At 47.9% G+C, this 71,554-nt stretch overlaps 1 protein-coding gene across 2 annotated transcripts; it reads right to left on the reverse strand.

Moving 5' to 3' along the window:
• Positions 1-782: 782 nt before the first annotated feature.
• ADRB2 (adrenoceptor beta 2) lies at positions 783-39,701 on the reverse strand. 2 transcript variants are annotated; one of them, XR_010374220.1, is made up of 2 exons: positions 38,129-39,701; positions 783-4,398 (listed from the first exon to the last, which is right to left on the reverse strand). XR_010374220.1 is itself a non-coding variant. In XM_064459043.1 (2 exons), exons 1-2 carry the CDS (start codon positions 39,521-39,523, stop codon positions 4,364-4,366), a joined length of 1,209 nt encoding a protein of 402 aa, XP_064315113.1. In that variant the 5' UTR covers positions 39,524-39,701; the 3' UTR covers positions 783-4,363. The 2 variants fall into 2 exon arrangements, 1 of the variants encoding a protein (XP_064315113.1); XM_064459043.1 differs by having other exon boundaries at positions 38,350-39,701.
• Positions 39,702-71,554: the final 31,853 nt, after the last annotated feature.

Raw genomic sequence — 71,554 nt, forward strand, 5'->3', positions numbered from 1 at the left:
AGCTCCATGCTCATGGGCAGCCAGAGAACAGGCTGCTGAGAGACATAGAGCACAACCATTGCCTTGAACCTCTTTATATATTAGGGCCCTCCAATGTTTTAAATTTGGGTGATTAATTTTCTAATCATGAATTCTGTTGGAAGTGTGTAATTTTGATTCTTTCATTGCTTAGGGACCAAGTTCTTCCCCTGACAATTGCTTCTGAAAAGCTGTAATGTTGTCATTGCCACCCTGTCCCACATCACCGGGCACAACAGCTAGGGATTAAGATGAGGAACTAAGGAGCCTTCTGCTCTATCACTGATCTGAAGTTTAGGCAAAGAACCAGCCCTCAGGACCATACACTGCCATGTAGGAGACTCCAGATTCCTCTGTTGTCATCCTGTGAAACCCTTGTGAGACACAGCTCCCTCTTTCATCTGTCTTTTTTTTCTCCTCCTTGGTTTCTTTGACCTGACCTTCTCCTGCTCTGCAACACAGTGCCTGCAGGACTGGTACTACATGGTCTGCCTTGCTGCTGCTCAGCTCCTCTCTAGCCTTGTCCCACAGCGCCTGGACATATTGCAATCCATTACCCATCAGCATCAGCAAGCTTCATGGACATGCCCTGCAACTTGCTCTGCTGCACTTTGTGTTTTGACTTCTCCTGGTTATTCTGCTTCCATTCAACCTCTCCCTCAGATAGCACTAGCACCTCCCCACCGGCTCCCACCATCCAGGTGCAGTCCCTTTCTTTGGTACCACTCGATGAATAGAATAAAAAAGAAGAATGGGAAGAGGAGGACTTTTCATTCTTTATTTGTAGGAACAATTTGTTCAGTGAGAATAACAGAGCTCTTACAATCACAACGGTGCTCCAGCCAAGTGCTGTACAAAGGCCCCCCAAGCAAGCGTTCTACATGCACTGAGCCTGCTGAGGCCCCGTGCTGCTCGTGGTGTGCAGGGATCCCTCCATGTGGAGCTGCGGCTCCAGCTCACAAATACGATTTCCAGGCAGGACAGACCACAGCTCCCTGACGCAGCATGGACCTCTGCCCCTGACCAATCCCAGGTACAGCTGCACAGGCAATATTGGAGCATCACCCACCTCCATTGCTCAGTTTGGGCTTTGCTGAGATGGAAGTTTTGGTGTGTACTGTCCCTAGCAGGTGTTCACTCCTCGCAGTATATTCTCACTGCCAAGGCTGATGTGCTTTCGGACACGTATCTGTGTCTGCCCCTTTCCTGTGCCCCATGTGCTTTACAATGAGGGGACAGCAGCTCCATAGCTGCTGGGAAGACTGGGCATTGCCAGAGGTTCCAGCTGCTCCACTAGTGGGTATGGATCCCTGACAAACTCCGCATGGTTGAATTAACAGGCTCATTCTGTGCCGAACTACAGGAAGGACAGGGAGCAGCAGCAATCAGGGAGCCAGAGAAGTTCTTAGAGAAGGAAAGAGGAGTGCAGGTCAAGTGGTAGATCCTGACCAGGACATAATGAGCAACAGGTATTTGAAGAGCATCATTAGGAATAACGGAATGAAGTTTTCAGGAGGAAGTGCAGGTGGAATATCAATAGCAGCTCCTGACTTGGACTACAGAGCACTCCTGACTTGGACTACAGAGCAATCTTCCAAAGGACAGCACAAAACCCTTCATGTCAGGGCATTTTAAAATAGACCCAGCACACCACCAAGAAATGTAATACACGGAACAAGCCTGAAGGGTCATAGGCAGGTGGATTGGTAATACATCTCTTCTATCTCCAACTCGTACAACTCTGCAAGGAAGCAATCAGCAATAAGCAGGTCACTGCTCTTGGGCCATGCTGGCATATTATCCGAACAAGTGTATCCATTTAATTTACTGCAACCTGCTTTTGCACATGAGAGGATTTGCGAGAAAAAGAACTACAACAATCCCATACGTGTCTCTAACCTGAAAACTAATCCCACAGGCAGTGTTTTCAGTACATAATATAACTAGAGCCAGCCAGGAATCTTCTGAGGATCAGGTTTTGGTTGGGAAATATTTCCCTTTAGCAGCCACATGGGTTTGGACAAAGCCTTGGTGGGGCATTGCAGAGGGAAGGGTATGGGAGAAGCCAGGTTTCCCTGGGGCAGCCAAGAGCCCTGCCAATGGATGCCCGGGCACCCTGGCTCCCTCCTGAGCATGGGAGTGCAGCAGGGCACAAGAGTGCCTCCCTCTCCCAGAGAAACAGCTCCCCTCTGCACTGGGACACACAAGCTTTCCATAAAATGTGATACCTCACCATGAGTGGATGCTGCTGGTGTGCCAGTGTTTTAGCAAAATGGGTAGGAACAGCCAAAGCTGAGCATGAACAGCACAGCTACCACATTGTCTAGAGATGCTCGTGTCTGCTGGTCTCAATTGGCTGTGTTAAATGGGCTGGTACACAGATATATCTTTTGGACAGAGCAGAAAATGCTGCCAGGTATTAAACCTCTGTGAGCGCACTAGTGGGAACTTGCCTGGCTGGGGATACAGCCGCCTATGAATGTCCAAAGCCAGGATGTACACATAGTAAGTTCATTACACATTTCATTTACGCTTCATTACGCGTTTCTTATTTCTTTTTTCTCATGCACTGCATTTCTTCATTTGCTTCAGCGCTGGGAGGACACTATCTGGGCAAGCAACTTGCACAGAGACACATACCCTGCATAAGCACAGTTGCACCAAGAAAATCTGGCTAGAGGGACGCTGCAGAGCTTATGCAGCCTACAGCTGTCCTGCTGTCCTTCCCAAAAAAGGTTTGCCCAGATTGTTCTTAATTCTTACAAGATCAAAACTGCACACTCACCCTAGGGGAAAGTATTTCTGGTTTAACTGCAGCCTTTTCCTCCTGCCTCATATGCACCCACCATGCGCATGCCTGATCCAGCCTGCTCAAGGCAAGCACCTGCCCCTTTGCCCGCTCCCGTCACACAAACACACAAAATGCACACTCTCTCTCTCCGTCCTCTCTCGGCTGCGGATGTTTGTGGGGAGCGTGCTCTGTTAGCAGCTTTGCATCGAGCAGCAAGAAAATAAATAAATATGATTGCACATGAGGGAAGGGGTTAGCAGCTGGAAGCCTGAGAGAGAAGGTCTGATATGGGGCTCCTGGCACAGCTGAGTACCAGCAGGTTTCACCCAGGCCTCCGGGAGCAGCTTGGTGAACAGACACCTGCAGCTGCCCAGGTGGGCATGACAGTCTGCAGCTGGGACACCACCTGCAATTAAGAGGTGCACATTTTCCTATGGTTTTGAATGAGTTTTCCTACTATTTTCTGCCTGAGTCGCTGTCACTCTCTCCATCTCCTCCTCTGCTTAATGAGTCTTTTACAATCCAGGATGCAGGATCTGAGTATGCAGCAGGCCAGCATGGTAATTTCCACAGCTACAGGAGAGGGATGGATGCTCTGTGTTAAAACTTGGCCACCAGGTGTGGCTGGTTGTGCTAGCATGTGGTTGTTTGCAAGTAGAAGGTTTGCCAGGTTCAAGCCTTTCTCCTGTCTGAAGTCCAGGCATTATGGTTGTAGATTTGTTGGCATAAGGAAAAAACGAAGACCACATTATATCTGCACTGTGCAATGTTAGCCCCATCTAGCTATGGCACTGCACTGGGCAGCACAGTTGCACACTGAGCAGGATTTGCCCTCTGCTAGTACTTCTGCTTGTTTGTGGGGGTCTGGGCTCCACCTCCACATGCAGTACACATAGGCCTAGAGAGAAAAAGAGGTAGAGAAGAGAAGACACAAGAAGGAGGAACAAGCACAGAATAAATCAAAGCAATCTTCCACGCTCCTTCTCTCTCAGTCTTGGTCATACTTCTGTTTTGTCTGGACCCCCAGCCAGGGCATGGACAGGCAGCTGTGAGCACGTCCTGCCGGTCTCCTGACCTGACCGTAAGGCAGTGACCTTGCTGTGCCTCTTCCAAACCAGCCACTGGAGACAGCCACGTGGTCCTGATACCCCCTTCCCTTTTGAAAGTGCTTTCCAGGAATGCTGTGCCAGGGAAACACCTTTGCACCTTTTGTGGTGATTTGGACGTTCACCTCCTTCAGTTCACAGGACTCCTGTAGTTTCTTTTCAGAGCTGGTTTTATATGCAGTGACTCCTGCAAAGTGCCTCTCCTAGTGCCGGTCCCCTATCTGTGTCCTCTGAGGCTAGTAAAGCCTTTCCTGGTCCCTAGGTTATCCTTCATCAGCTTCTCCTTCAGGTGATGCACGATGGGCTATGGGTTGGGACGAAGACATTTGCCACACTGCCAATCACTTCTCACAGCATCCCCAGGCTCAGAGAAGCAAGGCCATGCTCCCACTCAATCTCTTCAGAGCCCTCATGAGTTCAGGATGATGAGGAAAAGAGGTCAGCACATTCAGCTCTCAACCATTCCTGGACACGCAGGGATCTCTGTGGAACAGAGAAAGAAAGAAAAAAAGCAACAGTTTAGCACGATAGAGGTTGGGGTAAAGGAGGGATTCAGGTGCTGAAGCCAAGCGAGAGATTACACATTCACTAGGACTTGCTGGTCCTGCCTGGTGTATACCATGTCCACTGGCTCCATCTTGGCCTTCAGGCACCCTCCCCAGCTGCTGTTGAACACCCCCCTGAAGGAGTGAGTGGATAAAAGACCACCAGGAGCAGCCCACCCTCTCCATGCCCAGTGGTGCCCTGCCCATACATGCCACCACATGCCAGTGTGGATCCTCCTCGAGGCGGGTGAGCTTCTTCCCCCATGCTTTGCAGTGATGTTTCTACCATGCTGTTGCATTCCTGAGCTGTGTGAGCAGGATGACTGACCGAGGCATTCAGCAGGGGTTGTATCCCCTGGACAGCTGCGTGCTTTAGTACGCAATTGATGATTTTCCTGCAGTAGCTACCAAAAAGCAAATCTTCTTTGCATGAAATAATTGGAATAAACAGATGCATCTCTACATATACATTCAGGTCAGCTGCCCCAGAGACGGCAACACATTTCCTTCTGGTTTTAATATCTGTGAATCTACAAAAGGGAAGAAACAGGTTTTTTTCTTGATTGTGTAGATACCCGAAGGACAGACATGTTAAATGGAAAAATGGGAAATTAACCTTGAGATAGAGAAAGGAACAAGTACTAGATATGCCTGTGCTTTTATTTATTTGAAAGTGATATTTTAATAAGTACATATCAAAAATTATGGTCCGGGGGGGCGGGGAGGAGAAAGCAGCATTTAAAACCAGAATGGATCTGCAGAAAGGAAAGAAACATCTCTGTTCTTTGGGAACACAATGCCTCTCTCAGACTAATTCTGGGTATCCAAAATCAAATTGTATTTCTTGTGCAAATCACAGATGAAGTTCCAACATGAGAGGGATGATTTACAGCAGTGTCAGTTGCCAGCATCTCTTTAAAAAGACTACTCACACTCCATCTGCCCTGCAAAGTGTATACTTCCTTCCTTCCTTCCTTCCTTCCTTCCTCCCTCCCTCCCTCCCTCCCTCCCTCCCTCCCTCCCTCCCTCCCTCCCTTCCTTCCTTCCTTCCTTCCTTCCTTCCTTCCTTCCTTCCTTCCTTCCTTCCTTCCTTCCTTCCTTCCTTCCTTCCTTCCTTCCTTCCTTCCTTCCTTCCTTCCTTCCTTCCTTCCTTCCTTCCTTCCTTCCTTCCTTCCTTCCTTCCTTCCTTCCTTCTTTCCTCACTTCCTTCCTCACTTCCTTCCTTCCTCACTTCCTTCCTCACTTCCTGCCTGCCTGCCTCCCACACAGCCCCAGTCTGTACTTCACTTTATTGCCAGGAAGGATTCTACTTTGCACAAAAGAAGGAAAAGTCTTTCAGCTTTTGTGTTTCCTCCTAAAAAAAAAACCCTTCTGGCCTGCAATTACTTCTGCTGGTGCAGCCGGTGCAGTGAAGTGTGGGCTGGGGCTTGTAATCATTAAACACCAAGCTACGCAGAAACTATTTTGCTAAATCAGCTGGATTTATAGGATTTGGACACGTTAATTGCTACTGTTTAGTTTTACACACAGGGCACTATGGGCTATCAGAATCTAAACACGTCTGTAAACTGTAGCCCAGAAATCTTGCAGATCAGGGGCTCCTCAGAAAATCCCTGAGATTTCCCATGTGGAATAATAGCAGTTCCACAACTCCAGCAATTTCCACAGGCAACAGCCCCACAGTCATGCACTATGGGACAGAGGACTCAGAGTTTAACCAGGGAGAAAAGCTATACCCAAATATGAAATCAGTGACTTTCTGCAATGAGGTATGCTAAGCATGATGGATTTTTTCCAGAGCAAAACTGGAATCTCTGTGTGATACTTCTCTGCCCTTTTTCATCAGCTTAAAGCCAAAGCTCTTAAAGCTGCTTCTTAGACTATCCTATAGATGGAGCTTGTAAGCTTACAAGGAAACTTGAACCATGCTGTAAGCTCCCAGGGCAAAGCCGCTTTTGTAGAGTTCAAATGAGAAGGAGGAGGGAATTCTCTAAACAAACTGCACATCTGCATTCAGTAGAGAGAGCCGTGAGGAAGAGCAAGGTTATGTTTCTGCCTCTGCATCCCTCAGCCACTGTGATTTAATTGTCTCCTTTCCTAATTGGAAAGAGCTTTGCTCTTTGCAGCGGTGCTACTAACCATCCTCATCCCTCACAGGCCAGTCCCTGAGGTCCTGAATTTTTTCTTCCTAGGAACCCAAAAGAAGTCAATGTTTCTTGATATCTTGATATTTTTGACATGGTTATTATAACAGTGACTTTCTGGTATTCCAAATCCAAGCCACGCACATGAATTTTGAAAGAAGACAGAAGTCCAATGTCCTCTTCCTGCTGCCCCATTGGATGAGCTTCACATTCAAGCTCTGGTTTCTATGGCAATAATCACAGTTTTGTTTCATGACTGGTAAACTCTGCTGTTCCCAGCCAGCTAACCCATCAGCTGAGTTATTTACCACTAGACAGAACACAAAGGATGGGAAAAGTGGGGCCATGCTCCCTTAGCTCTCTTTGCATCTCCACAGGGCCAATTTCCAGCTGAGTGTGTGAACAAGGAGGTGTGAATGACATACCTCCAGGCTGCCACAGGTCACAGGTCCAGCCTAAACTGCCGAAACCCAAGTCTGGAGCTCAGAGTAGCCATCTCTCCCCATGCCTGTACAGAATGGATATGGGATCCATTTCGTTCACCCAGCTAGGGTTCCTTAGGGCTGGGAGCATGGAGAATGGTTTTATTTGTCCTGTCTTTTGATGATAGCTGTGGATGGACCCTTGGATAACAAGGGGAAAGGACTGCAATTCTTTTCTGGTTTCTGAGGTTCTCCTGCTGCCTCTCACCTCTGCCAGCACAGGGGAGGCTGAGAGATGGGTAAAGCAGGGTCTCAGCTTTTTTGAAAAAAGAAAGAAGGTGAGGGCTTATTCCCTGGCCCTGTCCAGCTGGTGGTTCACATGGACCCTGTTTTGACTTACTGCCTTTAAAGCAGTTATGCAACACATGGCTGCATTTCACTGTGTGCAAACCAAGTCACTCAGAGCAAATGTGTGCTATTAAAAACAAAGTCACTTATGAACAACTAAGAGATTAGGCAGATGCCAACAGAAAAGGGGCAAGGCCAACAGACTCTGAGGTGACCACTGGGTTCTCTAACTTCTTGAAGAGCAGCCACCAGAAATCCAGGCCCTTCTTGCCAAAGTCTCTTTAAAGAGCAAGGTTGTTTGGGAAGCCCTACAGCTTCAAAAGGAACTATCCACGTCTCGTCTCCTGCTTAAACCCACAGTCTGTGGGCTGAAGCCACAGCAGAGCAGAGAGAAGGGCCAGCGCTCCTTTTACAGCCAGGCTTTCACTTCCAGTCCTTTAGAGACAAGGTGGGAAAATCTAGAGAAACAAGTGAGTAAGGATTAACCCCCTGAATGCTGCCAGCACAGAATGCCTACAACAACTGCTTGTGTCCTCTTGGAGGAGAAAAATGCAGTCAGCTTTCCCACCCCTCCAGACTGGCTCTTAGCATCAGTTGCAAGGGCAGCTCCTCCACATGCCTCTCTGTCTTCAGCCAGGACCAGCAGTTCCTCCATAGACTCCTGTCTGGTGTCCAGCAAGATATGAGGGTACTGCTGCCTTGCTCTTCATCATCATCATCATCACAACACAAGCCAAATGGTCAGATTCATCCCTATATGACTCCCCGGAACAGTGACAGGCAATGGGCCTAATCACTTTACACAGGAGCATTGCTTTATCCTTTCTTTTCATTAATGACTACATGGAGATCTTTGAGACCCAAACTGTGGTGAAGGTACAACTCTTTTCCATCAACTTAATGCCAGTGAAATCCATGGATTTGCTCTCAGTCATCACCACTGCACCCCAGAGCAAACCGAGGCCTGCTGTTCAGTAACACAGTGCTAGGACATGCTGAGCCCAACTACTTTTGCTCTTTTCTGGTGTAAATCAGCAGTGACATTCTGAAGTCAAGGGAGTCTAACTTTACTTTGCACTGCCATTATGGTGCTGACGTCAGTGGAGCGATTTCAGATTTATGCTAGTGTCATTGAGAAAGGAATTAGACCTAATGAATTTACACCACTGTAAAACTGATGTGCAAGGGGAACTGGGTTTGTAGCACACAGCCCTGTCCAGGCACTGATGGAAGACAGAGCTAGATACCCAAATAATGGCACAATATGAAGAATCCTTATTTATGGTCTCCAAATGTGTGCGCGCACGTAGGAAGGAGGTTTGGAAGATGGCAATTAAAATAAACAGCAGATCACTTATCCTAAACATCTGCCTCGTAAAAGCAGAAAATCAGATGTTGCCCTGGGATGTGTGCTATTTGCTGCTCCGAGCAACACAGAGGGAGCACAGCTTGCCTGACCTCTTCCAACATTTCCTTTGCCCTGAGATTTTAATTCCTCAGGGTTCACAAGTCAAAACATAATATTCAAAACAAAAGTTGACTGAAGAAACCTTGCAGCCTCTGTTCTTGACTGGTGCCTGTTCACCTGTGGGAAGTTTTGATTTGCTCACCAGACAAACATGATGACAGGGATGTACTACCTGCATCCCACAAAGCAAGGGATATGTGGAGACAGGCCACATACATTCATCTTGCTAACTATGTAGCCAGCTGGATATCACTAATTTACATTCCCTTAATTTGTTTCAGTACAGACCTAGAAGACATGGAAGACTAATGATGAAATCACTTTTGGTCATTACTGATAATACATCCCAGGCTCAAGGTCAGCCATTCTGCAGGGTGAAGATCTGATGAAAAACCAGAAATTACCTTTTCAATCAATGGGAATTGACTATTGCCCACATAGTCACAGGGGGGCTTTGAAATACCCCCTAAGGGACACTTCCCAAGGGGTCAAGGAAAGGATGAAGAGGGAAAAAAATCTGGCCCTAGGCTATAGATAGTCAGTCAATTGTCTTAGTGGTTTGCTAAGTGGTTTTGCAAATCTTAGAAGATTTGCTTCACTTAGTTTGTGACATGTACACTGTAGAAATCTCCATCTGAGCTAGTCATCCAGAGAAATGGGCTCCTCTAGGAGCCCAGTCCTCAGACTAATGTAGCTGAGCAGGTCTTCCCCTAAGCATCAACTGGATTCAGGGTGGAGTGACAGCAGATCAAAATGGGGTTTTACTCTATAGCCTTCCAGCAGTCCAGACAAACAAGAGAGTCAGCCTTGCTTTCCACAGTCTTTGCATGTAAATGGGGCTTTTCCAACCTAGTAAAGATTGGCACAGATTGGCTACAGATTCTCCCCTTTCCTTTCCTGCATCTTCAATCTCTCATTGGAAACTCTTGCTCTTTCACCGTGTTTCAACAACATATCATTTACCATTTGCCAACAATTCTTTCTATAACCTTTATAGAATGATAGAACCATAGAATCATTAAGGTTGGATAAGACCTCTAGGATCATGAAGCCCAACTGTCAAGCCAACACCACCATGTCTCCTAAACCATGCCCTGAAGTGCCACATCTACACGTCTTTTAAATACCTCCAGGGATAGTGACTCCACCACCTCTCTGCGCAGCCTGTTCCAGTGCCTGAACACTCTTTCAGTAAAGACATTTTTCCTAACATCCAAGCTAAACCTCCCCTTGAGGCAACTTGAGGCCATTTCCTCTCATTCTATCACTACTGACCTGGGAGAAGAGACCAACACCCACCTCACCTCCTTTCAGATAGCTGCAGAGAGTGATAAGGTCTCCCCTCAGCCCTCTCTTCTCCAGGCTAAACAACACCAGCTCCCTCAGCCGCTCCTCATAACACTTGTCTTCCAGACCCTTCACCAGCCTCATTGCCCTTCTCTGGACGTGCTCCAGCACCTCAATGTCCATCTTGTACTGAGGGGCTGTGCTGGTTTTGGCTGAGAAGGGGTTAATTCTCCTCACCGTGGGGGGTCAGGGACCCTTCCAGCTGCCGCGTTGTGGGGGGCTGGGAGGGGTGGGGCCATGGCGGGGGCGGCTGACCCCGACTGGCCAATGGCAGGTTCATTCCATACCACGTGACACCATGGCCAGTACATGAAGGGGGGGCAGTTGTGGCTCGGGGCGGCGGGCAGCGGGCAGCTTGTTTCGGCGGTTCGTTCCCCCTCCCCCCTCTCCCGGGGCTTTGCGCCTCTCGTTGTTCTTCTTTACATTGCATTTCTGTTGTTGTTTCTTTTAATTTTAATTATTAAACTGTTTTTATCCCAACCCACGAGCGTTACCCTTCTGATTCTCTCCCCATCTACTGGTGGGGGAGTGAGCGAGCGGCTGTGTGGGGCTGAGCTGCTGGCTAAACCAGACAGGGGCCTAAAACTGAACACAGTGTTCAAGGTGTGGCCTCACCAGTGCCAAGGACAGGGGCACGATCACCTCCCTGCTCCTGCTGACCACACTATTCCTGATACAAGCTGGGATGCTGTTGGCCTTCTTGGCCACCTGCGCACACTGCTGGCTCGTGTTCAGCCGGCTGTCAAGCAGCACGTCCACGTCCTTCTCCCCACAGGCAGCTCTCCAGCCACTCTTCCCCAAGCCTACATTGCATGGAGTTGTTGTGACCCCAGGACCAAGGACAAGGACCCGGCACTTGGACCTGTTAAACCTCATACAGTTGGCCTCAGCCCATCCATCCAGCCTGTCCAGATCCCTCTGCAGAGCCTTCCTACCCTTGAGCAGATCAACACTCCCACCCAACTAGGTGTCATCTGCAAACATACTGAGGGCATACTCATTCCCCTCATCCCGATCGTTGATAAAGATATTAAACAAGGCTGGCCCCAACGCTCAGCCCTGGGGAACGCCGCTTGTGACCGGACACCAGCTGAATTTAACTCCATTCACCACAGCTCTCTGGGCTCGGCCATCCAGCCAGTTTTTTACCCAGTGAAGAGCACACCCATCCCAGCCATGAGCTGCCAGCTTCTCTGGGAGGATGCTGCGGGAGACAGTTTCAAAGGCTTTGCTAAAGTCTGAGTAGGTAACATCCACAGCCTTCCCCTCATCCACTAGGTGGGTCACCCTGTCACAGCAGGAGATCAGGTTGGTCAGAGAGGACCTGCCTTTCACGAAGCCATGTTGATTGGGCCTGATCCCCTGGTTGTCCTGCACATGGTTGGTGACCTCACTCAATATGAACCGGTCCATAACCTTCCCTGGTACTGAGGTCAGGCTGACATGCCTGTAGTTCCCTGGATTGTCCATCCAGACCTTCTTGTAGATGGGCGTCACATCGGCAAGCCTCCAGTCATCTGGCACCTCCTCTGTTAACCAGGACTGCTGGTAAATGATGGAGAGTGGCTTGGCGACCAATTCTGCCAGCTACCTCAGTACTCTCAGGTGGATCCCATCCGGCCCTACAGACTTGTGAGTGTCCAGGTGGAGCAGCAGGTCATAAACTGCTTCCTCCTGGATTATAGGGGGTTTATTCTGCTCCCCGTCCCTGCCTTCCAGCTCAGGAGGCAGAATGCCCTGGGGATAACTGGTCTTACTGTTAAAGACTGAGGCAAAGAAGGCATTTAGTACCTCAGCCTTTTCCTCATCATCATATGTTAGAAGTACAGGGTATGAAAAGAATCCTAGGGTACAAAATCATGAAATGAACCATCAGTTGCTTCTTCACAGATCAAGGTAAAAGAAAAAATGTGTGATAAGAAGCTGAGGTGTAACATAAGGGCACAAGGAAGCAGAATGCTCACCTTGGTTCTTTGGGTTCAAGGAGCAACCCAGAGTGTACCCATGCCAGAGTTAGGCTACTTTATGACCATACTTACTTAAGAAAGGAAAAAATTACATCTCAGGCCTTTTAGTTTGCTGTAACACAAACCTGTGCCTTAGGGCATCTCTGTACTTGGCTGTACTAGGTGATGTTCTGGGTTATACATGTGGACGTTACTTGTTTTGTTGCAGGGCTGTGATACAGCATCTTCCCTCCACAGAGTTCATCCACAACTGCTAGGTACAAGTCACAGCCTTGGCAATGCCTGGCAGTGCCTCTGACCACTATAACGCATCCGTCGGCTCAGGGGAGGTATTTCTTTCCTGCCGTTGTCCCCTGCACCAGTTTGTGCTTATTTTCTACTCCTTCCCTACGAGCTCTCCTATGGGACAGGGATCCAGGAGCTAATGGAACAAAGCCAAACTTTGGCACAACTTCCCAGTTAGTGTCAGTTCTTAGCGCATGTCCAGCTTGCTCCCCACTAGCCAGGCACAAATTTAACTCCACATCTCCACTTGTTGGTTGTGGTATCAAACACCCCTGAAGACCTAAGTCCTCTTTGTCCTTTACCAGCAGTTGAAGAACACAGATCTCCCACCACTAGGATATCACTAAAATCTGCCAGGGTCTTGATGAAGATCACTGGCTTTAAAATTGATGCAGATGGCAGTCCCATCACTAAATCCCAAACCTGGATCTTCATTTACTTTGCTGAGAAGTAATGTCCTCATCAAATTCTAGGTTTAAAGGACTTATTTTTCCTGGCAGAGGATCATCAAAGGAACTCTGGAAAGTAGCCAGAATGTGAACAGCTGCAAAGCAACAGGCTTTTAAAAGTTGTGTTATCTTATTTCTCTCTCATTTGCTTGCCCCAGATTTTCTGAGGGGGTTGTTTGTTTCTTTTTATGAATTTTGGGGAAGTGGGAAGGACATTGTTTACTTTGCCTTTTTTTAAATTATTGAACAGATTGAAGGTGGTTCCCAATAGAGCAACAATTCTCTTTGAAACTGTTAAATCAAACTGTAAAATCCTGTAATCCCCCAGCAGGAGCTCTTGACTGTTGGAGATTTGGGAGCCTTGTGTAATGCTTTTCTGAGGTTTTATGTTTTTTGGAAAATAATGGTTTTCCTCCCTGTGTTTTCCTGACAATAGTGCAGTGCTCTAGGGCATGTGCTGCTATTGTGCACTCCACTCTTTGCAGTTGATAGACTTCACTCAAATGTTGCAACTGTGACTATCAGGGCAAGTGGGAGGACTGTAAAAAGGGAAGATACTTTCTGAAGCCTTAATGAAAGAGCTTTACACTGAAACATGAGCTACTGCATGTACACATCATGTAAGTGTAAAATATGTGGGATCTCACTATACTCTTGAGTTACAGAAATGTGATTTCATGACTTCACAAAAAAACACATCTTTGATGCTCTGCAAACCTGAAATTATGACAGAGGTAAGTGTGCTGTTATAACCCTGCATGTCAGATAATGCAGGCAATGCTTTTGCCTTGGTTTGTGGCACACTGTAATTTGGTGTGATGGCAACAGAGTGTAGACTTGTCCTTAAGCTGGGCTTACACCCAGTTTCTTATGCAGTTGTTTCAACTAATACAGACTTCAGACCAAAACAAACAAGTTAACAATGAGAAGAACATCCTTCTCCCTGTAGGAACACCAGAATACCCAAACTACACCCTCTCTCCTCCACCTGTTTCTGTACTCCACACCCTATTGAAGGAAGCTGCTGGGATGGGATTTCAGCTCCCATCCTGCCACAATCAAAGGACATAGCTCTGAGCAACCTGCTCTCACTGACCCTCCTTTGAGCAGGGCATTTGAATGGGATGACCTCCAGAGGTCTCTGTCTGCCCCAACTATGCTGCCATCCTGTGAAATACAGCAGGTAGGAGCGCTGCTGTCTGCCAGGGTCAGAAGGTCATGCAACATGGAAAAGGATATACATGAAGACACCACCATCTTTTCTTTCCTGACAGCCAGCTGTGAAGTAACAAAGGCTACCTCCTAATTTTCCTGTGAAATGACTAGTTTCTGCTCAGCTGAGCTTGTGGGGCTGTCAAAAACACATTAGCTGCCAGGCTGGCATGAAGGAGCATTCCAGCGGCAGTTTCCCTAAGGGCTCTTGAGGCTCCCAGTGAATTGCAACAGGGAGGACCCTTCAGTTAGGTGTCATTGGCATTTGAGTGGCAAGGTGTTGGCAACAGGGGCACTACCAGCTCAAGCAGACACCTACCACTGGCTTCTTCACAACTGTGTTTTTCCCCATTAATTGAGAAGTTCTTCATTTTCCTGGTACATGGTGATTTGTTGCTGTGTAATCTACTTGCATATAAACAATCAGAATCAGCCTTTGATGGAAGCTGTTAAGTTGAAGGCAGCCGATGCTCTGACTTGTTTCTCAGGTTTGATAAGGTGGGATCCCACTTAGGGTCAAGTTTTTCCTCAAGGCTCTGCTGGTTTCCTTCTGGCTCAGGAGTATTTGAAGTGACAGGCTGCCAGCCCCAGGAGACAGAGGTAGACCAAGAGAACCAAATTTAAGGGCCATTGTGACAGAGGTTAAGCCCAGGTGCCTTGCCTACCCTGCTTTTAGATGCAAATCCACATATGAAAATAGCAAACAATGGTCCTTTGGATGAGAAAGGGCCAGGGATCTGACAAACATGACAGAAGTGGGTATCAGCAGGTTATTCAGTGCTTGTCTGTGAATGCCTGGAGGGGGTTCGCACTAAAAAAAGTCCCATGTTTAAGAAAGAAACATTTGTGGACGTTTAGCTTCAAGCAATGAAAATAATTCTCCAGACAGCATCATCCGTTGTGGAATTCTGGGCTGACCTCTGATTTCCTCCGACTGCTTCAAATGCTCCAAGGATTTCTGGGAAACCTTGTAAATGGATTTTGGGTGGTCTGTTTAATTGTTTTATGCAAAATAACCTGGGGTAAGAGGAAAATGCAGAATAATTTTTATTTTAGAAAGTCCAATATTATCAATGGGGGAAGCTCTCTGGTAATGCACCAAGCGCTCAGCCAGGGTTTTGTTTTCTAGCACAAAAATCAGGTATATCCTCTCTGTACTGCCTTGTAACATGGGGAAACACTTACATGAGAGCATCCTTCTCAGCTCTGTTGAGGGAATCCACGACTTGGCAGCAGCCACCAAAACAGTCCAGTGATAAATTTTTCTTAAAGGTCTGAATTGAAAGAGCAAACACAGGGAATAAGGAGTAAAGATGTCAATGCCAGGTGGCTAAACAGAAGCCATCATGAAGCCATTGCAGTGTTCCTCAAAGCAGCATGAATCCACCACAGTGTCCCTCAAAGCCACCTCAGTGCTCTGTTGGTGCAGGGGTCCAACAGGTACCAAGCAGAAACAAATCTGCTCCTTTTCCCTGTAAAAGGCTTCCTTATTACTGAATAAAGTGGGAAGAGTGAGCTTTTCCCATGCCTAGCATATTATTGCTAGTAAAGAGGGACTGAGCCAGAATCAGGGAGCCAATCCACAACAAGCGAGCCAGCTGGAGATAAGGGAATGGGGAAGAAGGTCCAGAGCTCTGCTCGAAATTCAGTGGCAAACATCCAAACCAGTTTTCCTGTGGTCAGTCAGAGCACAGATTCTCTCTTTTTAGAGGAATTTGGTGCATTTCCTAAATGGGTACACCCATAACTGACAGTCACTGCTACCCAGATTGTTCTAATCATATTCTGCCTCCTTGAACCAAGCATTTCCAGGATGAATGTCAGCCTTGAACAAGGGATGGGGACACAGGTGGAATTCAGGCCAGGTGTGTCTCCCCCTTTGGGAACACAGAGACTCAATATCCATATCTGTGCTTTGCTGTAAGCTTTTGTGATGCTGCTGTGGTTCCCTCAAGGCTCTTCCCGGGGGGAAGAGGCAGCAAGAAAGTGCAAGACACAGAGGACGTTCTCCCTCCATTGCTCACGTGCAGCTCTGTGGCTGTCTCTTGCAGGCACCGTTCCCATGCAAGGCTCCAGTGCGGATGATCTCTGATCCCAAGGGTATGAGTGGAACAGCCTTGGATGTGGGAAATGGTTTACAACCAAGTCTCTTTTCCTCAGGCAGCCTACGAACCCCCACTAGCCCCAGGGACTAGGCAGAGTGCAGGGAGGCTGAGCAAGACACTTCCACCACACTTACTCATTGCTGTGCCCTGCTCAGCCACCACAGCCTGCTCCATACCCAGCAGCTGCTGGGGTTTCCTTTCCTGCTGGGGAGGAGCGGAGCCTGGCAGAGCCTTGCTGGGGAAGGACAGAGGTGGTTTGTGTCTGTCCATCTCCAATGTCTCTGCCGCCCAGCCTGCCTCTGTGCCGCTCTTTTTCCTTGATTAAAGCCAGAGTGTGATGTGCATCGGCTGCTGACCCCACATGATGCCAGAAAGGGTCTCAAGCAAGGCCCCACAGAGTAAATGGTTCTTGTGACCCTCCCTGAGAAAGAAGGAAGTGGTCCTGCCTGCAGCCCCGAGCGCTGTGGTGCAGCCAGCAGCTGGCGTTGGAGCATGGTCCCACCAGTGGCTGGGAGGAAGGAGGAAGGGAAAGTATTTGCCTGTTTATGTCAACACAGAAGTATTTCCCTCGTTTTCAAAATGGTACATTTCATCTGCTGATCTCAGAGCAGTTGGGAAAAAAGCATTATCTCCCCCCACCCAGCAGATCAGGGGTTAGGATCTGACCAAGATTACTTAGCAAGCCAGAGCCACTAGTGATTCCAAATCTCCAATCTTCAGCCAACTCTCTGCACAGCTCTGACATCCCCCGATCAATTTGTGAGCTAACACTAATGCTGGTTTATGACTAAAATGACTAATAAGGTAATGCGGATACTAGTTTAGACTCAGAGACATAGTGGATACCATTTCACCCACAAATAAAATTCTTTATTCAAATAAATCCCCTTAGAAGACCTTACTCTCCAAAACTGTGTATTATCCACCTGCTTGCCTTCTTGGGATTGGGGTGTAGCAAACAGAACAAGGGGCAAGGCAGCAGCTGCCTGTGAGAGGTTATTATAGGAGAAAGTCAGTTCTTGTGATTTCAAATCACACTGTCATGTTATACAAATTCGTATTTGGCAAGAGGATCTAAGCCATGGGTCAGCTCAGAAGCAGCAGTTCCTGAATATGACTTTGGTGATGTCTTTTTAAGCACCACCACTTGCGAAGGAAGGAGGAAGAAGTCACCAGTTTCTGTTCTGCTCCCATCCTCCTGCTGGAGGGGAACCTCACCAGAGAGGTGGAAATATTTCAGGGGCTGCCCAGGACAGATTGGGTTTGTTCAGGGGCTCAGGGTGCCTTTTAGCCAGGCTGCGGCAGGTGCACAGGGCAAACGGGAAGTTTCTCTGATTAATGTGAATCAAAGCAGAAAGAGAAACTGGTGAAATGTTAACACTACAGCAGGGCAGGAAGTGGTCTCCCTTCTCAGGAGTCGGTACAGGGTTTGGAAAGGTCAGGGTTTCATTTTTAGAGTCTTAAGTTTTGACCTGGCAAGGCATTGCTGCTGCCACTGGGAAGTAAGAGATATGCTGGTGCTACTTGGGATAGTCGATGGCAACTTGAAAACTTGACACTGGTATGAATGTTAACGGCTTAGAAGGGAGCAGGCAAAGAGAACAGGGGAAAACAAATGGAAGAGGGAGAAGAAAGAAAAGCCACAGGTTTTTCAGGTTTTCTAAGGCAGACTTTGTGGGCCTGTATGGTTTGTTAACACCTGGGGAAAGGCAGTCACATAAGTGTAAGTGATTCAGCATAAAGAAACCATCCTTCCCCTCTGGTGGCAGTGTCAACTCTGACTAACAGAATGCATAAATAACACAAAAGCAGTATAAACAGCATGGTCATCCCTGTCACAGCCCTTTCTCCATAGCCATGCTGCACAGTGACTGCCCTGCAGGACACAGGTGGCTCTGGGGAAGGTGGAGGTGGCATTAACTTTCTCCTGAGCTGCGTGGGGCATGGCATAAAGCAGCCCCCCCCAACCCTACCCATGCTGGGGGCTCTCAGCCTGTTTTCTCCACAGCATCAGTTTCTCACCTCATTTCCTAAGATTAAAGAAAGGCTGGAGACTCCTGAGCAGCAATGTAAGTGGCCTGCTCTCGTCCAGCCAGAGAGCAATGAGGCATCAGAAAAGGAGGTAAATGTGGCAGAGCCATGCAGAACTGCAAAGTGCAGCACTGAAAATGGACCTGAGGCTGGTGGGTCCCCTCAAGATGCTGTCTCCCACCTAAGAACAAGACGGAAAGTCTTATTTCAGAGACTGAGCAGCATGTTATGCCCCTTTGACATTCTCCCTGTAGACTATTTCTGAACTTCTCACATGCTTGACTTCAGTATACAGCATCTATTGGCACTCCTTCCCATTCCCTCCTCACAGTATTTAATCTAATAAAGAATGAACCTATTTTTCACCTTGCACAAGAGTATCCTAAAAGGAAACACATTCCCATCAACCTGTGTATGCTGCAGTCACACAAAAACTTGAAGGAGAATCTAAGTGGCAATCATCTACAGTCATGGTTATATCATAGGTATCTGGAGGACACTGCTCCTGGGAACCCCCATGGCTCTATCATCCCATTAAATCAGTGACAACCATATTAGAAATAGATAACTGTGTGGGCAGGGAGAGAGATGGAGCCCTGGCCATCCTTTATTTTTATTGTGTGCAGTAAATCTCCAGTAACTTTTTCAAAAGCAGCTCTGGAGCTTAAGTCCCATTTTCAAATTTGTCTTGGGTAATATTCCCTTGTAGATGAGTAGATGTTACTTGGTGAGAATAAGTCCAATTCTTTTTCCCTTCTCCTGCTCACCCACATCAAAGGGTGGAGCACAGAGGTTTGTGCCAGGGCTGATAAATACTCCCAGGGTTTACAGGGCTAAACCTGTGCAGAAAGCATTCAGCCTCACCATGGCTGAGTTCACACTAGGCTTTGGTTTCCTTCATCAAAGCAAAGTGAGAGCCGCCCGAGCAGCAGCTGGCACGCCAAGATGATGCACATGGCTGATAGTATCGCAGGCAGACACAACATAGTCCTGCAGCAGGCAGCGACTCAGTTCTGCAGTGCAAACAGCATGAAGGCAACAGCCAGGAATCCACAGGTGGAGTGGGCATCGCACCTGGGTAAATACAACTGCAGCAAGAAGGCTTGTTTTCCCAGGGCCTGGCTTTGAGCTGGTAATTGCACCAGAACAGCCCTCAGGGGCTTTTTTGCTTTGCTCTCTGGCAAGCACCTTCTTCAGTGAGTGAGCAAATGGTTGGCATCTGCCACAGAGATATAAAAAGATGGCCCCTGTGAGGTGGAGCTTCGCTTGTTGATGATTTCATGGTTTCAGTCATGGTGACCTGCTGAACTTGATGGAAGCACCCCTTCCTCCAGTGCCCCTGCCCTTGCCCTCCTCACCACAGGCTGCTTCTGTCTTCAGCTGAGTTTTTCAGCCAGGGAGATTGGGATCGCCTAACCCATCCTTTCCAGCACAAATCTTAGCTGCACACAACAGCAAAACCTGTCCTCCTGCCCCCCCAGAAAGGGGGCTAGAAGAAAGACAACCCTTGCAGAAGTTAACCAAAGGAGAGTAAAAGCCCAGCAAAACCTCTCCAGGAACATGCAGAGATGGCAGGAGCAGAATGTTAAAGGAACACCAGGTTCTTTTTTCAGTGATTTATTTACTGTAATTTCCCTGTTCTTTAGGAATGGCCAAATCTTACCTCACAGCATCCTGAGCCTGCAGCACTCGCAGACTGTGCTGTGAAGCCCAGCTGTAACCTGAAACCCATTTAAAAACGGATGGTCCACCTGCAGGAATGACAGCCCTGGTATTTACAAGGGGTTCAAGCAGCTCACCTACAGCCCTCTGATGGTCTGATACGGAGAGGCTTTCAAGGTTTTTATATTTTAAATCAGTTGGGTAGTCTTATAACAGCATTGAAATCTGAAGGCTTCCAACTTCTTACAGAGAGTGACCAGCAGCTGTATAACATTGTCCGGTTCCTCCACATTTCACCCTGCGATACAAGGGCTCACTACAATGGCAAGAGGAGACGGCAGGGCTGAGGATCACAGGAGTTTCTGACTGCATGCCAAAATGGCCAATAAAGAACCTGTGATGTGCAATGAAAGAGTGGCTTCTGTGGCACGGAAATCCATTCAGAGAGAGACCAGGCGGAAATTGTAACTGAACTTTACATAAATTACTGGAAGTCAAATGTTAACAACTTCCATGTAAGGAAGATAAAACATGGAGCAGGTGTGATGCACACACATATTCAGCTCTATTACTCTCACCTCAAAAACCAGTCCAGCCAGCCCTTTAATAACTCAGCAGATCTTCTCTGAATTATATCAATTATAAACGATAAAGTGCTTGTTATTTGCATCAACATCCTTTGCAGGAGTTGTGGATGGGGACGAGGACACCTGTGGTGAAAAACATAGCATGGCACAGGCACAGGACGAGCAGTGCAGGCAGGGCACTGGCATGCCGCTGTTGCCCTCCTTGAACAAAAATGCCCAGGAGGAAGGATTGAAACAGAGTAAGTATGAGCAAAGGGGTAAAACATTGGGGACACAGGCATAGGAAACCATGTGTCCCAGACTTTTCTGTCCAGGGAAGAGGTGGGCACCCCATCGTCTGGTACAGGGCAAACACAGCATGAAAAACTTCCAGGTCACTTCTGAGCATAATATACCCACCCCTATACACTATAGCAGAGGAATCCTCCAGAAATACACAAGATGACCTAACAGGTCTAGTTTCTATTAGTCATTTACTTGTAACAAACAGTAATTGGAACTCCTGGCTAAAATCACTGGGGATTTCCTGAGGCAAAGCCGTAGCTTGGACCTGGCTTTGCTGGTGCTATAATTAGCATGTGTACAGCAAAGTTCCATTAGCATCCACCAGACTTCTCTGGCCTGATTTGCACTGATGTCCGTGATGCAATTGCCCCTTTAGTGCAGCTTCTTGATTCTTGTGTCACAGACAGAAGAATGTGGCATCCCTGGATAAATCATGCAAGAAGCTGGGGGTGGTGGGGGGATGGAGGGGGGGTGGTGGGAAGGAAGAAGACATTTGGCTGCAAACACAAACTTTTTTTGTCATCAGCTGAAGGAAGGAAATTTAATGTGTACTTAGGGTTAATGAAAACAGGAAGCTTTTTCAGGGAGTGCAGTCACTTTTAGATTAGGCAGAATGACTCAAGACTAACTGATAAATATAACACAAAATGGCTTTCTACTGGTACTAGGCAAGGGCTGCCTTCTTGGTGCAAAGGGTTGCATCTTATCCTTTGGGGATCTAGCCCCATTCTCTCACCCTCTCCATGGTGAGGCATAATGACTTAGTGGCAGTTGTCTTACAGACATCCTAACAGCACTCTAGATAAGCCCTGGCAAAGTAGCAAAAGGGTTTAATCATTAAGTGAACCTGGATCAGGTTGAGGTTCAGATTCTTGCTGAGAAAGCCAAGAAATTACAATATCTGGCAGTTGTGAAGCATCTTCTCTCCAAACTCTCGGACACTGCTTGCAGAGACACTGTTCTTCCAGGCACCACATGCCTGGCAGGCTCCATTTTGCAGGCAAGTGCACTGAGGCACGGATATGTGAGAATAGTCACCGCAGTGGAGCTCAGACCTCAGTACTCTTAGTTTCTAATCTGGGTCCTGCATTGTAAATGTTTGTCCCTGTGAAACAGGGTGATATTTTCATGCTGCATTTCTTCCTACAACTCAACAAACACCTCACATAAAAGCCTTTGTGCTTCAGAGAGGATTATGGTCTTGAGGAATTATGTACAAATCCTGAACAAACATTTCAGCACTACCGAGTCGCGTGTGCTTCAGTAACTGCACAATCTCTACCCAGTGGCAGTATAACCCAGACCGCTTTTCAGGGATGGCTACGGACACTGGAGACTGGCAGCACCACCATGTTACTCCAAGGGTGCCTTGCACAGCAGGACAACTCCAGCCCAGATTTGGACCATGGATAGATTTACACCCCTAACACAGCCAGGGTCCTGCATAGGTCCCAGTCCTGTCAGGCTCCCTCCCCCCTCACCACAGGAGGTCTGACTGTCCTTGGGGCATGGTGCAGCTTCAGGCCCCTCCACACATCCCCCGGAGCTGCTCATGGCAAAATCATCTCAGCAAAGCGGTGTTGATGCTAGCCACACAGCAAGCACTGTGTTACTGCAGGCTCTGGAAATAGCATGGCTGCCGCAATGCAGGCCTGTTCGCCCTGCTGACAAGTGTGCATGGTGGACATACCAGGAGAGGAGAGCTACACTGACCTGTCCTTTCCAAACCGCAGCTGCTGTCTGGCACATCTTGCATTGTGGAAACACCCCAAGATAATAAATAAAAAGCAAACTAAGAGCAGCAAAACTTCTGGGAGCAATGCTGATACCAAAGCCCAAGCTGCACCCTGGGTGCCACCCAGTACCCAACCCCTTCCGGCAGCTCTCTTCCCAGTAAGACCCTGTCTTCCCACTCACACCTCACAGCTGCATCTCCTGCTTATTGCCAAGTCCGTTGCCATGCTGGCAGGGAGACGGCTGTCCTTGTTCGTCTCAATACCTGTCAGACACACTCACTGCAAAGGCATGCATGTTTGTAGAATGACAGAAATGCCTGCTCCACACCTTCCCTAACCGCACCTTGGCAGGCAGCAGAGCAGCCTCCAAGAAGGAAGGAAGCTTGCTGTTCATTTTTGAGGAAATCATTGCTCTACACAAAGCTTCAACAACTCAGGAAGGAACCTGGGGGCCGAGAGGAAATTGTAAATTATTGCTTTATATAATCCTGTCTTGTGCCAAGGATTGGGAGGGGACTTCCCAAACGCACAAGCTTGTCTTGGTATCTTCTACAAAGAAGAGGAGGAAAAAGATGATTCAGGAAAAACCTGGCTGCAGGACTCAAATGCCCCAGCTCCAGAAGGGGAGGGATGGAAAATAAGGGAAATAAAGATGGTGTATTAAGGTATGGATATCAGGCTGTCTTCATCTGTAGTCCATCTCTGGTTTTCTCTGGACACTGCTATCTACATGTGGCAGCTCTGAACAGAAAACACTTTTAAAAAGTTTTTCTAAGCCACCTTCTAAACCTTTCAGCACTCATGGACATTGGAAGTTAAAAACCCCAGCTAATGCCAGCCAGAGAACAAGCAGGCACTACCCAAGCATGACTGCCCCAATTTCTAAATCAAGATGATGCTTTCCCCAGCTATAGCTTTTGTTTAAAAAACAATGCATTTGGCAGGGACTCTTCTTGGCCATTTGGTTTGTGGCCCTTTGAGGGATGCTCACAAGCAATTCATCCCATCCATAGGAGCTCTTTCTTAAAAAAATGCAAGGAGAGGTTGCCACATTTTTCACTTGACTCCAGCAGAAGTCTGCTGGAAAAGTCTAATTTTGCCATGAAATAACTCAGCCCTGGGCTTCTGGGTGTTGAATGAAGCCCTGTGAGCTTCATTTCATTCCTACACATCATACAGGGTTGTATGGGTGCCATGGTACCTGGCAGGAGTGCCTGACTCCTAAACCTCCAGAGGTTTTTTTGACCCTGCAGCCCTGAGCAGAGCTAAAGAGCCACAGCAGGCTGCTGGAGAGGGTTCTTTGCTCTGGCTACATGGCTGAAACTGGGTCTGTCCCTTTTTCACCATCAGAGCACCTGCTTAATCAAAGAAACACCCTCCTGAAATATCAGGAGAGTTTGGAGAGGCATTTCACCAACAGCAAAGACCCCTTCTGTTCTCAGAGGTTTTATGCTTGGATGCAATGGGCAAAGTTCATTGCCAGCACATGAAAGGTAACATATTCTGGTCTGCCAGCCATGCAGGCTCCCACATAGGCATCAAGTTGGCAAAATACAGCACATATGCCAAGTCTTCCCTCTGGGTCGCTGTTTGGACCAGCAGCTGCCAGCTCCTGGCTCCTCCAGCTCCACATGAGCTCCAGTGTGGATTCCAGCAGTGTGTGTGAGATGTGGCTCTCTGCTCCCAGCCGGGGCAGCTCTGCTAGTGCATATCCTTGGGGGTCTCCCACTGCCCCAAAGAGATGGAGGAGAATTGTTGGCAGAGACCAGAGGCAGCTCAGGACAAAGGAGAGGAGGGGATGAAAGGTCTCTCCTTCCCGAGCTGTGATGGCAGGAAGGGAAGGGCTGGGGAGCACATTGGAGGGGTCACAGACAGGGATGCCAGAGGTGCAAGTCCTGTGCAATAGGAGGGTAAGATACAGATACAGGCACCAAAGCACAAACAGAAGAAAGCAGCTGGGAGCAACCAGGGGTTTAGGGACAATGCTGGGCACCAGCATCGTGGCTTAGCTCTGGAGCTGGGAAATCATGCAGGCTGCAGGGCATAGCCAAAGTGCAGAGGCACAGCCACCACTCCCAAGGAGACACAAGGCAAGGAAATGCCTACATAGGGTGATTTCATGTCAACTTGCTCCATTTGCTGGTTTGTTTAAAACCAAACCACAACATTTTTTGCTGTTTGTGAGCTGTGATAGCGTACCCACTGCAGTGATTCATATGAAACCCACTGCAGTTAAAATGACAGTGAGGTCCTGAATGCATCTGCAGCTACTTTGGTTTATATAGCCATCTTCTGCTCTCTCTATCACACACACCACACCAACTCACACAGCTTGTCCCAGGGCTCTAGCAGGGTTAGGTAACCCAAGGTCGGCTTTAGACCACCTCATGAATATCATTGCATTTGCACTGTCTGGGAGACAGGAGAGAGAACTGTTGGAAGCAAGACTGTAATATGCAGTACAGAGCAGGGATACCTCCATGCAAAACCAAGGCAAAGGAGAGTCTTATCCTGTGGGCGATGCTGGAGTGAGGAGCACAAGGCCAGGGACTTCCACTGCGAGGGGACTCCACATGGTGTGAGAGTGCTGTGCAGTGCCCTGCCAGTCAAGATGTGGCACTTTTCCTATGTTGAAGGAAAAGAAACACTAAAGACAGAAACAATCCAGCTGTTTATGGAGCATTTCAGGTTTGCAGTAGGAGTTTCCTCCTGTAAGAAAAATGCCTGGATTTTCTTCCTGCTCCAGCATAGCGAGGGAGTCATAAAGTTGCTTTAATAAGCCTGCTGGAAGTTTTGGACGGCATGGAAGAATACCTGAGCAGCACAGCACAGGTGTGATGTGCTCTGTGTCTTCTCCAGCATCGGGCTAGGATGGGACATGACTAGGGACTGCCTTGATACTGCTGTCTTGTGACCCCTAGCCCTGAGACTGGCAGAGTGAAAAGGTGACACCCAGGGCCAGGCTTTGTTGGATTTTTACTGGACAGAAGGATCAGTTGTCTTTTTTTCATTCCTCTCCAGTGGAAGTCCCCTCCACATCCCTTCATTAGGTCTGAATGCCCTGTCCCAGCTGATTTAGTCAGTCACCAGTAGGAACAGGGCTCTGTTCATGAGCATAATTTGAATGCCTAACTTGGCTCACTTAAATCCTTACTTGCAGTGTGCAGATGCAGAGAGCTTTTCCTTGCATACCAGTTGCTTGCAATGAGCCAGCTGTTCCTCAGCGCCTCCCCATCCATTGCACAAGGCATTGGTGACAAGGGAAAGGAGAGTCACTGAGCAGCCTGCCTTCTCTCTGAAATGGTCAGCTTAGGCAGCGCTCAAACACCACTTCCCTTTATCTCTCACTAGCCCTCTCAGTGCTTGTTCTGCTTTGGGTGGAAAAATTCCAGCTCCAATTTGTCACTGGTTCCCTGATGCAGTCCCACTGCACAGCCACCTGGCTCAGTTGGCAGGGTCTGAAGCTACCTGGCATGGTGTGATCTCATGTGCTCATCACTCAGGTGATTTGAATTTAAACATCACCCCACTGCCCTGTGCAAGACCTGCCTCATCACCTGCCTACTCTCTGTCAGGCTCATCCCAAGGTGCTTGCTTGCAGGACCAGGGCTTACATCACTGGCTCTGTCAGGCAGGAGGGAAGAGTAATAATCTGAGACAAAAATATTTGATGCCATTTACAGGTAAAAGTAGAATATTTTAGTTTGGCTGAGGTTATTTTTCCCGTGGTCTTCTTGAAACTGGAACCCCACTGCAAGAGGTGGCATGGTGCAAGGTGGAGGAAACCATCTTTAATAATAAAACATCACTCCCCTTCCCTGCTCTTGAGCATAAATTAGGCTGGCCACTTGCCTTGGACAACTCCCCCAACACTGGGAACAAACTGTGCATGCACTGCCTCTCTAATGGCCATCCTCTCTCACCCATGGTTCCCCAACATTCCTGTATCACTGAGAAACTGCCCCCAGTCCTGCTGCCTTCCTCCGGCCAGATCTGCTAAATCAAACTCATACTGGCTGAAAGCAAATAAGGAAATTACTAATGTAGGTGGGAAGAGGCACAGTCAAGCTGCCTGCACTGAAATGCAAAACCTGCTGTCATGGCATTTTCCAGCCTTGTTTCTTCTCCTTCTGCAATCCCTTTCCATCTTCTCCCTCCTCTTCCACACAGAACCCAGCCTCTTGCTGTCCACCTTGAGTTTCCTGCTGGTGCTTGAGTCATTGTCCCTCCTAGGACCAATTTCTCATCTCCATTTGCTTTTTCATCATCTTTTTACACTCTCCTTGGGCTATATTTCATTCTGCCTCTGTTCTGCGGTTACCTCCATCTGTTCCTTCAACTATTCTCCTTCAAGTTCTTCTCTTTTTCTCTGTACTGTACCAGTCTGTACTGTATTTGAGTTTATTGACAGACTTGATGGAAGCTTCCTTACAGACACAGGCCCTCAGTAAGCTGCAGCTGTCCAAACCTATGCTAAAAAAGTTGGCACTGTCCAGTTTTATCATTATCTTTCCCTTTCTGAGTTTTGTGTGTTAAAGGGAATTCTTAGGCAGCGAAAGAAAACATCCCTGAAATCATTCTGATTTTGGCATAAGCCTTTGGTTTTGCAAATCCTAACAGAAAGGAAAATCCCCAAAGCTCTGCCATCTAACTGTAGCAAACTGAAATCCTATCTTCCAGGGAAACAAGTGAGCCCAAGTGTGCTTGCTGCTCAGTGGTGGCTTGCCCCTGGCATGGAGGATTGGTGCCAACCCAGCCTGACAACAAACCTGAGCAGATGCAATATTGGCACCCCCTCTCAGGGTCCCTCTAAGGTCCAGGGGGACACTGGTAGGGAGATCTTGTTGTGCCTCTAGGCAGCAATTCTGTGAAGCCCCACGCTTCACTTCAGACCAAAAATCCTTTCCCCCCTCTCCAATTAATTTCTGTCTCTCCTGGCCAACATCCATAAGTCATGCTTAGAAATCACAGCCCTCCCTGACCTGGCCCTGTTGCCACTGTGTCTGGCTCTGAGGCTAATCACGCCACAGCTCTGTGCCCTGACCTTTCCTTTCTGGGAACAGCACATGACCCTCGCTTCCCATCACTTGACTCTTGCCCATTGCCATGGGAGAGGCAGCCCAGCCAGAGCAGCCCAGCACCCTGCCCCTCTCCCTGCCTCCTCCTGCCCCTGCCAGCCCAGAGTGGCAGCAGCTGGTGTGTCATCACCTCTTGTGCTGGGAAGGGATGCCTGCAACTGTCCCTTACAGTCTGCTAGCAAACGTCAGCTGGGGGCCTGCAAAGGAGGGGCTGCGACTGCAGGAGGAACAGCCTGTACATTGTCCTGCTGCCAGACACAGGAAGATGTTCATTCAGGGCTGGATGACTCTCCTGGAGGGGTTTCCATGCTATAAATAGGTACCCTGAGGATCCCCATTTAAGAAGGGTCTTTCTCAACAGCAGGGAGCCCTGGAGGGATGAGGAACCACAGAGCCACCTTTTAAATGAGCTGAACAAATCATGCTATGCAGTTACTGAGGAATGGCCTTCTTGTTCTGAGCCACAAAATGTCTTTCTGTGGTTCTGCTCCTGCTTTTTCCTCCTCCCATGTGTCTCCCCCATACAGCTCCCCTTTGCCTCAGCTGCTGTGCTGAAGTGATAATGAATTAAACCCAATAGCTGTGGATTGTGCCCCCAGCTTAGTGCCTTCCCTGCTTCCATATCTATAACTGTATAAGCTTGTACTCTGTATCTCTATATTTGTGTCTCAGCTGGAGACAAAAGGACCTCCAGGTTTGGGTGGGACTCGCCTTCATTGCCTCTTCACTGCCACCACTACTGATATTGCTCAGGACCCCATCTCCCACAGCCGGGAGTGTGCTAACATTTCAGTTATACAAAACCCTGGCAAGTTCACAAATTGTTGCACTTTCATGAAGCTGAAAAGAAGAAGAGGACAACCTGTGCTTGCCAGAATACAAGGGGAGGGGTGTCTCTAAGCCACAGCACTTCAAAGGGTTGGTCCTGGTTAAAGGCAGGTCCCTACCAGCACCCATTGCAACCCAAAGCAAAATGCCATCCAAGGTAAGACACTGCTTTCATATCTGTGTTAGAAAAATTTGTCATGCTGAGTTACACCTCCCCCTCCAGCTCAGCCATGAAAGCATCTTTCTTCCTCTCCCACCTTCCACACCAAAGACCTCTGGAATCAGACACTGACCCTGCTATAAGTAGGCTTTCAAGTTTTAATGCAGAGAGTGGATTGAGTCCCTGTCACGACTGATTTCACGAGTTACCTTCCAGCTTACACCACTGTATCTGGCACTGCGATCCAGCTTAACAAGAGCACAGGAACAGAGTAACACATATCCCAACAGAAAATCTGTGATCTGATGGTCTACTGTGCAGGTGTCTTTCAAATATGGCAAGCTGGGTGGAAAGAGGTACTTCTTGAACTGGGCTAACTTACACAGAGCCTAGTAAGACACAGGGGCAGGAGAGGCGTCACAGGGCCCAGCACAGCAAATCCCCTGAGAAATCATCCTAAAACCCAGCCTAGAAAGTCAAAATCTCTCCTTATTGAATTCTGGGCTATGATGAGCGTGTTTCTTATCTGAGAATGAGGGAACTGTTTCTTTTTCCTTTTCAGCTACAAATCTGTTTGTACAGTCCTTTGCACTCAGGTGCTCTGAACTCCAGCTTTTGAGCCTAACTTGTCTCTATAAAGAAGGTCCCGTCCTCAGCCAGACTCGTGTTGAGGCAGAGTATCACAGTATTATCTGGGTTACAATGAGGTATCACAAAAGACTTACAGTCTAGGGCAATACGGATTTATTTCAGCATCATTCTCTTGTGCGAGGCTGGCCTCCATGCTGACACGCTTCCTCTCTGAAAACACCAACAGCAATGTCCTCTTATTTTGGTGAGACACAGACCTTGGCCAAGGTCCCAAGCAGAGAGCTGGAAGAGGCAGGTGACAGCCTGCCCCTCATCCCACTCATTCCCAAGCAAAACAACCAGGTGAGATGAATGGAGAGTAAGAAAACATCTGAACAGTGAGGAAACATTCTCCAGTGAACAGATACCCATGCAGCTCCTCCACCCTGGTCCCCTGCACATAGATATATCAGGGCTTCCAATACCGCTGTGGCACGCAGACACATTTCGTTTCCCTACTATGTGTGTATCATAAAATCAGCATCTCTGTCACCGAGACATTTGCTTTCCTACAGAAACTTATCTAGGGCTTCTGCTCCAGTTTTTCTCAGGAAAAATGGCCACTCGTTTCCAGACATGAGACCAATACAACAGGATGGGAATTTCAGGCTTTGGACCTGGGACTCTGCAACCCCATTGCACTGTTTTTGAAGGCTGCTTCAAGGCTGACTAACCAATTTGCCATCCACACGCTGCAGCCCATGGGACCTCCATCCAACAGCCACTAAGGAGTATAACAGCCTGACAGGGACCCATCATGGTAGATAGCACTTGATCTGATGCCAGCAGGCTTGGGAGGCAGGAAGAGCAGCATGGCTTTGGGGGCAATAAGAAATTTTTTATGCAGTGTGGTTCTTGCTTAGGCTGATGGTTGCAAAATATCAAGATGAGGGCAGTCCCCACCCAGGGATGAACAAGCATTTCCTTCAGCCAGGGAGGAAAAAAGATTAAGGAGCCATTTTTCACACTCGCATATACTTAAGAGGAAAAAATATTTACATGATGGAGAAAGTACTTGGCAGGGGCCTCTCAGAGGCTGTTTGCTGTTTATGCATTTCTTGGGACTGGGCTGAGGCTGCGGAGCTCAGCAGTTGAGCCTGAATCTCCCCAAGCTGCCGAGGAGGTGGTGGAGTGGGGAGCTGCATTCTGACTGTCTTTAGGGCTGGTGAGAGATCCTCTTGCCATTGTTCCTGTTGCCTACGCCTACAATGAAGTCATGCCTGTGAGACTGAAGGCAGCTCTGGCAGTGGCCACTGTCGTTTCCTAATGTCTTTCCTTTGGCATCACTGGAAGACTAGTGCCAGAAGCCAAAGTTGCTGTGAAGTAGGGACTGGCTCTAAGCACCTCTTAGGATCAAGCACCTTTCCATAGGATGGGATATAAAACATTCCCCAGTCTGAACATCACATTTTAACTGCAGTGGGGGGAGCCAGATGGCAGCTGAAGCTCCCCCCCCCAACAGATGCTGACGGTCTGACTCTGATTCCCTCTTGAGGACCCCTGCAGCCAGCAACAGCTTGTATTTGTAGCAGGTGCTCTCTACCCCTTGAAAGCAGAAAGTTACAAACCCATAAATTATTATCATTTAGGCATCTGCCGTGTTTTGGAAGTGCCTTCCCATCCAAGCTGCACAATGACTCCCTGCTGTTGTTTCTGGAAAGGAGAAGCCTCAGAATGTGCATGGCACACACAGGCCTCTGCTGCCAAGACTTTCATCATGGTCTTAAGTGGCGTAAGGAATGCAAAATCTTGTCATTGCAACACACTCGGCTGGGATCCTGCTCACATGAACCATAGTCTTTCTTCACCCTCACCTGAAGCAGTAACAGCACCAGGACAAGAGGGCTGGGCAATGGGTAACAGAGAACAGGCCAGGAGACTGGGATAGTTTTCCAAAGATTCCCCCTAGAAGCTTTTCCAATCCTAATTAGGAGATAAAGCAACCTGGGACAGACAGAAGCAACCTACCCCACTGTGCTCCTGTTACCCCCATTCCTGCAGGGCAATTCACCCCATTACCAGCCCAAGCTCCAAACCAGCACAGCTGGAGAAGCTGCAGCATGGTGTTTGCACTGTGCTGAGCCAGGACTACAGAGACCTGCTGAGGTGTGTGGTGCTTATCCCAGGTGAGGTAAGACCTTGCTCAGACAGCAGAGAGGGAGCAGAGTCGTTATTCAGTACTGCTGCAAGGCCAGCGTGGGGGCTTGCATCTGGGCTGGAGCAGAGCAGAGACAGAACTAGGCTTTATGGACAAGCCCTGCATACATTTTGCAGTGTTTCACCCTTCCCATCCCAATCGTCTCTGCACTGGACATCTGTGTTCCCTCCCAGTCCCAGGGAATGCTGGCACCGGTGACCAGCAACAGATGACTGAAGCCCCAAGCTGTACTGGTCCGTGCTTCTGCAGCAGCCCTGCTCTGCCGCAGCAGCACAGGAGACATCCAAGACTGCCACTGTTTCAAGTCCAAACAGGCAGAACAACAGGAGAATCTTTAAAAACGACTTTGCCTGTGAACCCTGACATAACCAGAGAAGTCCTTTTATGGCGAGGTGCTGAGCACCCACAACTTCCTTACTGTTTCCAGGGCTCAAAGCGCTGCATAAGCTAATGTAATTATCATCCACTCGAGGAGGCTGTGTGTGCCTCCCCACCAGCACCAGGCTATTCAGCTGTTGGGTTGTTTTTTTTATGAGCCCTGAAGGATTCACTGGAAGAGACTTGGAGAGTATGGGGAAATAGAGCCAACAAAACAGCTTTAAGCAAGGACACTTGACTACAAGCATACTATAAAAACTCTTTATTTAAAAACACAATGTCAATCAATAGGACCTGCAATAAATACTTGAACATCTGAACATACAGATCTTCATCTATGCATCTACCTAGCACAACATATCACAGATCTATATATCGCTGTATGTAGATAATGGAGATATATATACACACATATACATACATATACCTAAATATATATGCACCTGTGCAAAAATGACCTTACTAAGGACAGTAAACAAGTAAATAATTCCCAATCAACTGTTGCTGGCACTGGCAATATTGCACCGAAATTCAGTTGTATGCTCCTGCCATTAGGAAGATGGGAAAACAGGAGAAAAACTGAAATTGCATGCATGGAGAAGCAGCAAATCCACTTTTTTTGGTGATGAATAACATTTGTAGAGGATCAATGCCCCCTGAAATACCCTGCTTGATTCATCACCCTTACATATAGCAATTCCAGCAGATAACCACTGCCAAATCCAGGTGAATCAGGGTTGTGTCCTGCTCTTACAACACTTACCAGGAGAGATAACCTCCTTCCAAGTTCTGTGTAAACTCCAGTTTTGAGTGTGCACTGCTCTGTCTAGACCCAGGTTGTGTCCCTAAGACCACAGGGGAGCGTCTGTGCTCCTGACCAAGCTGTCTGTATTTTGCTCTGTGTCAGGCAAACATGAGCCCCAGTCCTTCTGCTGAGGATAGAAGAGGGAGCAGTTGTGTGCAGGGTCTGCCAGTGCCACCAGCTGCAGCTTGGGCCCTTGAGGGACAGCTGTAGTACATCTCCCAAGAGGCAGCACTGGGTGAAATATTGCTGCCCTACTCTGTAATATGACAAAAAGCATCTACAGGACCCCATGGGTGCCCATGCAGCTGGTCACACCACAGGAATGTCTCTGGTAAGAGGATGTAGCTACCTGAGCTGCCAAATGACAGTAACCTCACAGCCCAGTATGTGTGTTCATTGCAAAATGTTCTCTTTGCCCCTAGGAAGAAAGGTTAGCACTAATGCTTGCTTTCAAAACAGCTCCAATAAAAGAATAAGAGGGAAGAAATGCTCACGCTGCTGGGTTCAAGTCTCAAAGAGCCAAGCTTTCACACTGAAAGAGACCTTGTTGCACTGGGAGGAGATGCCAGAAGGTAGCTGTGGTCCTGCTCATGGACCTGAGAAACTAAGCAAAAGTGTAAAAACAGTGATGAAAGAAACCTTAATCCTTGCAAAACACTAGCCTTGGGGAGCCTGGGGTCACACCACCTCTCTGCTGAGAGCAACATCCAAGGCCAGGCTGGCTTTTCGAAACTGCTCTTGCTCATGTGAACCTGAAGAACCACCTAGGGTACCATGCATGCTGCGAACCTGAAGTGCAGGCACAGATACTGCCTTACAAGTTGGCAAAAAATGTGGGTCAGACGAGGTATGAGGTGCTTCACCAGGGCTGGACCATTCTGCAGAGGCAGCTAGGGAAGGGGAAGACTGGGGTGATGCTGGTGAGAAGACCAGCAGGCACCTTCCCCAGCTCCCCCTTTCCATCCTCACTGCCCAGGGACACAGCCAGGCACTGCCATGGCCAGTCAGGAAATTTTGCTTCACTGCTGCTTTTAGAAATACAGCACTTTCTAACAGCTGACAGAGAGCAGAGACGGGAACATGCAAGATAGGACATCCTCCCTCCTGCCAGAGAAATTAACATGCTCATAAACCCATCTCCTTGGGAAATGGATTCATCACACCAGTGACAACAAACACTCAGTGGCAGAGGACTGGCAAAGGGAGGGACAAAAGCCCTTTCCTCAGCCAGTGAGGGTGTTTGAGACTCCTGGCAGCAGGAGCATAGTAATATCAGAAGGGCAGGAGGTGCTGGGAGATAGATCGCAGCCTGCTGTTTACTCCTAGCCAGCTCTGTCAATACCCTCCCCTCTACAACAAAAATACGTCCCTTATAGTAAATAAACACATAAATAACCCCTTTGAAAAGCCCAGCATCTGTGACGTGGGAGAGATGAAGAGCACGTTGTGTGCCTGCTCACACATCCGCTCCTGCTCCAGAGGGGCCGAGCTCTCCTTTCTACGCTACTAATCCCTGGCCTATTTTCAAATATTTGGGTGCATTTAGTAACTTAAGTATCTTCCCTCCCTCTCTGCCATACCCACTACCTCGGCAGCGTCCTTAGGCTGGGGTCCCACCTTCCCCTGAACCACAGGGGAGGCCACCAGGTGTGGACCTGGCTCCACAGGTGAGGCCAAGATCCACATGCCCACCCTGACATCCCACAGCAATGTGATATGCACTGATGGGCAATGCTGCATGTTAGGAATTGCTGAACAATGCGGGGTATGAGGCACTTTGGGAATGGCCAGTCCTCAAGAGATGCTCAAGTTGAGCTCCCAGTGGGGATCTGCACCCAGACTGCATCCCCTCTGCCAGCTCCCCTTGTACTTCCCCTTCCACACCTCCCAGTGCGAGGGCAAGCATCAGGTTATATTTCAAGGCCTGGGCTTCCCAGAAAGCAAAAGCTCTCCAGGAATGCTCCCAAGAGGCAAAGGACTGACATAACTCAGCAGCTCTCGACACTCTGCCTGTTTTAGAGGACAGAGAAAAGACAGCCTCTGATGTGGGAACTATAGCTGCCCGAATCACAAGCAGAACCTACAGCAAGGACAGTATTTTGTAACAACACAAAAGCTGCATTTGTGATGCTCATCTTGACTAAGACTTTAAAAACAATAAAAACCTATTTGGCCAAAGTGGCTAAAAGCAGTGAAAATACCACAAAGCTCCAGTTAGCTGTATACACCCTGACGCCGGGAGGTGGTGAGTATCCCACCAGTGCTCTACCCACCTTTGTGGCAGTGGCGTAAGGACCAAACCAGAAGCACAGAAGGTAGCCTGGTGTTTGCAGTAAGAATTTGGTATTTTGTCACAGTGATTTTCCTCAAATGAAGTCACTGCTGCGTTTATCAGATATATTTAACCTGAGCCAACTCTCTGCTAGTGTAAAATCCTAAGTACTATAAAGTCAGTTTAAGCAGTTAGTGTCTGACATCAATGTTCCATTTTTTAATGCCTTTTTATTACAAAATATTTTTAACAGGCCAACAGATTCCTTTACACGGCTTTTCTTTTTCAGCCATGGAACAGGAAAGGTTTATCAGGTTCGGCTTTGGTGGTGTCATAATATTTTTTCTCCAACATTTCTCTTTTGATTCCAGCTGTTCCCAGAACCACGCAGTTCATATTTCACCAGTTTTACTAATGTTGCCTCAGAGGAAAGATATCAGTTTTTCAACACTTAGACTTCACTGCAAGCCTGAGGTTTCCTAACACTGTAGCAGAGCATTGGAGTACCAAGGTCAACCGCAGAGTGCAAACAGCCCAACATCCCCTGTCCCTTCGACATCCATGTGCTCTGGATGCTATAGTGGTTCTGCAATTAGCCACTTGCTCATCTCTCAGCTTTGACTACATACAGCCACAACATCTGAAGCATGAACATAGCCAACCAAATAGAGCAGTTATTTGGACAAAGTCCTGGTCTACCACATGTGCTACTGAAATGCAAATACTTAATAATAGTAAAAATACAGACAGCAACTGGTGTGTGGACACTGGATTTCTTTGTGTTGGAGGCTCCTGTCCCAAAGCCAGTGGGAGTTTGGCTGCTGAGTCTACTAGAGGCTGGCCTGACCCCCAGTCAGGAGCTGGCTATCACTGTAGGACACCTCTTCCCTCTGTGTCCTTGCTACCTGCTAACCTATGCTGCCTCTGGGTGTTGCAAAATACAGCAGGGGACTGGCAAGATTAAAAATGCAGGAGATATGACACAGGAGGTATTGATCCCTACAACCAAGCGGTTGATTTTCACTTCACCCTGAATGCTACATAATAATTACGGCCCGCACCGAGCTAAAGTGCATCTCTAGCTGGAGTGTGTGTACCTTCACAGCACACCAGCCTCTTGCATTTCAATCGTTGTGCAGTATGAAGCCATCAGCACCTGACTGCCAGTCCTGGTCCCACGTGGGGTCTCCCCCTGCTCAGACAGCCTGTTAATGTTTATCTGAGGACCAAATGTTTTTGCAGAGCTGAGGCCTCACACACCGCACCATGCCATCACACCCCTCCTTTGCTCACGTAGCTCACACTCAAAGGACTTCAGGAGCTGCTGACAACCCCACCAAGGCAGTGGGTGAGGGCACCGACAGGCACAGGCATCAAAGCAGACAGCAAGAGGCAGGAGAGAAGGGCTCTCCGGCACATTCCCTGTCTCTGCTGTAGTGCTGAGCTGGAAAGGTGGTGAGTGGAGCTGAGCCAGCACCTGTCACAGGGCTAGGGGAGGAGAGTGCTCTTACAGCTGTTTCTCCTTCCCAGCACCCTCTCCAAGCAGAATGAGGACCATTTTGGGAAAGAGAGAAAGGAGTGCTAGGAGCTTCTCCACCCAGACCCACAAAAGCCACGTTGGGCCCACAAGGGGGGTAAGAGCTCAAGGAAGCGTTGGTGGTTGCCCTCCACCTTGCAGCAGCCACAGAAGAGACCAGTAGCAATTCCCCCGCCCGCGACCCTACACTGCCGTTCCAGGAGGGGGTCCCCTCCAGCCCTCCCTGGGGCTGCCCCTCTCAGTACCAGCGCTTGGGGCAAGCCCTTCTCAGGGCAGCCAAGAGAGCCGAGGCCACACAGGGACTGCAAAGAGGTGTCGGCAGTGAGAAGCGCTGCTCCATTCCCCCTCCCAGCCTCCGTCCTCCCAGCTTCCTTGCAGCACTGCCCCAAACCCCTTCTGCCACCTGCAGCGGGGGGTACCAGCACTGGGGCACCCAGCTCCGGGTCACCCCGGGTAGCTGGTCACCCCACTGCTCTGCAAAGCCAGCTCTGCCGGGGAAGCGCCGATCTCCAAACTGACCGCGACGCGTCCCCAGCAGCAGCGCAAGGAAAGCCCCCGAGGCACAGGGCAGGTGCGTGGAACTGCGGGCGGGGGGGGGGGAGAAGAGCCCGCACACATGCAGTGCCCGAGCATCCGAGCATCCCCCCCGGGACACCACGGCCTCACGGAGCGCCCGTACCTCCCGCGAGCGCCGTTCGGTCCCACACCCCCACCCCGCCCCAGTTCTCCCGACTGTTTCTGAAAACACCCAGTCGCCTCTTCCCTCCGGCTGGGGGCTTTCAGAGAGCAACCGCGCGGCAGCAGTGCCACCCTGTCCCCGTCCCTGTCCCCGTCCCGGGTCGTCCCGCAGCCCACACCTGCCTGCCCGTGTCTGCCGCCTCCCTGACAGCCCTCCGCGCCCGCCGCCAGCTCTTGCGACCCGGGAACGAAATGCAAAGCCTGCCGCAAGGCGAAAAATAAATCCAAACCAACCCTCAACAAACAACCAAACAAACCAACCCCCAGCCGTCCCGCGGCCAGAGTTGGGCTTCCAGTCAGCCACAGAAAATAAAATATCTCCTTCCTTCCCACCTCCTCGGCCTCACTGTCATTTAAGACTTGAAGTTAAAACAAACCGGGCAGTTTAAAATGCTTCGGTTGGAGCCTCAACAAAAGGATGGTGTGTGGTTGTAACAGCGTGTCAACAGCGTGTCAGCCAATTTCCCTGTACCACATTCCTGAGTCCCACAGTCACAGTCCCACATTCTAGGCAAATAGTCCATTTATTTCTATTATTATTGTTTCAGCAAAAAGTCCTATAGAGCTTGGCGGAAAATGGGGGGGGGGGAAGCATTCGATTCTGGGCGTTGTTTAAAATGTCCCACTGACGGCAGATGCAACCCAGCCCTGCCGAGCCGCGCTCAGCCCCGCTCGGAGCATCCCCTCCCCGGGGAGACTGTCGCAGGGTGCCACCTCCGCACAGTCCCCTGGGCCGGACACCACTGGCACCGCCGCCCGAGGCTGTCCTCCCGGCCGGGGGGGGTGCGTCCCACGGCCAGTGGCTCGGTCATGAGAAGGGAACCGGGGAGACCCCGACCCCGCTCCCGCCGCCCCGACAGCAGCGAGGACATGAGGTAGTTCAACACCGGCCGCGGCCCGGAGGCTCCTCCGGGGACAAGCTTTCTGCACCGCCTTAAATTCTGCTCCCCACCCCCGCTCAAGGGACCCAGGGTTGTGCCCCAAACAGGTAGAGAACAAACAGCCCCGCCCGACCCTGCTCGGGGCAACCCCCCACCTGTTTCCAGAAGGTTTGCCGAGTTTTGGGTTCCTTGCAGCCATTAGATTTTAGGTGTGCTCTAGAAAAGGATCGTTGTTGTTATCACCATTATTATTATTATTATCGTTGTTATTATTATTATTATTACTGGGGGCGTGGTTTTTCCTTAGAGAGAAGGGCTCCTCTTTACAACCAGTGAAAGCCCATCACGTCTCGAAGCTACCCGCTAGGCACAGTACCTTTGCAGTGCAAAAAGTCCTCAGGATGAGGGAAGGAGCCCTCCTCACAGAGCAACTCGCAGGTTTTATCTGACGTCGGGGGGTAGCTGTTGTCCTCCTCATTGTAGTCGCTCTTGCCATTGCTATTTGAGTAGCCATTTGCATACATCTTAAGGGTGGACCTGCGGAGGCACAGGAGCTCCTGGAAGGCATACCTGAAGTCCGGGCTCCGGCAGTAGATCAAAGGGTTGAAGGCAGAGTTGACATAACCCAGCCAGTTCAAGAGGATGTACATGTACTTGGGTATGATGTCGTCCTGGATGACGTGCACAATGTTGACAATAAAGAAGGGCAGCCAGCACAGCGTGAAGGTGCCCATGATGATGCCCAGGGTCTTGAGGGCCTTGTGCTCCTTCAGGAAGAACTTGGAGGAACGGCGGTGCCCAGGTCCCCCTTTCTGCTCCTGCTCCTTGTTCTGGGTGTGAAACCTCCCCTCGCTCCTGTCTATCTTCTGCAACTGCTTCTTGGCCACCTGGAAGACCCTGGCATACACAAATACCATGACCACAAGCGGCAGGTAGAAGGAGATGATGGAGGAGGCAATGGCATAGGCTTGGTTGGTGAAGAAGTCACAACATGTGTCCTTCTCATAGCACAGGATGGCCTCATCACGGTCTGCCCGGTACCAGTGCATTTGGATGGGCAAGAAGGAGGTGAGTGCTGAGACCACCCACACCACGAGGATGACCATTCGTGCCTTGCTCTTGGTCAGCAGACTCTGGTACTTGAAAGGGGAGGTGATAGCAAAGTACCGGTCCACAGCAATGACGCAGAGGGTCTCGATGCTGGCTGTGACGCAGAGCACATCCAGGGAGGTCCAGAACTCGCACCAGAAGTTCCCGAACTTCCACATCTCCATGATGATATGGCTGGCGCCGAAGGGCACCACGGCCAGCCCCATCACCAGGTCAGCACAGGCCAGCGAGGTGATGAAGTAGTTGGTGACAGTCTGCAGGCGCTGGAACCGGGCAATGGCTGTAATGACCAGCACGTTGCCGAAAACGATGGCCAGCACGATCACCGACATAAGGATCCCCATGCCCACCATCCACACGTCCCGTGAGAGCGTGGGGTCGGTGGCGCTCTGGTTGGCGCTGACATTGCCGCTGGGCAGGTGGGGGTCTTCCACCCCCATGGCGCCCCAGCAGCCCCCCCGGGCCGGCAGCAGAGGCTCAGTTTTGCCTAGGGCTCCTCCGCGGCAACGCTGCACCGGCCGCCGCGCATAAGGGACGGCAGGTGCGGGGGGGGGGGGCCGCGGGGGGGGGGGGGGGGGCTCCCGCGGTGCGCGCCTGGGACCGGTCCCGTCCCGTCCCGCTCCCCCAACCCGTTAGGCGCCGCCGAGCTTATAGCGACACCCGCCGTGACATCAGCCCGCCGCAGCCAATGGCAGCCCGCGCCGCGCCCCGCGCGCACCTCGCCCCCACCGCCTGCCCCACGCGTGTCCCCGCCCCGCGCAGTCCCGCCGCCCGCGCCTGCTGCGGCGGAGCCGCCTCCCCGCGCCCCGCCGCCGCCCGTGCTCCGGGCCTCCTCCGCCCCCCGCGCCGTGCCCGCGCCCCCTCCCCGCCCGCGTGTTTTCCCCGCCACAGGGTGTCCCTGTGCTTTTCACCCTACGTGCGCCCCCGTGCGCTGCCTGCTGTCTCCCCAGGCTTTCCGCCCACGAGTGCCACGCTCCCTGCTCCCGGGTGTTTCCAGGACACATGGCACCGGGAGAATCCTGAGGCCACTGGTGCTCACAGAGACTTTGTCCCTGGCTGGACACTGGGGTTTGGCTTTCCCAAGAGCCCCCGTTCTCACCGGTGACACTTTGCACTGGGATGTCACCCAGGTCCCTGTCCTTCCTGGCCCCCAGCCCAGCACCATCGCTGCAGCTTCACCCAGAGCTCAGCGCCCTGGTGAGCACCCAGGCAGCCAGGGTGGTGGGGTGCATCCGAGTGCTCTGGAGCTGCAGCCCAACCCCGGAGCCGGTCAAGGGCACGGGCACTCCTCAGCTGTCTCAGGAGCACTGGCTGCACAGGGAGGCTGCACGACTGCTGTGCACAGCCATGCTGCAGCCAGCCGTGTGGTTAGCCCTGGACGCTATCAGAAATTATTTCCCTCCAAAGCAAACAAATTTGCTAAATAAGGACTAAGGAATCCTGCAAACTTCCTTTTAACCTAACAGGAGATAACACTGCCGCTGGAGTTTCATTTCTACCCCTTGCTCTGTAGTGACATTGTCCAGCCTCATGCTGCTCTCCTGCAGAGATATGTCACGCTGCCTTATGCCACAGAAAGGGAGAGTAAAAAGTGTTGCTTTTGCCCAGTGTCTTGTTGGGTGCTGCACCATGGCCCTCCTGCAGCAGAGGCAGCGGAGGGATCCTGCCTTTGTTAGCAATTAAACAGTTACTAATATTAAATCTTGTTTGAAACACGTCAGCCACTGGAGTCTGATGGGTTTGTGGTTCTGCCTCGTTTTTTCCAGGTGGCAAGGCTGTGCTGCGGTGCTGATGGCCAGGCGCTGGCTGCTACAGACCGGCTGCAGCAGGGAGCAGCTTTCGCCCCTCCGGCCCCATGCCATGGCCCGCTGGGTGTCCGTGTTGTGCCCTGGCTGCGCCCAGGCTATTTATAGAGAAGAGCTGGGTGTACAGAGAGGAAGCCTTGTAGCTTAAACCAGAGGGGTAAATGAGGTGCTGGAATCAGGAAATAAGGTGAAGGGAGGTTTCAGTGGTATCATGTTCCTGTCTAGGCAGGAATCTTCTTTAACTAGTGGCTCCCTGCACTGATTCCACTCCCCACTTCTGCATCTGCACACTCCAGAGGTTTTAAAAATGAGGAGACATGAACCAAAGATCCACAGGGTTCCCCTTCCCACTGCAGACGTGCACAGCCTTTGGAAAGCAGGGGCATTTGGAGGAGCCACGTATGCATTGCTAATAACCTTATCTAATTACCTGCAGTCTCTACTGCCCACTGTGGAGATAAATAGGGCCGTACATGTCACACGGGTACCAACAGGTACAACTATAACCAGCTGGGGTGGGTCTATAGCACTCTGTTGGCTTTCCTAGACTTCGCACCAGCTGAGGATCTGGTTCACATGCAGACTCAGGCTCAGTTAGCACTTGCTGGATGCACTAACTGTTCCCCGGCTCCCATGCACACAGGTGCCCCCACACCTTCTTTGCCCGAGGGCCCGCAGCATGCACCTTGTGGGGGTAGTATGGCAAGAACGTGCTGGAAAAGCAAAGGTACAGACAAGATGCAATAGTGGGAGAGCAGAGCGGAACAGGGAAGGAAAAGCAGAAGGTGTGGAAAAAACACCTTGTCTCAGCTCCCCCTTCTTCTTTTAAGAGCTGATCAGAAAGGTCTAGAAAGTGATCAAAGTAAGTTTCTGGTAATAACCTGGTGAGTTTGCTTTGCTGTTTCCTGTGGGTTAGGCTAACATCTGGGAGTACTCTGACAATAGACTGAAGTGTTCAAAAAGCATTAGGTCCCCTATCCTCATAGATGTACAAATGTTCATCCTTCCGTGAAGCACTGAGTCTTGAAAGGAGGAGAGCAGGTTTGGATACTCAGTGGGAAACACCAGGTCTGGGAAAGTCAAAGCAAAGTTCTCTGATTCATAACAAGTGCTTTATCAAAGACATCCATATGTCCTCCACATCCCTGTTAACAGTCCTACATCCCTCTCCAGAGCCTGCTTCAGGACTCTGGAAATCTCTGACCCAGCGTGCAGAAATCAGCAAGCCCAGCTTACATCCAAATATTTTGTCTTTGTTGCACTATATTCAAAGAAGCCTGAACCTCTGCTTTGGTTAACAGGGTGTGGTGGAGGAAGCAGAGAGTCACTGATTTTTCTTCCTTGATTCTGCAGCTCTTGCTTGTGTTGGCAATCCTTGTTTGCCTATGTGAAGTATGTTGGGATGGGCCCATGGCTTGAGCAGATTTTTGCTCTTGGCTGTGCAGCCATGACCCACACTAAAAGGGACTAGTGACCACAGGTTCAAAATAAAGGCAGGAATTTCCCCTAATAATAAATTCCCCTAAAAATAACTTTCATCACCTAAAGTCTGAGTTGCTTTTGAGGTTTGCATGCCTTTGTCTGTGCTTTTGAGTAGTTTTAGCTTTCCAGCACATTCAAGGCTTCTTATTTAAAAAAATATAACACCTAACCTCAGGGGAGAGGTTATGAAGTTAAGTTTGCACTTCTTACACTGCCTAAGTCCTGGGAAGAGCCCCAGCCCACCCCAAAATGCCACCTTCTGGGTTCCTTGGGCTTGGAGGGTGTCAAGACCAGGCATGCCTTGTTTGTTTGGTGCAGCACCACTGACCCTGCTGCTTTGTCATCACACTAATCTTTCCTCTTTTTATAATTGGATGTGTGCTCCCTCCTTCCTGGGTGGCATTTGAAAAGCAGCCTGTGGGATCAATGGGAAAGACAGGGTTGGTAGAAAGGTAATCACTTCTATTAGCCCAACTGACATAACTGGAAAAAACAGCCAGCCTTTCGGGCATGCAAGACCTTCTTCAGGACTGTGACTAGCTGGGATGCTGGCCTTAACCCTGCTTGCCCAGATGCTGATCCCAAGCTCAAAAACAGGAAGCAGTCTGATATTAAAGAGCTGGCCAAATCAGGCCCTTGGCAAGCACTTGGAAGTGACAGTCTTCAACACAGTGTTTGGCAGGAGAAGAATTTGTAAAATTCTTTTCCTGCAGAGAACTGGTAAGTAACAGTATTTGTCTGGTATGTCACTGCAGGGAGGGCTGTGGAGCAGCAGAAGCAGCATGCAGTTAGCATGGAAGCGTTCCTCTTTTCCTGTGGGTGCTGAGTAGCACCAGCCCCTGCTGCAGTTAAGGAGCCCACCCGGGCCTGAGCCACACCGGGCACCCTTTGGACAATCTGGCAGCACTTGCTTGAAGGGGCTTCATTCTGCTTTTCCCCTTTTTTTCTGCTGCATTCATTTGCATGTGCCTGGCTTTGGCTGTCAGCAGACACTCGGTCATGCTGAGCAGAGCACTGTGCTGGGGCAGGTCACTAACCCATGGGAAGTGGGAGGGGGACACCTTCTGTGTGTCATCTCTGCCTTCCTCTGGGGCTTTTGGCTTCCTCCTCCTCCTGCTTCAAAGCAGCCCGGCAGGGCTCAGGGAGCTTTCAGCAGGTTAGCCGTAGTAGCAGCACTGCTGGCTCTTGATTTCTCTTCTTCTCTTGCTTTACAAACCATGAGGAGGAGCCACCCATGACTCACAGCTCCCCATTAATCTCTTGTTTATGCTTGTTTGGAACACCAGTGCAATTAGAAATTACGGTTTGAGTGATAAAGTGATTTCTTTTGTTTGCTTGTTTTTCTCTTGGTGTTTCCTGCACTGTCTGGTGGGTGCTCTGGGGTGTCTCCTTGCTCTACAAGCTCACAGCAGTAAGGAGAAGCCCAGGGCTCCCTTTGGCACCAGCCTGCAGCAGGGAGGACACCAGTAGGGACAGAAACACTCCTGCTTCTTTTTGACAGTGGAGATGCTGCCACCTCCACCCTTGGGCAGCTGTCCCCAGCCCCAGCACCCTGGAGGACCACACTCATCCCATGCTGCACAGGGGGTGAGGTGTTGGAGGGGCTCTGCCCCACTCTGGGAGGTGCAAGATGGCATGAAATGCCTGAGAGCACCGGTCTGACATAGGAGCATCCCTAACTCTTTCACAGGTGCCACTGCTGTTAAAGAGTGCCTGTCCCCACATCCTCCCCTGCGAGGGTGCCGTGGAGGTGCGAAGGGAAACTGAACACATGGGAATATCATTCATCTTGCACCAAGGCAGGCAAGATCCCCTCGCCCTCTCTGTGCATCTCCAGGGCACCTGCTGAGTGTGGGAAGACACGGCTATTAACCTTAACCTCTGAAGTGTTGGCATTTGTAGGGAAGCAGTTATTGTCCTTTTTTTTTTTTTTTTATTAGTCTAGACAAAGGAAAAAGGAAACTGCTGAACATGAGCAATGACTCCAGTGAAAAGTGAGGCACTTTATATGGAACATGACACTGGCTGGAACAGCTGAACACCAGAGATTCATTGACTCTGAGCCAAATACTGACCTGCTCGCCTGTAAATCAATACTGATGGTGAGTACAGGTTACAAATAACACAATGAGGGCAGCAGTGGGAACAGAAGAGAGCATCAGAATAGTAGTTAGAGATAAAAGATTATTATCAAGATTTTTTTTCTTCTCATTACTGCTTTTCCCATAAGTGAACATCATGAATTTTCATAAGCAGAAGCGATCAGCATCTCTAACCCACACCGCCCTCTCAACTTGTCCCTGGCAGTGACCTCTGAGCCCATGCTGCCAGCAGCCTTTTCTTGTCCACTCCCTGGTATCTTGTTTCCCCACATGGTGCAAAGCCACGATGTGAGGCTGCAGCAGAGGAGTTTGGCACACAATGGAGGTTTTTTGAGTGCAAAATGCACTCCATCCTTCAGGCACATTCAGCACTGAGGTGGCTTCTGCTCCATTACCTCCACCCAGCAGGTCAGAGGAGACATCAGTCGGTGCAATGGGCACTTGGGGCCACAGAGCAGATGAGGCTACATAAATGTCGTAATTTCACATGAGCTTGGGCTAAAGCCACACTCGGTTGCACACTTATATTGAGGCAGACAAGTCTGATTCAAACACAAATGCATCAAACTGTGGCCATGCTGAGATGCCTTGCTTCTCACTTCCAACCTCTTTCTTGCCCTTGCTCTTGCAAGGTGGTCTGTGTTTCTCAGATAATGCTCAGTATCATCAGGCAGGAGGCAAGTTGTATGGCACCTACACTAACCCAATGTAAATCTCTGACTCGCATAAATAATGGGCATGTATTTAGGAGGCACTCCAGGGAAGCAACAGGGAAAGCACAGGTCCGTCTGTCCTCTTCCCCTCTCCACCATCAATGCAGGTCTACTGTACCCCTCAGGTGAACCCTGGCCCTGGGGATAGAGATCCCTGCTTGTTGTAGGGCCAGAACTTCACCTCTCATTCCTAATTTTAGAAGGCTACTTCATGAGCTTGTAGGAAAGGGAACTCTGTGTGCCAGAATATGTGCCCAGTTCTACTGAGTACAAGAGGAAATTTGTTTTTTCCTTAGAGCTTTCTTATTAAATCTGCTGCATATCAAACCCAAAATAGCTTGTGTGGCTGGTGGTCAGACAAAGCTTTCCGTCAGCTCTGAGGGGTGGTTGAAGAGCTAGAAGAAGATCTGCGAATGCACTGCTGCAGGGTGGCATGGCTATGGTGGATGGGTGCTGTGTGTGTGCTGTTCATCTGGTGCAAACCCAAGGGATTTTAATTTAGTTTAAACATCTTTTCTGCTGTGGGCAAGGCCCTTGGCATAGTCTGAAAGCAGGTACACTGACACGTGGTGGGGCCAAGCCAGCAGCTGGTATCTGGGTGCCCTGTGCCTGGCAGGACAGAGCCAGCTGGGGCGCCAAGATATGCATAAGGAGAAGATGACCAGGTGGGGTTGGGGTTGAGCTCTAACCATAGCTCTGTCTTGTATGCGTGGCCAGGAGGATCAACAGCTGCAGTCAGGGTGCAGGAGGAAGGTCTTCAGCAACGCTAAGATTTGAACAGCCGGTGCTGGAGATTATGGCACCCCGTCTAGCTACAATGTGAGTAGGTCAAGTCTGCCATGCCCACACTTCCAGCAAATGTCTGGCCATCCTGTGGGCATCCTTCAAAAGGTATGCATTCGTCTTCTGGGCCCTTTGGCAAGTGCTTCGCATTTGCATAGGTGGTGCCAGACCTGGAATATCAATACAGACAAGGAGAAAAGACTGTAGTCCTTGGCACAGGTTCTTAGATCACATAGACCTTTTCAGTCACTGTGCCCTTAGTTTTCTGTTTTCCCTCAGTGAGGCAGAATGAATTAATCTTTATTCCTCCACGCATCTGAAGAGGACATCCACTAATGTTTGTGGGGTCTTTTGGAGCATACTTCATAAGATAGTGCTAAAAAGGTTGTTTTATCTGTGGTTACAATCGCAATTCAGAAGTGGCTTAAGGTAAGCCCAGGCTTTTCTCATTTCTTTGTAATGCATCTGTCTGACTGTAGGCATCAGTCTTCCTGTTTTATACAGAGGCTGGACATTTGCAGTGGGAGTTGTAATGGAGATTTTGTTCTTAACATGCAAGTGTAAAAGAAAGGCAGATTTGGGGGACAGGAGGATCCTTTAGAAGTGAAGGTATTTGAGGAAAATTATCACACTGAGAGTCCTGGGAACAAACATCTCCAGAACGTGCAAAGATACTGCTTTTGCTAGTCACCATCAACAAATTTGCCTAACTGGGGATCATGTCTAGCAGCAAGAAGGATTGTGAGCATTAGGATACCAAGGTGAGGGGTACAACAGAAAAAGGTAGGCGAAGTTCAGTCTCCATAGCTTGCACATTGCTTGCCCCTTCTCAGCCTGGTCATGACATCTGAAGTCAACCCTGTTTAACTTATTCCTTAGTTCTGGGAGAAATTTGCAGCACATTTCCAGCTCATATCCCATGTCCCACCCACTATACATCAACAAGTCGTCATTTTGTCTGCCCGTTAATCAACTCGGGCTAAATTCAGAGCAACACATGAAAGTGAAAGACACCGTGTCTCAGGACTAACCAGACTCTACCCACCCCAGTCCACTCTGGAATGTCAGAACAAACATCGTGGGTAGCTCCTTAAACAATATAAGAAATTGCTTTTAGATGGGCTATTGTGTGTGGCATTCATCTAGGAGATGGTATCTGTGAATGGTGTTTTGTGTGTTAGTGCATTTTAATAGCACGTGAGATTACATCTCTGGCTAGTGTTTTTATTTGCTGTATGGCAATTGGGTGATTTTAATCTGTGGTTGATTTTTTTTTAATGTAGCTAGCCCTGAGGGAAATGGTATAAGGCTATTGCTTACTAAAATTAGTCTTGGCAAACTCAAATTCACCCGTTCTGTCAGCTCACTGCAGAACACTTGGGATAAAAAATGGTTGCAAGTCTGACCAGCTAAATAGATAGAACCTGCAAGCCTGGATTTTCTCTCCTACTCAGGCTATTAACTTCTTTGATGGAGGCAACTCCTGCATCCTCTGGAACTCCTCCCCATTCTCCAGTGAACAGACATGTGTTTTTGCATTAAAAAAAAAAAATGTTGTGCATGATGCCTAAGGAATTTTTTGATTACATCCCTGTTGATGCTGCTGTAGTGATGGTCCAGTCATCACAGAAAGTAGGGTAGCTCTCCAAGAACCCAGCCTCTGTGCCTGCTCTTCTATCATGCAGTCACCTCTGTCCATCTTTCTGATTCCATGGGGACCTCCATGCTACTAGATGCCCCTGGGAGGAGTTTTCTCCACTTAGATTTACAGTTCTAGAAACATTCTTCCCTGAGAATATCTTTGACTTCCGCACCACAGCTGAGCTGCTCCCCAGGGCACGGCAGAAGGCCAGGGCAGGTAAACCAAGAGTCATAATGAAGATATTAATTTATGACTTGAGCAAAACACAGGCTGGCTCCTTGCCTTCTCCCCAGAATGAAAGTAATTAATACAATGTTCCTGATGTGCCTGTACATACTTATGCAGTGAATTGAGCCCTGCCCAGCCACTGATTTCACACTTCAAAGGTCAAAGCCATTTGGTTTCATAATCACTTGTGTAACCCTCTGATGGAAGTGGAAAGTAGGGAGAGGTGGAGAGACCAGAGACCTGGAGGAGCAGGTGGCACAAGGAGGGAGATCCTGCATTCCTGAAATGCAGAGCCAGATGTAAACACGTTTGGTGTGTGGATTAGGGAGGGGAGAAGGCAGAAAAGCGATTGTCCTCTCGTTGGGCAGAGGTCCTCCCTCCAGGCCACCGTGATTTCATCCACAGGTTTCTAGCAGCCCACCTGGCTTCTTTGTCAAGATGCTCATTACCCTGAAAATTGTGCTGAGCTCTTCTGCCTGCTGCTGCCAGGTCCCTCTGAGTCAGAGTTTGAAGGCTCTTGCCAAAAGGTCATGCCTGTTCCTGGCAGCCCTGCTGTGCAGCCAAACAGGAGCAGCATGCATAAACCTCGTGGAGTTGTACATTTTTGTAGGATGCTATAAACAGGGATGCAGTCAAATGAATTGACTTGACCTTTAAAATAAAACAGTCTTGGGGATCTGCATTTTCCTCCAGTGTACCCCAATGCCAGCAGAGCTTGTGTGCTGTGTTGTCCTTGTCCCACCTCCTTTGCTCCAGATGAACCAATGTGTTTCCCAGCAGGAGAACAAGGGGCTTTTATTCCAGTTTTTAACCTCTCTGTGAGTCACCACGGTTCCCCACTGTTGCTGTTGTCCCTGTCATTGATGAATTCATTAGTCATCACTGTTTCATTTGTAACGTAACCATGGATAACCAGCAGGAGGGAGACCTGTGTGCATCCGTGTCGGCACCAGCAGCTTCTTCTGCACAGGGTTAGCCAGAAGGGTGATGGGGCAGGAATACGTGGACTTTCCAGCTCCTTGTCAGTGCATGGGGTCTGCCTGGGGAAAGTAGCTGTCCCTTTACCAGCACAGAAGCTGCTTTTGCTTCTCAAGACTGAAGTGTGATTTAGAAGCAGCCTTCACATCCCAGAGTCAACAACACATGGCTGTGCATACTGGGGTGGAGGTATGTTGGTCCAGAAATGAGAACTTTTGCCTGTCACCTGTTTACAAACCCCTTGTTTCTCAACAGATATTTGCAACAGAGCCTTAGTTTCATCTCCTAAACTACTCTTGCACAGCTGAAAGAAACAGACTGAGGAGATAATAGCAAGCCAAGAACAATGTCCCCATTAAGACTGGGGGCACAACTTTTGTAGATGGATTTGACACTCAGCTGTAGACTAAGGTGGGTTGGGAGCTGTTGCCGCCACCAACTGAATGTAGCATGGCCCTTTCTCCCACAAAAACACGATAGGTGATTGAGGTGAAGGCTTCCTTTCAAGAGTAGCTCACTCCTTCAAGCAGTTTCCATAACAATTTAAATAGGTTCCAACAAGACTGTCTAAAGTTAAAAGACCAAGGGTGATTTTACAGGCAAAGCAGAGGTGTGGAGGAGACCTGGTGGTTTGCTGTATCTGATGTCTGCTGCACCAGCTATAACTGTCCCACACAGCATATCCCAGACTTTTCACCTGGAGAAAAGCCTTGTCCCTTTCCAGATTTAGAGTTTTAGGGAGACTGTGGTTGACAGACCCTCATAAGACAGAAACATTTTATAGGAAGGTAGGCATTCCCTTTCCTTGTAAATCTCAGCTCATTCCTATTGCAGGAGTTAAGGCAGCTGCCAAGTCCAAGTGGGTGCAGTTTTGAAAGGGAAAATCCTTCTTGAAGTCCAAAATAAATAATAATGAATATAGCAATGTGAAAAGTAATTATAAGGCTTTAAATAAGCTAAACTAAAATAAACAGCACCCCTATCCTTCACATGCTAGCAACTTGACTTCAGCAATTGTATTTCCTAACCAGGGTGGATATGTATAGTTTATTGAAGCAGGTAAAGCAGTCCAGAGCCTATAGAGCAGCTGCTTTTCGCTGGTCTCTGGTGCCAAGAGTAGGAACCTTCTCCTTCAGACCAAGTGTGGGACCAGGAGGTTATGGGTCCTGGCTCCATCACTCACTTCACCAGCCAAGTCACCAAACCTTTCTTTTCCCCCAAGATTTTGAAGCTCATTGACTAAACAACCCTCACAGTCTGGGTTATTAGTATCATTATGAATGAAGTCAGCAGCTTTTGTGGGAGGGGTGGAGGAGATTTGCTGGGAGGGGAGGTGTCTGGCCCAGCCCCGTGAGAACCAGCTCTTGGATTTTTCATACCTAGCTGCTGCTTCTCTGAAGCTAAAAAACTTCAGAAGGGAGTCCATGTCAGGAAGCAGTTTCCTCATATTGAACACCAAAAAGGCAAAACAGGAGGCAAATTACAACTGAGCACAGAGTCCGAAACCCCTCTGCCATGTTCTTTACCTGGCTGCACCACCTCATTCATAGCCACTTCTCAGGCCCCTTTCCTGCCCATTCAAGACTACAACGGAGTCCTACTGCAGGTCTGGGTTTCTTCAAATGCAGACCTTTTCCTGAACTATTGTTTCAAATTGCACTTTCCATTGATACCATTAGATTAGGCTCAAGAATATAATGCTGCCACATGACTTCCAAACCACCTTCAAACAATTTTAATTCCATGCACAGTGTTTTCTGTATCCTATAAAGGAATAATCTTAATTTTACTCACCTGCTTTCCACTGACATAATTACTTGGCAAAATAAAAAGTACTTGATAGCTGTTTAACACTGGCCTTGTTCCTAAATGAAAAGCAAACTAATTGCTTAGCTATTAATTATGCAAATACAAATTAAAATTAGATAGTCCAGCCCTTTAAGAAAAAAGGTAGCCGAGCAGCAAGAGTGGCCATGCAGTGTGTCTGGGTGAGCCCGGGCCAGGGGAACAGGAGGGCTGGGTGGGGTCTGCGTGGATGTGCTGGGACCCAGTACTGGAGCAAGGTCAAGAGCAGCTGAGCAGATCCTTCGTGCTAAACCCAGAAATCACAAAGGGCTTGGAGGTGGGGGACTCAACACACCACCTGTGCCCAGAATAAAGAAGAGCAGCCACAGAGGGGGGCAAGAAACAAAATAATTCTGAGAGAAGACCTCTGTCAGACAGCCATCACAACCAGTGCTAGGAAACGGAATAGGATGGGAACTTAGGATAGGATGTTAATCCCCAGTTCCCTGCTCCTCTGCCACTGACTTTGTCTTCAAAGCTGGTATCAATGCACAGTCTAACAACAGCCAGGGCACCTAGAGAGCTATGGAGCAAGGGCAGAAAAAAGGACTGAAAGGCACCACTGTCAACAGTTATTCCACAGAAGAATAGGGAAAATCCTGGTAGACTCGAAAGCTGCCTTCTAGGCAGGGGGTTCCCTGCATGTTCTGGACTTTCCCATAACTCCTGCTGAATTGATTTTCAGCAAAGCTGGAGAAGGAAAGAGTATTTTCACCTTCTACGAGGACAGTCTTAGAGACCAGGGTGCCTCTGCCTGGCAGTGGCATCAAGCAAGGGGGCACCAGCCCCTCAGCCCTGGGGACACATTATCAGCCCCACAGCATAGTAGCAGCCATGGTCTTGCATCTTCCAACCTATCTCCCATTTGCCATGTCACAAAACTCCCTGGGGCTTAAGGCTCTGCAAAGCTGCAGGGTTCAGGGATGTGAAGAGCAGTGTCTGCCTGCTGACAATGCAGCTGAGCAAGACTGAGGAGCAACAGGCCTATCGTGCAACAAGCCACTTGCAGCCATTTAAAATAAAAACACCTCTGACTTCAGCAATGATGGTGCCATTGCAGGTGATTAAGGCAAAGGCTCAATAATCCAAACTCCTTATTGCTCTGAGCAGCTGTAATACCTGGTAGCCACCTGCCATGACCAGCAGTGCACTGGGACCTGTGGTCTTGCTTAGAAACCCACGCACCCAAGACTGGAAAGAAATGGCACATCTGCTATAGTTCTCTCCATCCTACTGGTAGAAGCATTAGTGGATTTCTTGTCTAGGTTGTGGGAACCAAATAATCTGTCCTTCATCTATAAAGGGTCTGTTCATCTCTGGAGCCTCCTATCTCTGCTATTACTGGATAATTGACAGTAGGTATCCACTCCTGCTTCTATGATGGTGGCTAGGGACATGGATGCTTTATATGGTTATTATAGCTAATAGCACAGCTCAAATATAGCTAGCCATGTGCCACGTAATGTATTGATTTGGAATAAGGAATGAAGGAGCCTTACAGGTGTTTTTTTTTAACTACTGTGTCCATCGCTGTTTTCTTACTCACATCTTGACACCGTCAAGAGTCGTCTGGACAGGGTGCTGGGCCATCTTATTTAGACTCTGCTCTTCCTAGAAAGGTTGGGCTAGATGATCCCTGAGGTCCCTTCCAACCTGTGATTCTGTGATTCTGTGATCTACCCACTGATAAAGCTCAAAGGATTTACCTCAATGCAAATGTACTTCATCTGGGAATAGGACAAAGCACTTCTGGGAATGGAGCCTTGCGTCAGTCACTTTTGGACCACTCCCCAACAAATGTTGCTGCTGATAAGGACACAGTATTGTTAGCTTTGGATCCTTCACCCAAGGAGGGAAAATGAGTGTGTAGCTCCTGTTGCAAATTATAAATCATGGGTTTCTTAAAGGCCTATTGGCAGCCAGGGTTCCTCAATGGTCTGAGATGTTGCTGACAGCTCCCATTTGTGCAGTTTTTCAGTGAAGGATGATTGCTTGTTCTGCTCCATCTGGAGGCTCTCTTGGGAAAACAAGTGTAGAAAAGAATCTAGCTGCAACTGCAGAGCTGAATCGTCAATAGCTCAGCCCATTGCTGCCAGCTCACAGCAGAATATAATAAGCCTGATTTGCTTCTCTCAAAGACTGCTTTCATGGGGCGGGATGGCCTTTAGTTTCAGCAAGACTCATCTGACACACAGTGAGGAGACACCACGAGCCAGTCGTAGGGAGAAGGGCACAATGGCAGCATCCTTTATCTCTGCACAGCAGAAGATCTGATAGCACCTAAGGAAACCTCAGCTTTGGAAACCTCTATCAAGCTCACTTTCACCTGGCATAGCAGCTTGTAAAGCCAGGGGAGGAGGTAAAGTCCTTTTAGTGTCACTGTGACCAGCACTTGTCAGTTTGTGGCCCAAAGAGCAGAGATTACAACTGTGCAAGGCACTGCCTCTGCAGGGAGGGACACCCAGGGACCATCCCCAGGCTCCTGGCAGGCCATGGCAAAGCACAGTGCCAGGTCTCAGCGCTGGCTCCTCACACTGCACAGTGCAAAACAGACAGGTTTCTAAACATCATGCTGATGGCTAGAAGAAAAATAGGATGCATGGAGATGTCTTAGGACCTCCTCAAGCATTAAAGCATGTTTTTAAGTTCTGCCAACACAGAAGAATTAGGGAGGGATTTTTTAAATCTGTTTTTCAAAGATTGCTTTTAGTTGTGGTTTGGCACAAGAGCATTGTAGGTCATTGAAGGGTTGAACTGAGTAGGTCAGTGTCCTTCATAAAGTGCCATCATGAACCAGGACTAAGGTCTGGTACAGCAGGGAAAGACAGAGACAAAGGGCAAAGACATGTGAATGTAATGGGTGTTTTGTTCTTGTGCTGAAGCCTCTTCATGGGGTTTGCCTGGATCATGAGATGAAAACAGATGGTTTTGGTGAAGGCTACTATGAATCTTAGGTACTGCTGGAGGAATTTCCTGAATTCTTGTTCCCCAGCCTTTTCCCCCAGGGAGAAATATTTTCTTCTGTTCTCCCTCTATCTGCTGCTTGTCTACCACCTTGCAAGGGACATGTGGTGGGGGTGCTGTTCACTCACTTCCACAGACAGCTTTCATTGTCAGATTACGAAGGAAAAACCCTGATAAAAAAGGAAGGGCAGCAGGAAGGGAGAGAGCTCCAGGCCAACAACTGGGGCTCTCTCCCAGTTCATTCATCCACCACTACTTCATGTCTCAATGCCTTAATATAAGCAAATAAGTATCTGCCTGCACCCAAATTAACATGCAACACCTTAGTGTCTGCTTGCTGTTCCCTGCACCTCTTTTTACACCATCATTACCATAGCTGGGAGATATTGATTAAAACCCCTTTTGCTCATATAGTTCCGGATGGCAGAGGAGAACTAAATAAAGAAGTCAGTTGCCCTAAAGGGCCTTTTTTGGAAGTAATGGCTTTTGGAGTAGCCAGGATCTGGAATGTAAAGAGACAAGGTTTAGGAAAATGAGTAATCCACCCAAGGATGAGCACTAGTTTTATTAATGTAGAGTTCCAGTAATTTGATCTGAAGGGGTATCGTGGTTCAGCCTCAGTTGGCAACTAAACACCCCGCAGCCGCTCGCTCACTTCCCCCCAGCCCTGTGGGATGGGGAAGAGAATTGGAAGAGCAAACGAACTTGTGGGTTGAGATAAGCACAGTTTAATAATTACAATAAAATAATAATTATAATAATAATAATGACAATAATGACAATAATGATAATATAATAAAATGGAAAAGAAAAAAAAAAAACCAGAAACACAAACGATACAACCGCTCACCACCTGCCAACTGATGCTGCCCATCCCCGAGCTGCGATTGCTGCCTCCCTCCCCCGGCCAGTCCCTCCCAGTTAACATACTGGGCATGACGTTACATGATATGGAATATGCCTCTGGTCAGTTTGAATCTGCTCTCTTAGCTGTGCCCCCTCCCCTCCCGGCTTCTTGTGCACCCGGCAGAGCATGGGGAGCTAGAAAAGTCCTTGACTAGTACAAGCACTACCCAGCAACAACCAAAACATCTGTGTGTTATCTCAACATTGTTTTCATGCTAAGTTCAAAGCACAGCACTGTGCCAGCTGCAGTGAAGAAAGTTAACTCTATCCCAGCTAAAACCATGACAAGGGGCAAATAAAATGATTGAAGGTTTTAAGCACCACAGCCTGGGTGGCTCGACTGGAGTAGCTGCCATGTATGCTAATGAACCTCCTCTATTCAAAAAGGAAAGCCTCTATGAGTGGAGATGACTCAGAGCTGCTGATGTGAAGCAAAATTGTAATGCACCATCTCTAGTAGCAGCATAGGGAGGAAATATCTTTTATTATCCCTGGAGAGAAGGAAAGCACTTGTAAAATTGCATTTAGCATGGACTAGAGAACTCTACCGAGTCCCTTCTAGAGTTTTGCTGACATGCTGTCATCAGGTTATTGAATACTGTAATTAAATTTAAAACATGCTAGTGGAGCAGACAAAGAAAGAGGAAAAAACCTAAATAGCTGCTGAAAAAATGTTTTCATCTAATTCCAAGGTAGGAACACCTGTTTCTTTATTTTTTGGGGGGGATCTTCTTCCTGTCAGATTGAAGGTTCATTTATTTTCTTCCACACTGTCACAGGCTCCATCATTTGACTCTGTCTCTAAATGCACAGAAGCCAGAGCAGGGACCCACTGTATTGAAGACACATATCACCATGGAGGACACATATAGCACAGCATGGATGAAGCCAAAACTTTGGGAGCCCACAAATCACACACCGGTGTTTACCAGGCAGGCTCTGGACATGCTGGAGGGGTGTGCATGTGCCTGTGCATAACCTGGATGCCACAGTGTGAAAATATAGTTGTGCTTGATGACTTGTTTTAGAAATGATGTTGTTTGCCTACGGCTTCTCTCCCTAATGTTCTGTGACTGACATAAACTTCCCTGCAAGAGGTTGCTTGCTGCAGAGCTACCACGTAAATGATGCAAACATATTTCAGTCCCATGTGTTTGGGCATGTCCAAGTTGCAGCGGGCAGTTATAGCGGTAGCCGGGCCTCCATGCTGGGAACATGCAGGTCCTTTGCTGGTGCCCTCATCTCAGCTTTGATCTGATTCTTCTTCAGTGCTTGAAGAAGATGCAGGCAGAGGAAAAGGTGGAATGAAAGGAAAGCAGCAGTGTGCAATTAGAGGGGTTTTTTGCAATGTTGACAAGCCAGGGTTGTCTAATAATTACATTAATTACATTAATTAGTGCCCTGTCAACACCTAAAATTATAAGCTGTTCAAGCTTCTGTTTGCTTGCTCCAAAACTCATGTTCTTGGTGTTTAATACGGATGAACCTTGTGTTCTCTCTGCCTTGGTGAATGTTATCCATGTTGGATCCTATTACAGTTTCTTGCCGTACAGTATGAAAAGTTGTCTTTCTAGTTAGTCTTTTAGGGGTATTCATAAAATCCCATATCACAGTGGAGCTCAACTTGGCTCTACACTCAGTATAATTCAGAGCTGTATTTGAAACTCCTGACATCCTTAGGGTAGAGGGACTGAAATTCAACTCATCCTTTTGGACTTCCATACAGTAATCCATCTTCAAGGGATGGAATACACTGCAACAGAGGAACGATTAGGACATCAGCTGGCAGTGCTCCTAGCAGTGGATTGTATTCATATCTGACCATATAAGGTATTAGGGTCCACAGTCCAAAACTCTTTTAATAAGGAAACAACATGAAATGTATATTCTGCATCCAGTGAAACTTTGTATTTGCAAGCACTGAAATGAGCTTGTGGTCATGCAGTGTACTGAAAAATTGCTCCTTGCATTTTAAATCTTAGAACATTTCGAAGTTATAACTTGGAGTAACTTGTGGAAATGCTAACTAGGCTCTGCGGTTACAGGTGATGAGGACAGCTGTGTGTTGCAGAGTAAAAGGAAGGGACCTTTCAGATACAAACACATGTTCCTGAAGAAGACAAAACACTTAACATAAAAGAAAAAAACTCAGAGTGGGAATGATATCACTTCATGTTTGCAGCAAGAAAAGCAAAACTGAATGCGTTTCTAAGTGCCAGGATTAATATTTCATAATCTGAAAAGTAAATCCATAAAAATTGGGTACTTCCTACTTTAGACACAAACTAGAGAAAGGTTAAAACTGGAGCACTAAGGTAAGGTCTATTCTATATGACACGAATAGGTTTGTTTTCCATGTAAAGGCAAGATTAAGAAGGCATTACTGATGTCTGGTTATGATAAGCCTGTATATGACTGACATGTAGATGAAGATTATTAGTGCTGACCTCCTCTGCCTAAAGCCCATATTAAAAGAGGTGGAAACAGCTTTGTAAACAAAGCACAGAAACAAGACTGTTTCATTCTGTTTCAGGTATGCACATGAAATAAGTTTTCATAGTGTCTGTGGACGTAAAAGTTTGTTCAGCTATATGAATGCCTCTTTGACATCCTCCTTCAAGTGCCTCTAGAGGATATTCTTTCTGCTGAGAGGTGCTTTCTGGATTTCCTCCCCCCCCCCCCGAAGTCAAAGTAGAAGAATAGCAAGAAAAGACTTTGTAACTATTCAGATTATAAGAAAATAAAGTGTAGGTTCAGTGTCAAGGACCTTTATACCTCCTAGTTCTGCTTTTCTTCTTCCAGACTAAGGAAAGGTGAGAACAGGGATAAGTGGTTATGACAACAGCTGCAGCAGGATTATTAAGACTGAAATCAAAGACAAACAGGGAACTTTGGCAGGTTTTCTCCTCTGTTATTTGGTGGTGATATCTGGGAATACATTATGAACTCCTCCTTGTGCAGAATGGATGTTCCACTGATATTGTAGGACATCATCCCTAGTATGGTGTCTGCTTTCATGCCTCCTAGATTTTGAACATTTTAAACTAGTCTGGGTACGGTTTGAACGTGCGGAAAAGTCCAGGGTTTGTATAGTACATTTAGCCAGGACACTGGACAATATTAGCCTCATCCTGGGATTCTGTTGCAAGCTTCCCAGCCTGGTGCAGAAACTCTGAAGATTCTTTAAAGCTTGTACGTGCTGACGTAAACAGAGTCCCTCACTGCAGAAATAAAATTAAAGAGAATTTCTGGCACAATTCAGAATGATACATAGTTTTGTGGTGACCTCTCCATAGCAAACACAAAACTCTATCTCTTTGCTTGGCACAATGTAAAATGTTTGACATGTGAATTTGAACTGATGTCTATGTACAGGACTTAAAAGGCCCTGGAGCCAAAGCACATGAGCCACCTCGTAAGGTCCTTGTCCTGACTGCTCCCTGCAGAAGCAGAGGGACAGTATCAGTACTCTTTTTTTAATCCAAAAGAAGATAAAATATGGAAAGGTTAAGTGCTCAGGGACAGGCAGGAAATCAGTAGCAGAGCAGAGCCTCCAAGTCCCACTTCCCAGATGTTCTGTATGTGCCCTTAAAGAAGGTTTTCTCCTACTGCAGGAGGTGGTGATGGGCTTCCCCAGCCACATGGCTCGGGGCACCCATTGATAGATATTGAAGATATAGCCCACTCCAGCCCAATGTTGAATCTGCATCTCTTTCAACTGCACTGTTGTTTTAATTTGTTTCCCAGACTGGAGAAGAAAGAAAACACTAATTTAGCAGCAGTCTGACAGCAGTTGACCTTTACATGACAAGCAGTATTCCTCAGCAGCGTGCATCACATATTTGCTTTGGTTTACATTTATTTTGTTCAACTTAATCTCTTGTAGACATACAAAGTGAAGCCAATTGGATTAGACAGGCAGCATCTTGAAGTAATCTGTAAGGAAACAGCATCCTGATAGTCATTAGGCAGCAGTTGCTGCAAACAGCTTTGGGTAATTTGTCTCCACTAGAGTTCTGGTGTCAGAGGGAGGATTGGGAAAGCCTCGGCAAACAGGAGTTTTGTTTGACTTGGAAGAACTTCAGGGAATCATATGGAAAGTTGGAAGTGTCTGGTGGAAAGGACCCCTTCCAGCTTTTTACATGAACCCCTTGGAAGCTGTCGCTCTTCCAGCTTCCCTGTATCTCTTTTAACTAACCCTTTGCTAAAAAGCAAAGTCATAGCTCCATCCCTGCTACATTTATCAAAGCATAGATCATGTTTCTTGCTGTAAAAACAATGAAATTCCACCAAAATCAGAGCAAGATTTAGGCACAGGCATACAACTGCAAAGCTTGATCAGTGTGTTTTGCACATGTACATTGACTTGTTCAGACAGGGACCACTAAATTGTCTTTAAAAGTCCTTAAAGGTGAATCAGCCAGGTAGCAGACCAATGTCTACTGCTTACCCCATTTCAGTTTGGGAGTGGGATACTCCAAGCAGCTTTGGCCTTACACTGCTGGCACTGAAGCCACTAGCAAACCCAAGTCTGTTCAGGAATCAGTGTTTAGCAGTCTTCCTGACCCTGCAATTGTCCCAGCACCTCCCTGGAGGAAGGCAGCTTTGCAGACTCCAGCAGTGCCACACACCAACAGCTCAGCAAGAGAGTTGGCTGCAAGGAATACTCGGGATTTGAGAGCTGCTGGGGAGGCTTGAAATAGAACTGTTTTATAGCTAGAGCTTAGAAAGGATGATTAATTTTGAGTGTTAAAAAAAAAAAGGAAAAAGAGAGCAAATTACAATCTCTTAATTTTCAAAGAGTTTCTTTGCATTGGCAGGGAATTGCAGCACACTGAGGTTATTCTGACATTTTATTGAATGGATCATCAGTCAGAGCCTTGGGCATCTTGGCCTTTGGAAACAGAACTTTTATAAGCAGCTGACAGCAGGCAGTGATGGGTCAGGCTGCTTGGTCTGGTCTGTTCTCTGTGAAAAACCCAATAAATCCCATCTTAGCTGCTCCTGAATGCTCAATGAGTTCAGCTCAAATGTGTCTGGCAGTGAGGACAACGTGCCATAGGCAGGCCCAGGACTGACAATGAGAAATTCATTCCCAAAACCAGGCACCAAAACAATTCCAGAAGCTTGTCCTGGTCCAGAGTGTTTCCCCAGTGTCTGGGTTAAAAATCTGAGACTGACTCCAAGACAAGGATGTACTTCCAAATTTTGCCTATCCCTGAAAGACAGCTTCCATTCACATACACCTATACAGCCTCAGCTTGCTATTTGGTTGATAGAGGTCCTGGGTCCATGCTCCACTGCTACTGGATTACTGCAGAGTGTCTGTGCAGAGCCTGTGCTTCTGGAAAACCTGTGTGTGTGGCACTCAGGGTTCCTCTGACAGGGCCCCTGAGGGCATGCTCAGGCCATGCTTGGGCTTCTACAGTTTCAGAAGGTCAGAAATGTGCATCAGACCTGGTCTTGAAGCATGAAACATCATGGAGAGACTTGAGGAAGTTTGGAAAGCTTTGGGATATGGGGCTTGGAATATCCTCACCCCCATCCGGTGTATGAGGTCTGTTCTTAAACTAGTTCCTGTTGGCATGACCTTTTCTACAGAGCTTTTCCCAAAAAGAGCCAATATGCATAGAAGCATGTTTGTACAGAGCAGGAACGAGAGCGGAGGCTCCAGGCCTGACTCATGCCCAGATGGGCTCCTAGTGACAGTGCCCTGGAGAGATCTGCACTCCCAGGCAGATGCAGAGAGGTACTAGAATTGCACTGAGTCTTGGCTCAGCCTTATCAGCTTCTTCACCAAGATGACTCAAAGGAAATACCAGCAGGCTTTGGAGCTGCTGAACCAGGCAGTAAAGTCCTGTCAGCTCGGCACTGTTCCAGTCCCAGCAGGAAAAGAGCAAGAGCACTCCACCTTACCCAGGGTAACACGCTTTTCCAGGCATTAGCCTTTGCATTTGTTTTCATTTGCTGCTGTCAGAGCAGGACAGCAGGACCTGGCCATTTGTCAGAGATGTTGGCCGTGTTTTATGAGATTGCAGGCTTTTTCACAGCCTCCTGACTTCAGGAATCTGTCATTCAGTTCCATGGGGGAACCTCCAAAGTGAGTCAATTCATCATCACAGTCCCCTGGCTTATCAACACACCATCCAGGTGGGAGAACTGGATCAGGAGAATAGTTTAGAGTGGATTGCTTAAGAATAGTATCACTTCCAGGAACAGAACCAGAACACTTGATTGCCACGTTACCACTTGTATGTCTGCTGCAACAGTGAATAATGTACTCTGGGAATGTCAGGAAGACATTCTTTCCCATCTTAAAAGCAAAAACTTGTATAGATCCTGGAGACTCAATAATGCAGTGATGAAACAGAAAAATATATATTTTTTTTTATTTCAAATGGGTTGGGCAGTATCAAGGGGATTTGGGCATTAAAAGAGTTAGCCGAAAAACCATGCAGATAAAATTTGGCTTGGCAGGGTCTTTTGCTTTAGATCTGAATTAGAACTCACTAATTAGAATCAGAATATGATCTCTCTGTGTGTTGGCCTTAAATGATACCAAGGCAGTGTCAGCATGTGTATGTCGTCAGCAATAGGCAGACATGCAGTCAGGTTCCTATTCATGACCATATCACGTAGACATGCACACCAGAAATGTCTGTATTGACACCCCGGTCTAGCCCAAGCCTACAGGTTCTGATAATTTGCTGGGGGTTTTCCCATGTCAGCCACTATCCGCAGATCAGCATCACTAGTATTGCAACATACCTGTAAACTGGAGGTCTGGAGCACAAGTGGTCCCACTACTCTCTTCCCCCACGCTGTAACACTATTTCCCACAGCTCATGAGCCTTCCAGTCTCTCCATCTGTCCCCTCCCATGCAGTGTTAATTCCTCCTTGGAGATTTCCCCATGCTAGCAGTACAGTTCATATTGATCTTGACTGTCTGTCAGTCCATACCCTTGAATTTCTGCTTGTGTTTCCACTATGAAACAATTTTGCACGTAAGCACTCAGCCAACTTTGACCTGATGAGGCTGAACTGCTGTGAACCCAAAAGCATATGAAGCAGCTCTGGAAAAGGGCAAACCAGTTTTTACTACATGAAGCAGGATTCAGTACTTAGAGTTTCAAGCAATAAAGCCGTCATGTCCCCTGCCCTGCTCCCACAGCAAGGTACTTGCTTTCCAAGAAGAAGAGGAACAGTGGTCGGTTGCAGGGTGGTCACAGAGGACAGGGACAGGTAGGCCATTTCAGGCTGTGGAGTAGGCAAGCATCCGCCGAACTGCCCCTCAGGATGTCCCATTCAACTGTGACCCCACAGTCTTCCCACAGCAGAAGATACCAAGGGCTAACCACCAACTTTCCACAGATGTGTAGGGCAGGATAGAGGTCCTGCCTGGAGTTCAGTAATTGCAATGCTGGAGTAATTGCTTGAAGTAATTGCTTCCCTCTGAGCTCAGCTGGCTTCCCTTTATCTGGATGCCTCCCAAGAGATTTGTACAAGGGGGCTCTCAGTGTGCCTCCCACCTCATTCCTGACTGGACACTTGCCAACACGGCAAATGAAGGGCTAAAGACAAAAGGATAAGTGAGAGGTCTCAGCATCTCTGTCATGATGGAAGCCACTGTAAAATGGGGGCATAATTCCCATTGAGCAGGACTGACATCAGCAGAAATGAATCCTTGATTGCTCACATGCTGGATGGCAAATCCCAGAGGTTTTTGCCCTCCCTACCCTGTGGGCACTCAGCAGTGGAAGGGCGGCTGGGTCACAGGCCCTCTGCAAACAAGCTGTTGCTTCTGCAGCATCTTCATGCTCTTCTTGATCCTCGTCTGTGCCTAGGGTGAAACTTCCCTGTTCTCAGAGCAGGAATTCAAGAGGGCTGGACAAGTGTGTTGGTGGGGAAAATTTTGCTGATGCTCAGTATTAGTTGATAAAATAATTATACTTGGGTGAGCCATCAGACCTTTGAGAAGTTCCTTACACCTTTCAGGAATGGACCTTTCACCTTTGAGGTCCCCTCTGTTTCCTCACCCCTCAGCTGCATGGTCTCCCCTTGTCCTCAATGGATTGCCTATCCCAAAAGAAAAACCCAGGCTCTGCCTTGTGAAACAGCCTCCACATAGTCTCACTAAGAGACAAATTTTCTCCTGTGGGAAATTAAACATCTCTTAGGAAAACACAAGAAAAGCAGAACTGCTCAGAGCAAAAGTCCAGCTTGACCAGTATTGTCACTGCAGCTGTGACCAACTGAGGATGATCAGGGAGAGAATAAGCAGCAGAAAAAAACTTGTGCGGACCCTTCCCTGAGAGGCACTCCCACTCCTGGCAATCAGCAGCTGACGGTCTTCCCGAGCCAGAGGTTGCATCCAAGTCACAGACAGCAGAGAAGACACAACAGAAATAGTAAGATCTCCAAACTTCACTTATAATGTAGGATCATAGCAGAGAACTAGCTGTTCTCAAAGGAAACGAAGACCTCTCTGGACAGCCATTCAGAGGGGGGGAATCAGACCCCTGCCATTTGGTCTCTCCCCAGATGTGCTGGGGATCAGGGAGGCACTTGCTTAATAACCTGTACATAGAAGGAGGAGACATGTTCACATGAACTCTGTGTTATTGTGTGTTTTGCTCTGCATTTCAACTTACTTTGGTTTTTGTATCATTCAGGTCTGCTGCTGGTAGAAAAAACTGACCATGCTCCTGCCATTTGTTTTGTGTATGTGGATTTAATGAAGATTCATTTTTGTTGAACTGGTTATTACCACTCATGTGATTACAAAATATTGGGAAGTCAAGGCAGAGAACTTTATCAGGACATGAATAACTAATAAGTGATGTATTCACCATCAGCCATAAAGCACAGTATAGCTGATATAACACCTTTGCATAACTAGCCCACTCTTGATCCAGAGGCACAAAAGGAAATATAACTGGCATTGTCAAGACTAGAACAGGCTAGAAGTTGCAGCATGTAACTGTGCAGGCACGTAGTTATTGCAGTGCCATGAGTGTCAGTACGTAGAACAAAACTGTGTTTCGCTTCTATTCACCAACCTCCTGACCTGCTATGTATTTCATCAGGTGGTTACAGAGACCATCAGGACCAAAGTTCAGCTCCTTGCAAAACCTTCATCCCTAAAGACTTCAGGAGCCTCATGTAGCCCTGTAACTGTGATGTGAAAAGCATGAGGAATGTCAGCACCTCCATGAGTCTGTAAGCAGCACCATCTTGTTTTCAGCTCTTCAGTGCTGAGCGAGCTGGAAAAAATCTATCACATGCTCTTTTTTTCCCAGGGCAGACTCTTGTTTTTATTAGAACATCTTGGACAGGATCTCATTTCAGTTACATGGATAAAAATCTGGTTATGCTACTACAGACAGATAAAGTATTTTAGACATATTCTGGTGTGGCTCGGAGCAAAGTGTGTCCCTGTACTCACAAGGGACTTCGCAAGGAAGTTGATAAACAGCATCTGGAAGCACAGTAATCCACACTTTGGATAAAATATCATGCACAAATATCATATGTCAAGCCATTCACATTGCACAGTTAACAGATGATGACAAGATTGGGTAGACCTTTTCCAGTTCATGTTTGTGTTTATCTTGCTGTTGAAATGTAGTGCTTAGGCTGGGGAACATGATAGAAAATTATAGGGGGTTCCAAGCCAAAAATAACTGAGCCGCCACATATTCAAGCTCTGGCCGGAATCCAGCATTGGTAAAGTAGGTTTGTCACTGTGACTTTAATTCATTTTTTGAGGAAGTAACAGAGGCAAAACAGCTAAAGGTTCATGTAGTTCCCCGGATGAATTGCTGAAGCTCAGGAAACGTTAGCATGGCTGCTGCTGCCACCACTTTTATCTTTTCCTGAGAGAAACCAGATGAAAACTGAGGAATAGAACATAGCTCAACATAGGCGGCAATCTTAACCCAAACTTCATGGCAAGGTCAGAGAGGCTGAAACATTCAGGAGTTCAGAGGCCACCTGCAGCCCATCTGGTATTTTGACCCTTGTCTTTGCGAGCTGTAGGAGGCAGGAACTGACTGCTTTGCAAGACACTGTCAAGGAGATCAGTGACAGCCCAAAGGTAACTTTTAGATCTGGCTAAGCTATGCTAACACGAGACCACAGATTCAAGGGCTAAATGCAGTTTTAGGGTGCTCAACCAGGTTTGAGACTGTATAGCCTCACACTGCAGATCCCTCAACTGGCACAGATTCACATTGCCAACCCAAGTTTGTTCCCAATGCTGAGAAATGGGGGTATGTTTATCCTGGTAAACTCTGTGTTCTATCAGTTATCATCTGTCCTCCCTCAGCTGGCACAAACACTGTGTCCTGAACTCTGGCTACCTCAGCAGCAACACGCCAGGACGCAGACTGGTCCCACTCCAAGCTCAGCATTTAGTCGAGCTGCTGGCTAATGACTGCACAACCATGGCCTGCCTCAGGCAAGACTCCTAGGGACCCCTCTCCATGCTTTCTTGAAGATCATGAACACACAGTACCGAGTCTTAGCTGTGAAAGTGAAGATCTGTCATATTGCTGAGGACACAGTACACAGAGATTGAACCAAAATGCAAAAGCTTTTGAAGGCAAAAATAGTAGACTGCAAATTTAGAATTTATTTTTCTTTTCATGACTGAATGCCAGCAGTGTGGCAGCCATGTGATTTTTGAAAAGATACACAAAATTATGGTAACAGAGCAGCTGGACAGTTAGTCCAGCCAGCAGTTTCTCTAGTACTGGTGCCCGCATGAGACCTGAAAATCAATCCCTCGATGACACCAGTGAGACCTTTCCAGGAACAGTGTTTCCAGTCACAGATACAATACCAGGAAGGTTGTGGCTGGGGAATAAAGGAGGAGAGAAGGAATTTGAAATAACTGTGGTGTTTCAGAGATGTGGAGCAAGGATTTCTGGGGCAAAGCCACAGATGGGTCCACGCAGAGACCAGCTCTGTGCAGGGAGGCCCATGTGCCAGCACCTGCAGCTCCCTTGGGCTGTCCTTCTGCTGAACAGCTTCTCTCGCTGCAAAAGAAACGCTGATACTAAGCTCCAGTTGAGGTGGTAACTGAAGCAACAGCTTCACAGAAGGCTTGTGTCAATGGTGTACAAAGCACAGAGAGGGGCAAGCCTGCACTGTGTCACAGCTTTGGCCATGATCAGGGTGGTCTTCATCCTCCAGGGGACTGCTGCAGGAAATACAGCCCTTCTCTCCAGATTCTCTTATGCTAATGAATCAATGGATCCAATTCTACCACTCTGTTAACTGAATTTAGGACAAGACAAAGGAGCAGGCCACAATTCATTACCCGGGGCCCTGGTTGGAAGCCCTGTTTCTGTGACAGTAGAGGCAGACTATCCTTGGCCAAATCACTGCGGCTGCTCCCACGTGGAAGCCCAAAGAGTTGACTGGTTTAGGCAGAAGAGGCTGTTGAAAGATCAGTTGTGCAAATAACCTACTTCCTGCTGAAGGGCTGTTCGCTCTGCTCTGCAAGTGTGTTTGTGAAGAGCTTTAGGTTTATTCTTGGCTATGGAGATGAGGGCACTACAGATTTCAAGAGGACAGAAAGTTCAAGGCCACCTAAGCATAATAATCTGTCATTTACTAAGGGGTCTTTGGCTCAGTGTAAATCTCATCCACTGTAGTGAAAAACCATGCCCATACAGGGGGTGACATTGCACAGAAACATGGGCAGAGGTGGGTCAACTGCTGAGCACTGGTGTTGAGTGCCAAGAATGTTTTTCGGATCCAGAGCACAAGATATTGAACAGACATCTGTCATGTGCCATTCACTAGCAATTTGCCACTGGCAGAGGCTCATTTTTGAACGGGTGATCCAAGAAACACAGAAACCTTTCTCAGTGAAGCGGGTGGCAATGATGTACAGTGTTGTGTGGTTGCTGTGGCTGACTGAGTAGTTTCTAATATAGCCCTGTACAGTCTCCATACTGTTGTTCTCTTAACACAACACATTCTGAAAGGACTTGGGATTTAGAAATACAAAAGGATCTGTAGAAAGGCCAGACCTCTTCCCCCTTATTTTTTTCAAACTTTCTGTTTTCTCCTAATGTAAATTACTTTCACCTAAACTTTTTGTAGATGTCTTACCTGTGCTATTGAGTTAGCAGCATGCAAAAAGGGATGTCATTGTCACATCTTCCCAATCTCAGTCAAGTTCTCTTGCTCTATCAGTGTAACAGTTCTCATTTGTAACTTATGAGAATTGTGACTCATTTATACCCTGAAGTTATGCCTTTTCTATTCAAAACTCAATTTAAATTTTGCAACATTACGCCATAAATCAGTGACATCAGAAACAACAAATTTAAAATATGAGGTTACGTGCTGGTTTTGGCTGAGAAAGAGTTAATTCTCTTCACTGTAGTGCCTGTAGTAGTCAGGGACCTTGCCAGCTTCCTATGCTTCGCCACATGGGCAAGAGGCCGGGAGGGACGGGGCCACAGCCAAGACAGCTGACCCCAACTGGCCACTGGGATGTTTATTCCATACCATGTGACTCCATGACCAGTATAGTAACTGGGGCAGTTGGTGCACAGGGGGGCAGTTGTGGCTCAGGGACTGGTGGTGGTGGGTTGGTGGGTGGCTGCGTCACGTGTGGTTTGTTTTGGTTGTTCATTCCCCCTGCCTCCAGGTTTCACGCTGCTGTCAATGTTTTTGTTTCTATTGCATTATTGTTGCTGCTGTTGTTATTGTTTTATTTTGATTATTAGATTGTTCTTAACCCACGAGCTTTACCATTCTGATTCTCTCCCCCATCCCGCTGGTGGGGGAGTGAGTGAGTGGCTCTGTGGGGCTGAGTTGCCAGCTAAACCACAACAGGTTATAAGGAAGTGAATAATAACAGAAAAGCAGTTTGACAGACATGGAAGGAGCTACAGTTGAAAGTCAGAAGAAAGTCCATGTCCACCATTGGGTTAGTGATCTTCTTCTGTTTCTGCTCTGGCTGATTGGTAACATTTAACCTTTCCAAACAAATTATGCAGCTACCAAATAAGTCAACATCTAATCTGGGAAAAGCAGTCAAATGTTAAGTAACACTAATTGCCTCTTTCTATGACATGTGGTGAACAGAACAAAGTTCACCAGAGTGTGGTAGGAACTGTCAAAGCACCCTGTGTGTCCCTGTGCTCACACACACCTTCCCAGGAGAGCCTCTCTTGCCACTGATGATTTATATTTCCACTTTGACAGCATTGGGAAATTCATGTTGCTTTGTAAATCAGTCCTACAAACTGCATGTTGTTCTCGGACATTTCTCAGTCAACGTTTACCACTGCTCCAAAGTCACTACAGGAATTTAAACATCCCATAGACAGCTGTATTCAGCAGACCAGGAGGGAATTTCTTCAGGGAAACAGGCTATCTTCTCCTTCCCGCACCAAGATTTCAAAATAATACAAGAAACCTTTCAGAAATTGTGATCTATGACACATTGGGTGTACAGCAAGGAAAACAAGGACCAGGATGGGCTGAATATTCAGAGAACTTTCCTGCCAGTGTGGTCTGCTGGACTGAAGTGCAGTCTCCCAAAAGGATACCAGTGGAAACTACTGGCAAGCTCTAGAAACCAGCCAAGACCTGCAGAGCAGTCCTGTGTCTGTTAGGGGAGGGAAGGAAGGATTGAATAGGTGTTTTTTATCTCTTGATATCAAGCATTCAGGTACCACAAGCATCATTATGTTTCCTCCTGGTTTTTTTCCTGATTTTGGCCCTTTTGACACATGCACGGAGGAAACTGTGTGATGAATGCTCTCCTTTAACAACCAGCTCCCAGTGCCTCTCCGCACCATCCCATCACCTAAGAGTGGCACCATATGGAGACAGGCAGGGATGACGACTCTCCTTAAACTGTTTTCCTGAGAGCTGTAGCCATCTTTTCTGCTGAAGTTCAGCCCCTCTCAAGAGGCTGGAGAAAATCCAAGATCAACAGAAGCTCCGTGTTCTGGGATGCCTTTGTTTATTACCAGTTATGACACTATCTTCCCCCAGAGTTTAAAATTTCACAATAGCAAGTTTTGTCAAGAGGCCATCTCTTTTCCTGTTCCTATGGCACACTTTGCTTGCCGGGGTTAGATGGTACTGCCTGCACCACAGGGGATATTGAGAAATGGCAAGTGGAGGTCAGCTCCCAAGGTCGCTGTCAGTGCTGGAAAACACCAAATCATTCCTCCCAGACAAGCAGCAGCTTCCTAGAGAGGCAATTTAAGAGATCAAGATGGCACTCATCACAGGAGTGAATGAATCAGAAAATGAACAGACCTTCCAGGCTGGATAATAAAGATAAAAAAAAGATTTAAAGTTGTTTAACTTTTTACTCAACTTCAAGAGAAGGAAGGGTTCAAGGCAAATGCACTCAATCAGTGTTTGAGATCTCTCAGTTGCTGTTTTATGGAACCGAAGGTCTGTGTCTGACCAGGGGTTTCAAGAAACTACGGATTGTTGTGGCAAAGGCTGAGTGGAAATTTAACTGTTTTATAGACATTAACATTATTTTTGCTTTTAAAACAACTGTGACAAGACCAGAGGCTCCAGTGGAACTGGCTCAGGAGCTGGTCTATTGCCAAGTCAGTTGCAGGTTTGGATCTTGGGTGTTTGATCCAGGTTTGAACTGCTCAGGAAATTGTATTTCCATTCTTATGAGCTTGTTCCACAGTCCTGTGCAGCTCAGAGTTAGGAATTATTTCCTGAAATTCAGCTTAGACTTTCCTTCAATTAGTCATTCTATTTCACTTAACTCTACCCCTAGTGCTCTCCTAAATGCTTTCCTTTTCTTGTTGGAAACAAGAAAAGGAACACCCTTCTTGTATTTGCAGATGGTTACAGTGCCCTATAAGTCATTGGTTAATTTATATAATTTCCATTTTAGTTCATATGTCAACAGCTTGAGGCTTCTCATTTATTATGTTCCTCTGGCTTTCTTCTCACTGGAGAAAGCAGGCACAGGACAGTTACACTGTCTCAAAAGGCAGCTGAGCAAAAAGCACTAACATCTCTGGTCTGAGCTTAAAGAGATTCCCTGTCTCACATCAGCTCATAGTTTTCACGTTGTTTCACTTGTTATGCTGCTTTCCGTGCTGGCAAGGCATATAAAAGACACTGCCATCTCCCTTTCAGCAAAGCTGGGGATGCTATTTGCTCATTAAATACTTGAGGGTAAAGGGACAAAAGCTGCAAAGCTTTAACATGGTCAGATGACTTAGGTCATCATCAGCTTTTCCTTGGGCTTTTTGGCTCCAGAACAGGATGTCACAAAGCAAAGCAGCATCCCCATCCACTGAGGGATGCTTTGCAAAGGCACTGAGGGGCTTCACCAGGGCAGGAGGGGGTGGTTTGCATTTGCAGCATAAAAACTGAGGCCTGCTTGAGAACTGACCCTCAGGATAATGCCTGATGGTGCCCTCATCTCATGCTGTTTGTTCTGCTGTGCAACACCAAGTTTAAATTGGGTAATGACATAGTAGGGAGGTTGTGAAGGCCCTGTGACCTTAAAGTAATGACTATTAGCAGTGACATGCATAGAGGTGATCCCACAGTAAGGTTGGAAGTGGACCATAAATCCTCTTGAGGCGTCATGCATCTCAATTTTCCCAGAAATCACAAATTATCTCCTAGGGAGTCTGCTCTGAGCTAGGGTAATGCTGGGCATGGGTCATAAAGACATGCTAGTGACCCAGGCCAGCAGCTACTCACTTTACCAACAGTGAAGGACATCCATGGTTTGACATCCTCAGGCATTTGGTACATTTGCAGGAAGCCTTGTAGTTCTGGCTGCAAGTGCTCTGTCCACAGAGACCTAAAAAGTTTGCCTCCTGCATGTCATTACACCCAGTATTTGACACTTTGAAGGCAATCCTGAAAGACAAAGCACCCTACCTTAAAATCCCCAGGCCATAGTCTGTAAAGGACCTATTAGATGCAGGACTTTCATCTGTTTGATCATGACTATGAGGAAAAAAAATTAAAATTTAGGCTGACAGGGGGAACAAAGCCTGATGCTGCCTGCAGCACATACTCACTGGGCGCTGTTGTTCCTGGGCTAGTGAAAGACAATGTCGACAGCCTGAAACAATGAAACCCCCTCCTGGATAGGTGAGATACACCTTTAACCAAGCTGAAAATGATCCAAATCTCAGTGAGCACAACAAGTCCAGGAGCAAACAAATGCGGACAGAAAGACCACATGGATGGAGGAAAAAATAGAGCATCTCATAAATCACCACTGCAGCCTCAGCTTGGCATAAGAAAAACAGACAGCAGACTTTTCATCCCTCTAGTCTTTCTTTAAATAGCCCAGCTGGAAAAAGCAATTGTCCTGTCCATGCTGGTTCTTTGGACAGAAGCTGTTGGAAGGAAATGTTGGGCATATACCCACAAAAGGCCTGAAGGAAGACTTCCAGGGCAGCAAGATAAATTACTGCTTCAGCACCCTCAGCACTGGCCTGTATCTTATCCTACTGTCAGCATGGGCTCAGTGACACCCAGAAGTGGCACTTCCCAGCCTGCAGTGCTCTCCCACAACCTCAGATAAAGACAGCACAGGTGGTCCCAAGATGCCCTACTTTGGGTACAAATTGGAGTGATTGGTCTAGCTGATGCAAACTAGGGTTGGTCCCAAGTGGCTGGGGGCTGGCAATGCACCTGCAATTCACCTCGGCTGGACAGCTTTGCTTTCAGCGCCCAGCGCAGCATTACAGCTGGGCAGGGAAATGAGGTGTGATGATTTCTGAAGGGATGGTGAAGCTGTCTGGCTGAGTCAGTCCCAGATGGTTCTCACAAGTGCCATTCGCAGAAACAGCTCCTCATGCCCTGGAGTCAGCCACTGGAGCTGATCTCAGCTAATCCCTAAATCTAGCTACACCCAGAAACCGATGCACAGTATTTTGCCATGTGATTGCACCGCTGACTAGTTTCTGCAACGCTGGATTTATCTTGGAGACTCCTTGGTCTTGTTTTTGAGAAGTTTCACGAGTGAGGACTTCATAACAT

Source organism: Phalacrocorax carbo, chromosome 8 (genome assembly GCF_963921805.1).
Source record: "Phalacrocorax carbo chromosome 8, bPhaCar2.1, whole genome shotgun sequence".
NCBI lineage: Eukaryota > Metazoa > Chordata > Aves > Suliformes > Phalacrocoracidae > Phalacrocorax > Phalacrocorax carbo.

What these genes read in the sequence shown, in the direction of transcription:
- ADRB2 (XM_064459043.1), bottom strand. Translation starts at nt 39,523, where the DNA reads ATGGGGGTGGAAGACCCCCACCTGCCCAGCGGCAATGTCAGCGCCAAC. An exon ending in GGACTTTTTGCACTGCAAAG is followed by an intron (nt 4,399 to 38,349) that starts GTACTGTGCCTA and finishes TCTGTTCCACAG; the next exon opens with AGATCCCTGCGTGTCCAGGA.